Raw genomic sequence first — 72,089 nt, forward strand, 5'->3', positions numbered from 1 at the left:
TTGCTCGTGTTGAATTCCAGTAGCCATTTCTCTGACCATCTCTGCAACCTGTTCTGGTCCTCTTGGAGGATCCTGCAATCCTCATCTGTCACAACTCTTCTCATCAACTTTGCGTCATCCGCAAACATCGACATGTAGGACTCTACGCCTGTAAACATGTCGTTAACATATACAAGAAATAGAATTGGTCCCACCACCGATCCTTGTGGTACTCCACTTGTTACTGTTCACTAGTCCGACTTCTCGCCCCTTACCGTAACTCTTTGGCTCCTTCCTGTTAGGTAGTTCCTTATCCATGCTAGGACCTTTCCCCCCACCCCCGCCTGCCTCTCGAGCTTGAACAGCAATCTCATGTGCGGTACTGTATCAAAAGCTTTTTGGCAGTCCAGAAATATGCAGTCTGCCCAACCATCTCTGTACTGTCTGATCCTCGTTATTTTATCATAGAATTCCAGAAGATTTGTTAGGCACGATTTCCCTGTCCAGAACCCATGTTGATGTTTGTTCACAAACCTAATGTTCTCCAGGTGTGCAACCAGTCGTAGCCTAATTATTCTTTCCAGTATTTTACAGGGGATACTTGTCAGTGATACAGGTTTATAGTTAAGTGCCTCCTCCCTATCACCTTTCTTGAAGATCGGCACGACATTTGCCTTCTTCCAGCAACTGGGCAATTCTCCCGACATAAGTGACTCATTAAAGATCATTGCCAGAGGCACGCTGAGGGCCTGCGCTGCTTGTTTTAGTATCCACGGTGATACTTTGTCTGGTCTAACTGCTTTAGTAGCATCTAGAGTTGTCAACTGTTTCATTACCTCCTCTGCTGTAACCTCCATATCTGATAGTCTGTCTTCTAGGGCAACCCCTTCCAACAATGGGAGCTGCTCAGGCTCGGTAGTAAACACTCCATGGAAACTGGCATTCAGTGCCTCGCAGATTTCCTTGTCACTTTCAGTATATGCCCCCTCTGTCTTTCTTAGTCTTGTCACTTGGTCGTTCACCGACATTTTTCTTCTTATATGACTGTATAGTAACTTAGGTTGTTTTTTCGCTTTGATTGCAATATCGTTCTCATAGTCCCTTTCCGATGTTCGTCTTATGTTAATGTAATCGTTCTTAGCTCTGTTGCATCTGATCCTGTTGTCCTCTTTCCTTTGTCTTCTGTACTTCCTCCACTCCCGCCTGCTGGCCATTTTTGCTTCCTGACACTGTCTATTAAACCATGGGTTATTATATTCCTTCTTATTTTTTCCCTTTACTGTTGGTATAAATCTCTCTTCGGCCTCCTGGCATTTCTGTATGACTAGGTCCATCATATCTTGCACTGTTTTTCCTCTAATTTCTTCATCCCACTGCACTTCTCCCAGATAGTCCCTTATCCTCTTATAGTCCCCTTTCCTGTAGTCAACTCTCCTATCCCAGATCCTTTGTCCCATGGTCATAAGTTTGAATTCCATCATGTAGTCAAAGACTAGGACACAATGGTCACTGGCCCCCAAGAGGTATTTCATGCTCTAAATTATCGATATCTTCTACGTTCTGGGTGAAAATCAGGTCTAATAGGCTCGGTGCATCTCCTCCTCTTTCCCTTGTGTCTTCCTTCACATGTTGTGTTAGGAAATTCCTGTTTATAACATCTACTAATTTTGCTCCCCACATTTCGTCCCCTCCATGGGGATTCCTTGATTCCCAATTTATCTCTCCATGATTTAGGTCCCCCATGATCAGCAGCTTCGCTCTCATTCTGTGGGCTAGTGTTGCTGCCTTCTGCAGTTCATCTATACATGCTTTGTTGTTGTCATCATACTCCTGCCTGGGTCTTCTACTGTTTTGGTGGGGGATTGTAGATTACCAAGATCACAATCTTCCTCCCATCTTCTGTCAGAGTTCCATGTATGAAGCTTGTGCACTCATTGGTAACCCGATTTCCCAGGTCTTCAAACTTCCATTTCCGCTTTATTAGGAGTGCCACTCCCCCTCCCTATCTCTGTGTCCTCTCTTTTCGTATCACCTGGTACCCTTCAGGAAAGATTGCATCTGAAATCATGTCATTAATTTTAGTTTCCACAATTGCAACTATGTCAGGATCTGTTTCACTCACTCTTTCTTTTATCTCGTCTGCTTTATTAGATACCCCATCAGCATTGGTGTACCAAACCTTGAGATTCTTCATGGAAACTCTTGTACCAGAGTTCTCGCTTTCTCTGGGGGTCTGGGGGGATCTGGGGGGTGTCTGGGGGGTGACTGGGGGCAGGGGGGGATCTGGGGGGTGTCTTTGGGGATGACTGGGGGCGGGGAGGATCAGGGGGATGTCCGGGGGGATCCGGGGGGTGTCTGGGGGGGTCCTGGGGGTGAAAGAGGTCAGGAGGGGTGCTTGAGGGGCTAATGGGGGCTAGGCTTCTAGGAAGGTAGGTATGAGGGTCTGGGGTAGGGCCTGGGTAGGTAGGTCTGGAGTACGAAGGGCATACTGGGTCTGAAGATTAGGGAGGGTCTGATAGGCATAGAGGGGGTTGGGAGATAGCGTAAGGTTGAGAGTCAGATAGAGGTTGAGAGGTTGGGAGGGGGAAGGATAGAGGGGGTGAGGGGAACCTCCCACCCCCCTCGCAAGGGTGGGGGGTCACATGGAAGGAGAGAGGATGAGGAGGGGTGAGGGCTGGGTAGATTTTGGGGGTTGAGGGGATGAGGGCTGGGTGGGTTTTGGGGGTTGAGGGGATGAGGGCTGGACGGGTTTTGGGGGTTGAGGTGATGAGGGGGTCCCTGGAATGTGGGATGAATTTGACTGCAGTGGGGCCAGAGGGGTCAAGGGAGGTGTTGGGGAGATAAGCAGGGGCGGCTGATTTGGGGAGGGAGTGACCTGAGAAGGTGTGAGCTGGTTAGCATGGGGTGGATTAGCATTGGGGTGTGTAGCTACACTCAAATGGGAAGAGTTGTATTGTTGTTTGCTTGCTCTGTGGGCTATCTGCTCCTCCTTCGTCATGAATTTGTCAATATATACGTTGTAGTAATTTTCGCTACCTCTGAGTAAGTGTTTGTGATGCAGTATGTAATCCACTGCCTCTTCGTTAGTGAACTGTACCAGGACAGGTCGTTTCCTGTTACAGTTGTATGGCCCAATGCGGCGGTGGACTTGCACCTCATTCCCTGCCATCTGGGCTCTCATGTCTCTCAAGGTCCCCTGTAGTTCCAAATCCTCAATCTCCATCCTTTCCTGCCTCGATGGTGCCCTGGCTTCAAGCAATCCATGGATTATGATTGTCCTCTTTCTCAGTTCAGGGTTCATGCTGGTGGCCCCCTCCCTGGCTGACCCCCACCCCTCCCACTTCCGCTACTCCACCTACTACTACTACTTCCCCTTTCCCCGCCAAGCTTCCCTTATTCCTGCCAAATTCATTAGTAAGCCTAGATATTTCTCCTTGCCATTCTACCCTGCTCTTCCTAATTTCCTCTTGAATATAATCCATAAACTCTTGTTTGAGTCTTTGAACCTCGTCCTGTATCTTATTAAAGACTTCACTTTTAATCCCCTGGATTAGATCATCTATCCAAACATCCCTCTTCTCTACAAATTTCCCAATCATCATCTCCACAAACCTATCTTCTTCTTCAATCATAATACTGCTGGACCTAGACGCCCTTCCTGACTTAGTCATTGCTATAATGCAACCTTACCCACAGGGGTTCCAAGTATCTTTCCGTCCTGCTAACACAATAGGTGAGTGAATCTCCAAGCATCTTCCCATGTGGTTTTGGGAAGGTTGCTGCCGGGGGTGAGGTCACGGTCAGAGGTCGGTGAGGTCTGCTCCACACTGCACACTGCCACAGTACTTCATCAACTATTTTCAATTACGCTACTTAAACTGTTTTTCTTCACTACCTAATGGCTTTGGTCAAAACCCAAGGTTTTTTCATTCACTTGTACACACTTTTTCACTTCGAAGTTGCCTAATTACCCCTCCCACTCCACTAGGGAGCCAGGAGCCCCCAACCCACGTCCACCCATCACGATGGTCACAACACAAGTGTTGTGTTGTGTGTGTTAGTGTATCTGTGTTGTATATGTTGGTGTGTCTGTGGTGTGTGTGTGTTGGTGTGTCTGTGTTGTGTGTGTTGGTGTGTCTGTGTTGTGTGTCTGTGTTGGTGTGTCTGTGTTGTGTGTGTTGGTGTGTCTGTCATGTGTGTGTTGGTGTGTGTGTTGGGGCGTCTGTATTGTGTGTGTTGGTGTGTCTGTGTTGTGTGTGTTGGTGTGTCTGTGTTTTGTGTGTTGGTGTGTCTGTGTTGTGTGTGTTGGTGTGTGTGTTGGGGCGTCTGTATTGTGTGTGTTGGTGTGTCTATGTTGTGTGTGTTGGTGTCTGTATTGCGTGTGTTGGGTGTGTTTGTGTTGTGTGTGTTGGTGTGTCTGTGTTGTGTGTGTTGGTGTGTCTGTGTTGTGTGTTGGTGTGTCTGTGTTGTGTGTGTTGGTGTGTCTGTGTTGTATGTGTGTTGTGTGTGTTTGTGTTGTGTGTGTTGGTGTGTCTATGTTGTGGTTGTTGGTGTGTCTGTGTTGTGTGTGTTGGTGCGTCTGTGTTGGTGTGTCTGTGTTGTGTGTGTTAGGTGTGTTTGTGTTGTATGTGTTGGTGCGTCTGTGTTGTGTGTGTTGGTGCGTCTGTGTTTGTGCGTCTGTGTTGTGTGTTGGTGTGTCTGTGTTGTGTGTGTTGGTGTGTTGGTGCGTCTGTGTTGTGTGTGTTGGTGCGTCTGTGTTTGTGCGTCTGTGTTGTGTGTTGGTGTGTCTGTGTTGTGTGTGTTGGTGTGTTGGTGCGTCTGTGTTGTGTGTGTTGTGTGTGTTGGTGTGTTTGTGTTGTGTGTGTTGGTGCGACTGTGTTGTGTGTGTTGTGTGTGTTGGTGTGTTTGTGTTGTGTGTGTTGGTGTGTCTGTGTTGTGTGTGTTGGTGCGTCTGTGTTGTGTGTGTTGGTGTGTGTTGGTGTGTCTGTGTTGTGTGTGTTGTGTGTGTTGGTGTGTTTGTGTTGTGTGTGTTGGTGCGTCTGTGTTGTGTGTGTTGGTGCGTCTGTGTTGTGTGTTGGTGTGTCTGTGTTGTGTGTGTTGTGTGTGTTGGTGTGTTTGTGTTGTGTGTGTTGGTGTGTTTGTGTTGTGTGTGTTGGTGCGTCTGTGTTGTGTGTTGGTGTGTCAGTGTTGTGTGTGTTGGTGTGTCTGTGTTGTGTGTGTTGGTGTGTCTGTGTTGTGTGTGTTGGTGTGTCTGTGTTGTGTGTTGGTGTGTCTGTGTTGTGTGTGTTGCTGCGTCTGTGTTGTGTGTGTTGGTGCGTCTGTGTTGTGTGTGTTGTGTGTGTTTGTGTGTTTGTGTTGTGTGTGTTGGTGCGTCTGTGTTGTGTGTTGGTGTGTCAGTGTTGTGTGTGTTGGTGTGTCTGTGTTGTGTGTGTTGGTGTGTCTGTGTTGTGTGTGTTGGTGTGTCTGCGTTGTGTGTGTTGGTGTGTGTGTTGTGTGTGTTGGTGTGTCTGTGTTGTGTGTTGGTGTGTCTGTGTTGTGTATTGGTGTGTCTGTGTTGTGTGTGTTGGTATGTCTGTTTTGTATGTTGGTGTGTCTGTGTTGTGTGTGTTGGTGTGTGTGTGTTGTGTGTGTTGGTGTGTCTGTGTTGTGCGAGTTGGTGCGTCTGTGTTGTGTGTTGGTGTGTCTGTGTTGTGTGTGTGTTGTGTGTGTTGGTGTGTCTGTGTTGTGTGTTGGTGTGTCTGTGTTGTGTGTGTTGGTGTGTGTGTGTTGGTGTGTCTGTGTTGTGTGTGTTGGTCTGTCTGTGTTGTGCGTGTTGGTGCGTCTGTGTTGTGTGTTGGTGTGTCTGTGTTGTGTGTGTTGGTGTGTCTGTGTTGTGTGTGTTGGTGTGTGTGTGTTGTGTGTGTTGGTGTGTGTGTGTGTTGTGTGTGTTGGTGTGTGTGTTTTGTGTTGGTGTGTCTGTGTTGTGTGTTGGTGTGTCTGTGTTGTGTGTGTTGGTGTGTCTGTGTTGTGTGTTGGTGTGTGTGTGTTGTGTGTGTTGGTGTGTCGGTGTTGTGTGTGTTGGTGTGTCTGTGTTGTGTGTGTTGGTGTGTGTGTTGTGTGTGTTGGTGTGTCTGTGTTGTGTGTTGGTGTGTGTGTTGTGTGTGTTGGTGTGTCTGTGTTGTGGGTGTTGGTGTGTCTGTGTTGTGTGTGTTGGTGCGTCTGTGTTGTGTGTTGGTGTGTCTGTGTTGTGTGTGTTGGTGTGTCTGTGTTGTGTGTGTTGGTGTGTGTGTGTATTGCGTGTGTTGGTGTGTGTGTGTTGTGTGTGTTGGTGTGTCTGTGTTGTGTGTTGGTGTGTCTGTGTTGTGTGTTGGTGTGTCTGTGTTGTGTGTTGGTGTGTCTGTGTTGTGTGTGTTGGTGTGTGTGTTGTGTGTGTTGGTGTGTCTGTGTTGTGTGTTGGTGTGTCAGTGTTCTGTGTGTTGGTGTGTCTGTGTTGTGTGTGTTGGTGTGTGTGTGTTGTGTGTGTTGGTGTGTGTGTTGTGTGTTGGTGTGTCTGTGTTGTGCGTTGGTGTGTCTGTGTTGTGTGTGTTGGTGTGTCTGTGTTGTGTGTTGGTGTGTGTGTGTTGTGTGTGTTGTGTGTGTTGGTGTGTCTGTGTTGTGTGTGTTGGTGTGTCTGTGTTGTGTGTGTTGGTGTGTGTGTTGTGTGTGTTGGTGTGTCTGTGTTGTGTGTTGGTGTGTGTGTGTTGTGTGTGTTGGTGTGTCTGCGTTGTGTGTGTTGGGGCGTCTGTGTTGTGTGTTGGTGTGTCTGTGTTGTGTGTGTTGGTGTGCCTGTGTTGTGTGTGTTGGTGTGTCTGTGTTGTGTGTGTTGGTGTGTCTGTGTTGTGTGTGTTGGTGTGTGTGTTGGTGTGTCTGTGTTGTGTGTGTTGGTGTGTGTGTTGGTGTGTCTGTGTAGTGTATGTTGGTGTGTGTCTGTGTTGTGTGTGTTGGTGTGTGTGTTGGTGTGTCTGTGTTGTGTGTGTTGGTGTGTTTGTGTTGTGTGTGTTGGTGTGTCTGTGTTGTGTGTGTTGGTGTGTGTGTTGGTGTGTCTGTGTTGTGTGTGTTGGTGTGTGTTGGCGTGTCTGTGTTGTGTGTGTTGGTGTGTCTGTGTTGTGTGTGTTGGTGTGTGTGTTGGCGTGTCTGTGTTGTGTGTGTTGGTGTGTCTGTGTTGTGTGTGTTGGTGTGTGTGTTGGTGTGTCTGTGTTGTGTGTGTTGGTGTGTGTGTGTGTTGTGCGTGTTGGTGTGTGTGTGTTGTGCGTGTTGGCGTGTGTGTGTTGTGTGTTGGTGTGTCTGTGTTGTGCGTGTTGGTGTGTCTGTGTTGTGCGTGTTGGTGTGTCTGTGTTGTGTGTTGGTGTGTCTTTGTTGTGCGTGTTGGTGTGTGTGTGTGTTGTGCGTGTTGGTGTGTGTGTGTTGTGCGTGTTGGCGTGTGTGTGTTGTGTGTTGGTGTGTCTGTGTTGTGCGTGTTGGTGTGTCTGTGTTGTGCGTGTTGGTGTGTCTGTGTTGTGTGTTGGTGTGTCTGTGTTGTGTGTTGGTGTGTGTGTGTGTTGTGTTTACAATGAAATTGAGTTGATAAAAGTAGAACATATTCAAGACTCGTAGGAGATAGGCTTCCTGACGTGTGGGGGATACGATTCTGAGTCGCATGAGACACGTGTCCATTTGTGATGGTTTACGATCCTCAGATTCGTAAGGGATAAGCTTCAATGTGTGTTGGGTTACGATCCTCAGTTTTAAAGGAGATAGGCTTCAATGTAAGACGGTTTACGATCATCAGGATTCGTAAGAAATAAGCTTCAATGTGTGTGAGTTTACGAACTGAGAATTCATAAGAGATAGGCCTCAATGTGTGTTACTTTACTTACCTCAGATTCGTAATAGATTAGCTCCAATGTGTGTTGGTTTACGATCCTCAGATTAATCGGAGATAGGCTTCAATGTGTGATGGTTTACGATCCTCAGATTTGTAATAAATTAGCTTCGATGTGTGTTGGTTTACGATCTAAGGATTCATAGGAGATAAGCTTGAATGTGTTTTGCTTTACGATCCTCAGATTCGTAAGAGATAGGCTTCAATATGTGTTAGTTTACGATTCTCTGAGTCATAGAAGATAGGCTTTAATGTTTGTTGGTTTACTATGTGAGGATTCGTGAGAGATAAGCTTCAATGGGTGTTAGTTTACGATCCTCAGATTCAAAGGAGATAGGCTTCAATATATGTTAGTTTACGATCTGAGGATTCATTGAAGATAGGCTTCAATGTGTGTTCAAACGTTTCATCAAACGTCTAAATTTACAAAATACGTCAATATGCAGGCTAGTATATGTATGAACGAAAAAAACGCATTTAGATAAGACATTTCTTGCAAACATTTTTTTTGGCTTTGTGAAATATATAAGAAGTGAGATATAGAGAGAAAGAGTGAAATATGGCACAACGACATTGTTATATTATTCACAACATATTTAATTTTGCTCCAGATCATGTATATATAAAATTTGTCTCTGAACGCTTCTGCGATCTGCGACTTTTGGCGCCATTAATGACTGGGCGCAGTGGTGCAACGTCTTAAATATTCAAATTATGTGAATTTCATGTGTATGTTCATCCTATATGAAACCCTATACTGTATTTCATATAGGATGTTTAGTTTGGTTTTGAGCTTGCATGTATGTTGTAGCGTGTGTCTACATGCTCCTGTATGACTTAGTCGAGTAATAAACCATCTTGTGCAATTTGAATGTCGCGAGGACAGGAGTGTGGCAGCGTGGCGTCGAGGCGTCAGTTACTGCTCAGCCTCGGCGTCGAGGCGTCAGTTGCTGCTCAGCCTCGACGGGAGACGGACGCGTCGAGTCTCTCTCTGGCCTCTCTGCCTTATCCTCCACTAACTTCAATCATGGAAGAGGTAAGAGGATATTCCCTTTCCGTTTCTATAAGAGATGCATTTACTTTTGTTTTCAGCAGAGACCCCATGATTGTGAGGCGTTACCGCCTGCTGGCGCACATAGTAACATTTACCAGCCGAAAAGTAATCATTTATCCTCCTGAAATTATTACAGATAAAGCAAATTGTCTATATATTAACTTCGTGTAAATATTAACTGAATGTTTATCATCGAAAAAAACACATATAGTCTGCTTGGTTAACATTTCAAATATTTGGTATAATTTTTTTGAATATGTAGATTCCTAATTGATTACATTATCATTAATACATAATGTTTACAAGGTAAGCATTACATTGTAATTATGACTGTGAAATCCCCTTTTTTATGATCTAATACCACCATAAACTGTTTATGTCTCGGATATGTTTTCTTTGTCATTTTATGTAAATAATTATAATTGTATAACGTTTTGGTCTTCGGCTCAAGTTGTGAGGTACCAATACCCCAGCAGGTCCTGTATAGTGGTACTGGGGACCCCCTGTGGTTGTGGGGTACCCCAGCAGGTCCTGTATAGTGGTACTGGGGACCCCCTGTGGTTGTGGGGTACCCCAGCAGGTCCTGTATAGTGGTACTGGGGACCCCTGTGGTTGTGGGGTTCCCCAGCAGGTCCTGTATAGTGGTACTGGGGACCCCTGTGGTTGTGGGGTACTCCAGCAGGTCCTGTAAAGTGGTACTGGGGACCCCTGTGGTTGTGGGGTTCCCCAGCAGGTCCTGTATAGTGGTACTGGGGACCCCTGTGGTTGTGGGGTACTCCAGCAGGTCCTGTATAGTGGTACTGGGGACCCCTGTGGTTGTGGGGTTCCCCAGCAGGTCCTGTATAGTGGTACTGGGGACCCCTGTGGTTGTGGGGTACTCCAGCAGGTCCTGTATAGTGGTACTGGGGACCCCTGTGGTTGTGGGGTTCCCCAGCAGGTCCTGTATAGTGGTACTGGGGACCCCTGTGGTTGTGGGGTACTTCAGCAGGTCCTGTATAGTGGTACAGGGGACCCCCTGTGGTTGTGGGGTACTCCAGCAGGTCCTGTATAGTGGTACAGGGGACCCCTGTGGTTGTGGGGTACTCCAGCAGGTCCTGTATAGTGGTTGTGGGGTACCCCAGCAGGTCCGGTATAGTGGTACAGGGGACCCCTGTGGTTGTGGGGTACCAGTTCCCTAGCAGGTCCTGTATAGTGGCACGGGATCCTTGTGGTTGTGGGGTACCACAGTACCCCAGCAGGTCCTATATAGTGGTACAGGGGTCCCCAGTGGTTGTGGTGTACCCCAGCAGGTCCTGTATAGTGGTATAGGGGACCCCAGTGGTTGTGGTGTACCCCAGCAGGTCCTGTATAGTGGTACAGGGGACCCCAGTGGTTGTGGTGTACCACAGTACCCTAGCAGGTCCTGTATAGTGGTACAGGGAACCCCTGTGGTTGTGGGGTACTCCAGCAGGTCCTGTATAGTGGTAAAGGGGGACCCCAGCATGTCCTGTATAGTGGTACAGGGGACCCCAGTGGTTGTGGGGTACCAGGGGACCCCAGCAGGTCCTGTATAGTGGTACAGGGGACCCCAGTGGTTGTGGGGTACCAGGGGACCCCAGCAGGTCCTGTATAGTGGTACAGGGGACCCCAGTGGTTGTGGGGTACCAGGGGACCCCAGCAGGTCTTGTTCAGTGGTACAGGGGCCCCCTGTGGTTGAGGTGTACCACAGTACCCCAGCAGGTTCTGTATAGAGGTACAGGGGGACCCCCTGTTGTTGTGTTGTACCACAGTACCCCAGCAGGTCCTGTGTATAGTGGTACAGGGGACCCCAGTGGTTGTGGTGTACCCCAGCAGGTCCTGTATAGTGGTACAGGATACCCCTGAGGTGATGTTGGGATGGTGGGGGGGGTACCAGAGTACCGCAGCAGGACCAGTATAGAGGTACTGGACCAACCCCCCCCCCCCATGATAAAGGGATGGCAGTGATACCATACTACCAAAGGTCCAGTATATCATTACAGCTAATTACGTTGAGTGGACACGGATCGAATTTGCATACGCAAGTTTAATCCCAATTGTAGGAACGTCATGTGTGCGAATCGACCTTCAGCCCTTCACCCCTATGTTACTCCATATTGTGATGTGTGTTCCTTGACAGATCCCCACCGTGCGGCCCTTGAGCAACTTTAGCCATGTTGTGATGTGTCTTCCTTGACAGATCACTGTGTGGCCCTCGACCAACTTTACTCATGTTGTGATGTGTCTTTCTTGGCAGGAGATCCCCACCGTGCGGCCCACACCCGACTTCAACCCCAACGGCTGATGCTGAAACAATAAGGAAAGCCGTGAAGGGAATAGGCACAGATGAGGCTGCCATAATCAGTGTTCTTGCAAACCGGACTTCAGATGAGCGCCAGATTATTATAACCAAGTACCAAGAGATGTATAGTAGGGTGAGTCTTGCCTCCACTGTACCAAGGTACACTTTACTGTATTTAGGCACTCGAATAACTAAGCACCAAGAGATGTATAGCAGGGTGCTACCACTCTACCAAGCTGGACTTTATTTAGGTACTCAAAATAACCAAATTATCAGTTTGATGGCTAGGCAACTCTTAGACCAAACTACACACACACACACACACATGCACCTTACGGACACTGGAAGACAGAAGAGTAAGGGGGAGACATGATCACAACCTACAAAATCCCCAGGGAATCGACCGGGTAAACAAGGATAAACTATTCAACACTGGTGGGACGCGAACAAGGGGACACAGGTGGAAACTGAGTAACCCACATGAGCCTGTGTGTACCTGTCAATAAAGGTGTCACAGAGACGTTAGAAGGAACTTCTTCAGTGTCAGAGTAGTTAACGGATGGAATGCATTAGGCAGTGATGTGGTGGAGGCTGACTCCTTACACAGTTTCAAATGTAGATATGATAGAACCCAGTAGGCTCAGGAATCTGTACACCAGTTGATTGACAGTTGAGAGGCGGGACCAAAGAGCCAAAGCTCAACCCCTGCAAGCACAAATAGGTGAGTATACACACACACACACATTATGAACATAAAGTCAATGTGTCGGGGTTATGACCACTTTGTCGGGGTTATGACCACTGTGTCGGGGTTATGATCACTGTGTCGGGGTTATGACCACTGTGTCGGGATTATGACCACTGTGTCGGGGTTATGATCACTTTGTCGGGGTTATGACCACTGTGTCGGGGTTATGATCACTGTGTCGGGATTATGACCACTGTGGGATAATTACCTGGGATAGATAATATGAGAACTAAAATATATGAATTCAAAATTAAGAGCATGCACTACTGAGAAAAAATATAGCCTTATAGAATATAGATACAAAGATCCTCTTGTCCTGTCTGTACATGTTCCTACAGCTCACTATTATAGTTACTTAATGACACCAGGATATTGATGGCTCAAACACAATGTTGCTGTTGGTATTTAGACACATTAGCATTGTATTCTATTCACTGGATTAAATCTTAAAAAACACATTACAATGACTAAATACTTGTTCTGTTCTAGCATTTCAAAGATCTGAAAACTAGAGGCTCTAGCCTAGCTCTTAAAACAGTTATGGCAATTAACTGAGATTTTACTTAGTAATTATAAAATTAACTAGTTATATTATTCCAACGAGATTTTAATTGATTTATAGATTCTATGCAGGCAAATGTTATTAATTGATGTTAACTATGATGATTGATAAGTTATGCTGATTAGATTATTAATATTAGTTAATAATTTAGCTTATCTAAATAAGAATTATTATAGGTGCAGTACAAGATCACAGTACTGCACATGAACACAAGATCACAGTACGTACTGCACATGAAGACACGCTCACAGTACTGCTCATGAACACAAGATCACAATACCGTACTTGAACACACGCTCACAGTACTGCATATGAACACAATCTCAACACTGCACATGAACACAAGCTCATAAGTACATACCCAACCATATTTGTGTACTGTACATGTATATGTAAGCCAGTTCAGACACAAGTGCATATACGCACATTGTGGGGATTTAATTGTGGGAGCAATTTTAAGTTTATTTGATCAGTTATGAAATTTAAGATAAATATTGATTTAAGTAAAAAAATTTGTTTTAACTTAATTTGAAGCAGTGGACTGTATTTTACAGCGCACAACTAATCCCTCACAAACTTTGGGGGTTTAAATTTAGAAATTAACTAGATTAGAGTAAATTACTTCATTAAGCAAATTAATTAAATCTTACTATTTTATTCTATTAAATTAATTGGTTTTAGCACAAGCAATCTGCCTATCCAATGATTCTGGGAGAGGAACCAACAATATTTTACTTTGCTTCAACATCTGCATGCTGTAATCTTCCCCCCCAACGCAGAACGTTGTGATTGTCTGGGTCAGTCCAAAGACCCAAGTCATTAATGGTTTTTGGTGGGAGGTTTTCATAGTCCTCACCATAGGTTTGCACTTAGGTGTGTTTAATCCGGTACTTAAGAGCACCCGGAAACTTGTGTTTGATACCTAATCTTCGTAGCAAATCAAACTCCGTTTGGGTGACTCTGGTAGTATATTTAGTGTAGAGTACCAAGTACAGTCAGTGAAGTCAAGTGTGTTCTGTATTTTCAATGGGAGCAGTGACAATGGTCACTATGACTTTGTGACTTTTGTTGAGGCCACTGGTCACTGACTAGCCACCGTGGCCTGTGGAACCATATCTCGGCTTTAGTTAATTGCTTCAATGTCAATTCTCAGATAGATAATCAGCTAGGTTCTCCTTAGACAACATATAAGCATTTATATCCAGCTGGTAATTCTCTTAATTTCTTTAACGCAGTTACTGACATAAGGCGTTTTTGCTGTTATTGTTGTGTACCTATTGAAGTACTGCTCCATAATCTGACCACACCACAGTCTGTTGGGTGTGGATGTTTGTTAATGTTTTGATCAGATAACGAGCCAGCCTCACCCCTAGTAGTAAGGCTGTTAGTTCTAGTTGTGGCAAGGACCGCTTCTCTATCGGTACAACTTTTGCTCTGGAAGTAAGCAAATTTGCTTGCTCGGTGGTGACCAAATTGGCTGCAGTGCCATATGCTCGTCCGGAAGTGTCGCAAAACACATGGAGACTAACTTGTTGGTCTTCATTAGTGTTTGATCAAGGGAACTTAACAGCCTCTAGGGTATTCAAATCCTTTAATAACCTCAGCCATTTTTCCTAGAGTTTAGGAGTCAGAGGATCATCCCAGCCTATTTTCTCCAGTCAGCATTCTTGCATCAACAATTTTTCCTTAATTGTTAGTGGGCCTAATAGTCCTAAGGGGTCGAAGGGTTTGCTAACTTGGGAGACCAGTTTCCTCATAGTTAAGTTGGAAGTTAAAGTTTTTCCCTGATTTAATAGGAAGTTGATTAGTTTGTGTTTCCCATCCAATGTCAAGCATCTTTATTTGTTGTTTTGAAGGTGCTTGATAATCAGGAAATTCTGATTCTATTAAGTTATTCGAGTGATCATTATTTGAAGCCCACGATTAGAGAGGCATATTGGCTCCCAGTAACTCTCGATTAACTTCATGGTTATCTTGAGGTTATCTTGAGTTGATTTCAGGGCTTTTTTAGTATCCCCGCGGCCCGGTCCTTGACCAGGCCTCCACCCCCAGGAAGCAGCCCGTGACAGCTGACTAACACCCAGGTACCTATTTTTACTACTAGGTAACAGGGACATAGGGTGAAAGAAACTCTGGCCACTGTTTCTCGCCGGCGCCTGGGATCGAACCCAGGACCACAGGATCACAAGTCCAGCGTGCTGTCCGCTCGGCCGATCGGCTCCCTCGATATGGTAGATATTAAGCAGTTCTTGTTCACTCCTAGTTGTCCCTTGGAAATTTTTGACATAAAGATTGGCGCTAATGTTGTTTTTATAAGGGCTAAGGAACCTTTAAGTGCATGTCTAAAGTAGCCTGAAGCAGAAACTGTGAAGAAGTAGCCCCAAATAATACCGAAGCAAATCTGTATGTTATCAACTCACTGTTGGGATCATTAGGATCCTTTATCCTAAGAAATTTAGTATAGTTTCTGTACTTCTCTTGGAGGCCTTGCTAATGTTGGTCATATATGCAGAAACGCCTATGCAAAACTTCAATAGCCTTTGGGTTGGTCTAGGGCCAGTGTGCAGGCAGTCATTCAACGAGACACTATATGGTTTTCCATTCGCACTGCAGTTAAAGACTATCACTGGAGTAATAGCTGAGGCTTTCAATACTGCGTAGTGGAGGGTAGATAATGTTCCTTCTTAGGGTCGTTGTTTTTCACGACTTTATGAATTTATTACTTAGTTGTTGCTGCATGATTTCATGGTAAAGTTGGAGTTGCTCAGGTTATCTTTGCAAGCATAACACCTGAGACCTCAACTGGTTTTGGGCCATGAAATAATTAGTAGGTAGCTGTGGATGGTTAATGCACCATGGTAATTGGACCCAGTATTGATTGTCTGTATAAAGTACTGACTCTAGTTAGTCTAGGTATCATCAGGAGTCTGTTGTTCAGGAACAATTCTTAAGGTGGCTAGACCCCATAATTTGTGTACTAGGGATCAAGCTCATCCTCAGTCATGTCTGAAAGTTAATGGTGACTGCTCTTGGCCTAGTTATGCAACCATCACTGTATTTATTTTGCTCTTGGCCTAGTTATGCAACCATCACTGTATTTATTTTGCTCTTGGCCTAGTTATGCAACCATCACTGTATTTATTTTGCTCTTGGCCTAGTTATGCAACCATCACTGTATTTATTTTGCTCTTGGCCTAGTTATGCAACCATCACTGTATTTATTTTGCTCTTGGCCTAGTTATGCAACCATCACTGTATTTATTTGCTCTTGGCCTAGTTATGCAACCATCACTGTATTTATTTTGCTCTTGGCCTAGTTATGCAACCATCACTGTATTTATTTTGCTCTTGGCCTAGTTATGCAACCATCACTGTATTTATTTTGCTCTTGGCCTAGTTATGCAACCATCACTGTATTTATTTTGCTCTTGGCCTAGTTATGCAACCATCACTGTATTTATTTGCTCTTGGCCTAGTTATGCAACCATCACTGTATTTATTTTGCTCTTGGCCTAGTTATGCAACCATCACTGTATTTATTTTGCTCTTGGCCTAGTTATGCAACCATCACTGTATTTATTTTGCTCTTGGCCTAGTTATGCAACCATCATTGTATTTATTTGTTGTCTACAGGTATTCACCTAGTTGTGCTTGCGGGGGTTGAGCTCTGATCTTTTGGCCCGCCTCTCATCTGTCAATCAATCAACTGTTACTAACTACTAACTTTTTTACACACACACACACACACACACACACACACACACACACACACACACACACACACACACACACACACACACACACACACACACACACACACACACACACACACACACACACACACACACACACACACACACACACCACGTCTGTGTGTGTGTGACAGACGTGACGTAGCAGACGTGTGGAAACAGGCTAACATAGTTCCAATCTACAAAAGTGGCAGCAGGGAAGACCCCCTCAATTATAGACCTGTATCATTGACAAGTGCAATAGTGAAAGTATTGGAAAAGCTAATCAAAACTAAATGGGTAGAACACCTGGAGAGAAATGATATAATATCAGACAGACAGTATGGTTTTCGATCAGGAAGATCCTGTGTATCGAATTTACTCAGTTTCTATGATCGGGCCACAGAGATATTACAGGAAAGAGATGGCTGGGTTGACTGCATCTATCTGGACCTAAAAAAGGCTTTTGACAGAGTTCCACATAAGAGGTTGTTCTGGAAACTGGAAAATATTGGAGGGGTGACAGGTAAGCTTCTATCATGGATGAAAATTTTTCTGACTGATAGAAAAATGAGAGCAGTAATCAGAGGCAATGTATCGGAATGGAGAAATGTCACAAGTGGAGTACCACAGGGTTCAGTTCTTGCACCAGTGATGTTTATTGTGTACATAAATGATCTACCAGTTGGTATACAGAATTATATGAACATGTTTGCTGATGATGCTAAGATAATAGGAAGGATAAGAAATTTAGATGATTGTCATGCCCTTCAAGAAGACCTGGACAAAATAAGTATATGGAGCACCACTTGGCAAATGGAATTTAATGTTAATAAATGTCATGTTATGGAATGTGGAATAGGAGAACATAGACCCCACACAACCTATATATTATGTGAGAAATCTTTAAAGAATTCTGATAAAGAAAGAGATCTAGGAGTGGTTCTAGATAGAAAACTATCACCTGAGGACCACATAAAGAATATTGTGCAAGGAGCCTATGCAATGCTTTCTAACTTCAGAATTGCATTTAAATACATGGATGGCGATATACTAAAGAAATTGTTCATGACTTTTGTTAGGCCAAAGCTAGAATATGCAGCTGTTGTGTGGTGCCCATATCTTAAGAAGCACATCAACAAACTGGAAAAGGTGCAAAGACATGCTACTAAGTTGCTCCCAGAACTGAAGGGCAAGAGCTACGAGGAGAGGTTAGAAGCATTAAATATGCCAAAACTAGAAGACAGAAGAAAAAGAGGTGATATGATCACTACGTACAAAATAGTAACAGGAATTGATAAAATCGACAGGGAAGACTTCCTGAGACCTGGAACTTTAAGAACAAGAGGTCATAGATTTAAACTAGCTAAACACAGATGCCGAAGAAATATAAGAAAATTCACCTTCGCAAATAGAGTGGTAGACGGTTGGAACAAGTTAAGTGAGAAGGTGGTGGAGGCCAAGACCGTCAGTAGTTTCAAAGCGTTATATGACAAAGAGTGCTGGGAAGACGGGACACCACGAGCGTAGCTCTCATCCTGTAACTACACTTAGGTAATTACACTTAGGTAATTACACACACACACGCACGCACGCACGCACACACACACACACGCACGCACGCACGCACACACACACACACACACACACACGCACGCACGCACACACACACACACGCACACGCACGCACGCACACACACGCACACACACGCACACACGCGCACACACGCACACACGCACACACACACGCGCACACACACGCGCACACACACGCGCACACACACGCACACACACAAACTAGGAATCAAAAGGCTGGCATACCGAAAGGGGAATTATGAACAGATGAGAAGTTTCCTAAGTGAAATACCTTGGGACACAGACCTCAGAGACAAGTCTGTACAGGGTATGATGGACTATGTTACCCAAAAGTGTCAGGAGGCAGTAAACAGGTTCATCCCGGCCCAAAGGGAAAAATCCGAGAAGCAACAGAAGAATCCATGGTATAATAGGGCATGTATGGAAGCGAAGAAACTGAACAAAAATGCGTGGAGGAACTTCCGGAATAACAGAACACCAGAAAGCAGAGAGAGATACCAGAGAACCAGGAATGAGTACGTCAGGGTGAGAAGAGAAGCAGAGAAAAATTTTGAAAATGATATAGCAAACAAAGCCAAGACCGAACCAAAGCTACTCCACAGTCACATCAGAAGGAAAACAACAGTGAAAGAACAGGTATTGAAACTTAGAACAGGCGAGGACAGGTATACAGAGAATGACAGAGAGGTGTGTGAGGAACTCAACAAGAGGTTCCAGGAGGTCTTCACAATAGAACAGGGTGAGGTCACTGTGTTAGGAGAAAGGGAGGTAAACCAGGCGGCCTTGGAGGAGTTCGAAATTACGAGAGAGGAGGTCAAGAGACACCTGCTGGATCTGGATGTTAGAAAGGCTGTTGGTCCAGATGGGATCTCACCATGGGTACTGAAAGAGTGTGCAGAGGCACTTTGCCTGCCACTCTCCATAGTGTATAGTAAGTCACTAGAGACGGGAGACCTACCAGAAATATGGAAGACGGCGAATGTGGTCCCAATATACAAAAAGGGCGACAGACAAGAGGCACTGAACTACAGGCCAGTGTCCTTGACTTGTATACCATGCAAGGTGATGGAGAAGATCGTGAGAAAAAACCTGGTAACACATCTGGAGAGAAGGGACTTCGTGACAAATCGCCAACATGGATTCAGGGAGGGTAAATCTTGCCTTACAGGCTTGATAGAATTCTACGATCAGGTGACACAGATTAAGCAAGAAAGAGAGGGCTGGGCGGACTGCATTTTCTTGGATTGTCGGAAAGCCTTTGACACAGTACCGCATAAGAGGCTGGTACATAAGCTGGAGAGACAGGCAGGTGTAGCTGGTAAGGTGCTCCAGTGGATAAGGGAGTATCTAAGCAATAGGAAGCAGAGAGTTACGGTGAGGGGTGAGACCTCCGATTGGCGTGAAGTCACCAGTGGAGTCCCACAGGGCTCTGTACTCGGTCCTATCTTGTTTCTGATATATGTAAATGATCTCCCGGAGGGTATCGATTCATTTCTCTCAATGTTTGCGGACGATGCTAAAATTATGAGAAGGATTAAAACAGAAGAGGACTGTTTGAGGCTTCAAGAAGACCTAGACAAGCTGAAGGAATGGTCGAACAAATGGTTGTTAGAGTTTAACCCAACCAAATGTAATGTAATGAAGATAGGTGTAGGGAGCAGGAGGCCAGATACAAGGTATCATCTGGGAGAGGAAATTCTTCAGGAGTCAGAGAAGGAAAAAGACTTGGGGGTTGATATCACGCCAGACCTGTCTCCTGCAGCACATATCAAGCGGATAACATCAGCGGCATATGCCAGGCTGGCCAACATACGAACGGCATTCAGAAACTTGTGTAAAGAATCATTCAGAACTTTGTATACCACATATGTCAGGCCAATCCTGGAGTATGCAGCCCCAGCATGGAGTCCATATCTAGTCAAGGATAAGACTAAACTGGAAAAGGTTCAAAGGTTTGCCACCAGACTAGTACCCGAGCTGAGAGGTATGAGCTACGAGGAGAGACTACGGGAATTAAACCTCACTTCGCTGGAAGACAGAAGAGTTAGGGGGGACATGATCACCACATTCAAGATTCTGAAGGGGATTGATAGGGTAGATAAAGACAGTCTATTTAACACAAGGGGCACACGTACTAGGGGACACAGGTGGAAACTGAGTGCCCAAATGAGCCACAGAGATATTAGAAAGAACTTTTTTAGTGTCAGAGTGATTGACAAATGGAATGCATTAGGAAGTGATGTGGTGGAGGCTGACTCCATACACAGTTTCAAGTGTAGATATGACAGAGCCCGATAGGCTCAGGAATCTGTACACCTGTTGATTGACGGTTGAGAGGCGGGACCAAAGAGCCAGAGCTCAACCCCCGCAAACACAACTAGGTGAGTACAACTAGGTGAGTACACACACACACACACACACACACACACACACACACACACACACACACACACACACACACACACACACACACACACACACACACACACACACACACACACACACACACACACACACACACACACACACACACACACACACACACACACACACGTGTGTGTGTTTGTATCAGTTAGTGTCAGTAAGGTGTGGGCATCTTAAGACTCATTACTGGACCTGTAAGAAATTTGCCGCCTGCAAACTCTAGCAGGTTCATTCCCTGCAATTTAATTCAGTTAGTGATGTATTTATGGTATAGTACCAATGTTAGTGAGGTAATCGGATGTAATTTGTGAGCCTGCCAATTTAATTCCCTTTTCTTTGAGGAATGAGGCAGTACCTCCAAGACTATTTGCATACAAGTCTTACGGAATTTTGTCTACAACAATTAATAATTACTGCCAGCATTACCCTGCTCATTACAAGGTAACAATGGCTAATACTGAACGGATATAACCGCCCAAATGTACAAGTGGTTGTACCTCATGGTAGGTTTGAGGTCCTGTATTAGTGAGGAACCCCATAAAGTTCAATTGAACCTGGGTCACAGGTTTAAGATGACGATCTTCTGGGACCCCTGATCGAACAACCCTCTGGTGTAAATCTTGGTACTTTGTTAAATTTAGCTGTGCAGTGGGTAAAGTCGCAATTGTACTGGACTGAGTTGATAGACACTAATCTCCTGACATACCTTACAGGTACGTCAGGACTGTACAGTGGTGGAAGCTTTATCTTCCTCCAACTTAGGGTTTGTAAACTTTATTTTGGAGTCTTTGCACTGTACTGTGTGATGTTGACCCTTGTTGCAAATGCATAATGGGGTCTCACATAAGGTGGTGTTATGTGCCTTCAGGTACGTCGTGCATATCTGCAACTCCTTTAGCCGCTTGACACGAGTGGTACGGTCAGGGTATGTTGTGCAGTGGTAGATGGAATGTCCCTCTTGGCAGAATAAACATGTCTGCCAGTCTGCAGCCCCTTTAGTGTTCACCGCCTTGGGTGACACGGTGGTAACTGTAGACTTCGAGGGTGACTACATAAGTGCCCACACTGGTAAATTTCCTCTTAGGAGGAGGTGATGGTTTTTTAGTTTTCACCGATTTCTCGAGAGAAATCTTTCCTGTGGTAGATTATATTTTATTGTGGGCTTTCAACCTATTAACCGTCATTCATAATTCCTCAAACATTTCTTCGAGAAAGAGAAAATCTGTTTTATAATGTGAACAGATGTTAGCCAGAACATCTTTAGGGAGTTTCCTTTGGATGTCTAGTTTGAGAGACCACCTTGATACTGAGTGTTTTCACTAGTGACTCCACTTCTAGTCTAAAGATTTGAAGGAAGTCTGGTCTGTTAGTAGGTGGAGCTAAATCCACTAACTGATAATAGAGACTTGCTATGCTTATATCTTTATTTGAATAGTTGTCATGTAACAACTTAATTGCTATATCGAGGGACACGGGGTAACCTTCTTGGTCTCCCCTTTGAGTAGGCATTGAAGGTAGATAAATTTGGTTATTTTAGAAATGGAAGTCTTGAGGTTAATCCGAGTCTCAAATTATATGCAAAAAGCATCCCAACTTTCTTCATCCAGTCCAGCAAAAGTTAGTAAGTCACTTGCTGGTAATCGAGCTTCTGACCGAGCTGGATGGGATGGGGATACTGTGACTGTTGGTGCTGTTTTGTGTTGAACAAGCATCAGTAGGAATAGGTCTAACTTGCCTTCTGTATTATCTTCATACAGAGCCAGGTCAGACATAATTTGCTCCAAGTCATCAACATCAGTGTCGCTGGCTAGGAGCTCAGTTTGGTAGAATTCGATCATTCATTTTATCTGATTGAACTTACTGTCAGCCATCCTAAGTGATATCTCCAGCTGCTGATAATCTCCCGGTCTGCAGCCCCTTTTGTGTTCACCGCCTTTGTTGATTTGCCTGGTTAGATGACCCTTAAGTGCTACTAGATCACGTTTTGATTTCTCTGGGTCAACCATGGTGACTGATTGGCTGTATGGGTTGGCTCATAATATATGAGTTCAAAAAACTAGGGGTGTTTGCTCATAAGTGATAAGCAGACAATGCAAGGATACTGTGGTTATAATCAGGCACTAGTCCTACTTCCTTTCTGAGATTGACAAATTAATAAGTAATTTAATATATTTACACACAAGTTGAGAAAAGTGATAATTAGTGTCACTGGTGTAGAGCACGTCAGGTTAGCTCGTTATAATCACCATCAGTAGGGACAGTGGCACCTCGTACCACTCAAACGTGCAAATGAGTAAGTTAATAATATTGTATGATGAAACATTATTTTATTTTAAGTTTAATTTGAAGCAGTGGACTGGGTTTTTTTTTTTGCAGCTCTACACAACTAATCCCTCACAAACTTGGGGGTGGGGTTATATTCAGAAATTAACTAGATTAGAAGTAATTACTTCATTAAGTAAATTAATTAAATATACTAATTAAATTAATTAGTTCTATTCTCAATAAAAATATGAAACAGCTTAGTTCTTCAAGGAGGATGATGTTCATGATGACAGGGACTGGACGTGTCTAAGTTCTGGCATCTCTCGTGTGGACGAACCCTACACTTCTGCTTCAGTGTCATTGATAAATTACTTGTCAACAAATTACATTGTAAAATTGTACAAATACCGTTGGGTTTAATTATTTGTGAATCAAACTGAAATTAATAATTAATTAATATGATAGGAATTTACGCTCACCAGTTAGCTGGTGTTTGCCTGCGCCATAACCAATGATATTATGTTAGATCGCACTCGTTTAGAACCAAATATACATCACCAGAAGAACATTTATTCCAGGAGTCGACGTGGGTGAATATGACTGGATAGCACTTGAAGAACAATATGAATATTAAAACTTTCGAGTTAACAGCCAACACATCTGCTCTATCTCCCGGTCAAAAATGGATTCTTCGCCATCCTCCGTAACTTGTTTTCTTTACATGCTAAAATTTATACATTTAGAGAAAGAGTGGATATTGATTTGCATTCTTTGCCGTATGATTAAATGAAATTCATATAAATAATATACGCATAAATCAGTCTTCAGACTGTAAGCTTTAATGTTTATGTGTAGAATTTAATTTGCTGTTACTTAATGTTTTGGTGACATGAGTGACATTTTCTTTCATAATGAGAGGAGGAATTAATTACAATTCTTCCTATTTAAGAAAAATTTAACTTTAATGTCGTTTTGATGAATTTACCCAGCAACAGAAATATCTTTTCCTGGTGCATGTTAAGTTGAATAGAAATTAAACAAATTTAGATAAACTAGGGGAAATTTCCCACACACATAGTCTATGTATACATATCTAAGTACACACATAAAAACTAGTACTCCTTACATTCATCTTGTTTTGAACAGTATATAGTGTAATAGGTTTTAGAGCAAATAATAATGTTGTAATGAATGTTCAGGATTTGTTGAGTGATTTGAAGAGTGAATTAAGCGGACACTTTAAGACAGTGATTGTGGCTCTGTTGACACCGCTACCACTGTTTTTGGCCAAGGAGCTCCACTACGCCATGACTGGCGCCGACACCAAGGAGAAGACCATTGTTGAGATCCTCTGTACCCGGGATAATGCTTCTATCAAGTGAGTATTATGTTATGGGTTGTCTGGTGTGGGTAGCAAGGAGAAGACCATTGTTGAGATCCTCTGTACCCGGGATAATGCGTCTATCAAGTATTATGTTATGGGTTGTCTTGTGTAGGCACCAAGGAGATGACCATTGTTGAGGTACCTGGGAGAATGCTTCTATCATGTGAGTATTATGTTATGGGTTGTCTGGAGTGGGCACCAAGGAGATGACCATTGTTGAGGTACCTGGGAGAATGCTTCTATCATGTGAGTATTATGTTATGGGTTGTCTGGTATGGGCACCAAGGACAAGATCATTGTCGAGGTACCCGGGATAATGCTTCTATCATGTGAGTATTATGTTATGGATTGTCTGGCGTGTCCTTTTAATATACTGGATTTTCCATTGAATATTCCTCCAAATATTTCTGTGATTATTGTGCTGGGTATATTTTGTGGGATTTATTTTCCTTAACATATCCTTTTTTCAAATCTCTATGTCTTTGTGTTGGGCATATTTTCTGGGATAAATTTCCCTTTTTCGTAACTTTTTTTATCTTTATGGATAATTTCTGTGATATGTTTTCCTTTTCGTAACCATCTTTTTCTGTGTATCTGAACCAGTGTCACTTTTTCTGTGTATCTGAACTAGTGTTACTTTTTCTGTGTTTCTGAACCAGTGTTACTTTTTCTGTGTATCTGAACCAGTGTCACTTTTTCTGTGTATCTGAACTAGTGTTACTTTTTCTGTGTTTCTGAACCAGTGTCACTTTTTCTCTGTTTCTGAACTAGTGTCACTTTTTCTGTGTATCTGAACTAGTGTTACTTTTTCTGTTTCTGAACCAGTGTTACTTTTTCTCTGTTTCTGAACCAGTGTTACTTTTTCTCTGTTTCTGAACTAGTGTCACTTTTTCTCTGTTTCTGAACTAGTGTCACTTTTTCTGTGTATCTGAACCAGTGTCACTTTTTCTGTGTCTCTCAGTTTATATATTTTCTTTGATTATATGTTTTCCCTCTATCTGATTCAGTCTTAGTGTCTCTGTCGCTTTAATTAAATACAAATTAAACCTACTTTCTTAAATAATAAAGTGAGGATTCAAATGTACAATATTACAATTGTTATCAGAAATTTTACTTAGTATATTGAGAGTAAAGAGGATAAAAAGAGGGAGGAAAGTGGTGCAGAGAAGCCTTGGTAATCACTAATTATAGAAAGGGTATGTTGCGGAAATGGGAATGTTTGTACTATTTATATTAGATATAAAAATGGAAGGAGGAGTGAGTAGCGGGGGTTGGGTGGAGGGAGGAGTTGGTTGGTGGGGGGAGGAGTTTTGTTTGGAGGGACGGAGGGATGAGTTGGTTGAAGGGAGTAGGGTTCGTAGGAGAGGGGGGGTTAGGAGGGAGAGAGCAATTGGTTGTAGAGAGGGAAGGTGGAGTTGGTTGGAGGGAGGGAGGGAAAGTGGAATTGGTTGAAGGAAAGGGTAAGGAACAGTTGATTAGAGGGAGGGGGGGAGGAGATGGTTGGGGGGGGGAGAAGTTGGAGGGAGGGGGAGGAGTATGTTGGAAGGAAAGGGGTAGGAGAGGGATGGAGGGGGAAGAGGAGATGGTTGGACGGAAAAAGGATTGAGTTGGTTGGAGGGAGGGGGGAGGAGTTGGGGGAAGGGGGCAGGAGTTGGTTGTAGGGAAGGGGAAGAAAAAGTTGATTGGAGGGAGGGGGAGAGAAGTTGGGGCAAGGGGGCGGGAGTTGGTTAGGGGGGAGAGGGAGGGAGGGACGAGGAAGGAGTTTGTTTGAGGAAGGGAGGAGTTGGTTGGGTGGAAGGGGAGGCTTTGGTTAGAGGGAGGGAGGGAAGGGGAGGCTTAGGTTAGAGGGAGGGGGAGGCTTTGTTAGAGGGAGGGACGGAGGGGGAGGCTTAGGTTAGAGGGAGGGAGGGGGAGGCTTTGGTTAGAGGGAGGGGGAGGCATAGGTTAGAGGGAGGGGGAGGCTTTGGTTAGAGGGAGGGGAAGGCTTTGGTTAGAGGGAGGAGGAGGATTTGGTTAGAGGGAGGGAGGGAGGGGGAGGCTTTGGTTAGAGGGAGGGAGGGAGGGGGAGGCTTTGGTTAGAGGGAGGGAGGGAGGGGGAGGCTTTGGTTAGAGGGAGGGAGGGAGGGGGAGGCTTTGGTTAGAGGGGGGGAGGGGGAGGCTTTGGTTAGAGGGAGGGAGGAGTTTTGCCTAGAGGAAAGGAGGGATGAGTTGGATGGAAGGAGGATTTGGTTGGAGGGAGGGTAAGATGGGTTGGGTTGGAGGGAGGGAGGAGCTGGTTGGAGGGGGGGTTACAAAGGGAAGGTTGATGGGAGCAACCTGTAATTGGCTAATATTGCAATTATCCTGAAAAATGTGAATGAAACGAAAAGGCAGAAGTACATATTCAGGTATTGTTGAGGTTGATCCCGTACATAGAAAAGGGGCAGAGGTGCTTGAGCACCATCTGATATGCCTCACCAAAACCACCCACTTTCTCTCTTAGAAGACTTTCTCTTAGACTCTCTCATTAAATAGGTTAGCTAGGATGGTATGAATATTATGGAATATGGTAGGAGCTGGGGCGGGGTGCGTTTTGACAGGTGAAGAATGCAACCCGTTCTCGCACTTGCTTATAGTCAATATTGGCTAATTTAATAAGTGCATATGTGACATACTAAGTGATTGTAAATATTTTAGTTTACCTTGAAAAGCTTCATAGAAAACACCGACCTACCTAACCTTCTTAGTATCTTAAGATAAGCATCTTATTGGTTCTTAATTACAATTATTGCTTAACCTATACCGTTGATAGGTTAAGTAATAATTGTAAATAAGAAGCAATAAGATGCTTATCTTAACATACTAAGAAGGTTAGGTGAGGTCGGTGTTTTCTATGAAGCTTTTCAAGGTAAACTAAAATATTTACAATCAATTAGTATGTCACATATGCACTTATTAAATAAGCCAATATTGACTATAAGCAAGTGCGAGAACGGGTTGCAACATGAAGGGATTGACAGTGACGAATGCAGGTGACCATGGGTAATGAGTATACTTGTATGTTTCTCTGTGGAAAGTATAACTGATGTATGTAAAGTGCCAGAACGGAAATGTATTTCACCCCCTAAACGTTCGATCATGCTTGCAAATGACCTTGCAGTAACCTTGCAATGCATATCTATGTGCTGTAAAACCACATTTGCTTCACTGAATGATGTGAAACCATCCAAATCAATTGTAAACTTTTCCCCTAAACGTTCTCAATTAGTGTTCCTACCTAAACGTATAGCTAATGCCACATTGCAATAAAAATGTGTCGTTACAAAGCCATAATTACTGTGTAGTATTATAGACTGTGGGTTGGTTGGTGTTGTCGTCGTTGATCCTTCTCTATGGACAACCCAACCCACAACTCGGCAGAGTGCTTATACTAGGAGATCACCCTTGGCGCTTCTGGCTCTTGGAGAGGGGCTCAACGTCACACGTTTAGGGGATGCGGCTCCAACACTTAGCCTCGTTGTCACGTGCACACACCCACTCGAGCCGCTGTGACTCCCCACTCTCTCCTTATGAGATATGATCTCCTCAATCCCCTATGACTTACTAGTATTACCTCCTACCCTGTCCACGGCAGTGGTTCTTGGTTCTTTCTCTCTCTCTCTCCTTCTTTACTACCTCCTGGGAAGCCTCACTAGGACAAGGGCAAACACCAGCAAATTGTGACACATTTACTGGACAAAGCACATACACGATACATACACACATATAATAATAATGAATCCTATAATCTATAATATCACAATCAGGTTGCACTCCAACACCATCAGAACTCTATTATCAGCTTATCAAGTGGTATCCTATCTCCTGGTTCACCACCTGATACTATCAACCTCCTCAAGTTGATCAAGCCTACATACACTGTTGCACCATCAGCAAGATAACATATATATATAGAAAATCAGCATTTGAATGCAATAACATATACCAGTATAAATGTTCATTGATACTTCAGTATAAAAAACTCCTTGACATAAGAATGCCAACAGTCACTCACCTCTCACTGCGTCTTGCACGCTAATGACAACCAAACACTATCAACTCCCTATAAGTAATCCACCAGAACTTCCCCTTCCACCTCTGGAAGTTCACTACCCTATTATCCTTAGGTTCTTCCGGGCTTCACTACCAGGATCCTCTGCAGCTCCTCCAGGCTGCTATCATGAAGTTTCCTTGAGCAACTACGGTGCTTCACCCTTCTGCTAGGGTCCTCCACAGCTCTCTTGGCTGCTACACCATGAAGTTTCCCCGAGCAACTATGGTGCTTCTCCACCTCTACAGAAGCACGTGACACTCCTCTTCACTGCTGCTTCTCCTCACAGCTCGAGGTCCTCTGCTCCACTGCCTTGGAGTCTCATCAGCTACTTCATCTGCTGGCTTCGGAGTTCTCAGCAACTTCTTCCCCAAAAGACAAACCTGCAACCCATCGACACTCCAATAAAATGTTCCCCTTTAACACATAAACAAAAATAACCACACAATATGCTTGCCTCAAACCTCTATCTGTTCTCTACATACAGTGAGAGTGGACTCCCCCGTTTTGGGCGGGTCCATACTCCACCTCGCCTGGCGGCGGTCCTCACTCGCTGGGAGGGTCTTCCTCCGTCAAGAGCCAGGCTCCCTCAGTCGTCCGCCAGCGCTCAGAGGGGGCGGACGTCGCTCCGTGCTCCTCCCTCTTCACTCTCCTATTTCAGGCTTTCTGCCTTATTAAAACATGTCTAACTTATAAATAAACATTGCTACCGTCGCTGGGCACACGACCAACTACAAGTGATCACTATGAACTGGCGTATATCGTGCTTACCACAGATTAACTGATCGAGGGCGCTTTTCCTCTGACGGCGTCTGGTCAGGGCGCTCCACACAGCCCACGAAAATGCCTCTGAGTAGCTTATTAAACTCTGCTCGTCGACCAGGACTTGATACTACAACGTTCCCAGCTCGGTTCCACAGCTGGCACGTCTACACACTTCTCTTCTCTTCGAGATATATCACTAGGGGTTCCCTTCTGGCGGGAGCTCAAATGGAGCGCGGCTTCCCCCTGCGATGTCTGGCACTCAAGTGAGGTCAAGGTCCTCCGGAAGCGAGCCTCACGCCTCCAGCAAAATGTCCACATCTCCTCGCCAGTCATTTATCTGTTTTCTTCTTCATTGCCCATGATCTCAAACTGTTATACATATCCAAGCAACTATTTTACATATGCGTTATCACCTCAATATTCGCTAGACCTTCTAATCAGGTCAGGCTTGAGGAATAACTCTCAAGGAGGGAGACTCGTTTGTCCTGTAGGCTGAGATCATAACACTCCCCTCCCCTTATTTTTGAGAGTTATTCTAGTGGCTAGGCTCGAGATAACGCATCAGCCACTACATTGTCTCGCCCTCTTATGTGCGTTATCACCAGGTCATACTCTTGGAGCGATAAAAACCGTCTGGTTAATCTCTGGTTTGCATGCTTCATTTTCTTCAGGAAAACTAGGGGATTATGGTCTGTATACACCGTCACTGGGTGTCCCCCCCCCACTCACATACACTTCAAAATGTTTCAATGCCATCACCAGGGCCAAAGTCTCTTTCTCAACTGTACTGTACGACCTCTGGTGCTTAACGAACTTCTTCGAGAAGAAGGACACGGGGCGGTAAATTCCATCATTCTGCTGCGTCAGTACAGCTCCGGCCCCTATATCACTGGCATCTACAAATAACGTAAACGGCGCTTCAAAATCTGGCGACACTAGTACAGGTGCCTCAGTCAACAGTCTTTTGGTCTTCTCAAACGCTTCTTGTGCTGTTCCATTCCACTCCCACTTCTTGCTCTTTGATAGCAAACTCGTCATAGGAGCGGCTACGGTGGAGAAATTTTCACAGAACTTCCGGTAATACCCAATCATACCGAGGTATCTCAACAATTCTTTCTTACTCCTGGGCACCGGGAAGTTGTCAATGGCCTCCACCTTTGTTCTTACCGGAGCAACCTCGCCTTGCCCTACTATATATCCAAGGTACTCCAGGCGGGCTCTCCCGAACTTGCTTTTTGCCAAGTTGATCGTCATGTTGGCCTTCTCCAACCGATCGAACAAATCTAAAAGTCGATCCACGTGATCCTTCCAGGAATCAGCGAACACCACAATATCATCGATGTACACTGCACATCCAGTCGCGCCTTGTAATACCTGATTCATTACTCGTTGAAAACAACTACCACTATTCTTCATTCCGAACGGCACCACTTTATATTGGTACAAGCCGTCGGGTGTCACGAACGCTGAGATCCTCTTGGCCTCCTCAGACAGGGGAATCTGGTAGTATCCCTTCAACAGGTCTATCTTCGAGACATACCGTGCACTCCCAATCCGATCTATGCAATCGTCAATGCGCGGTATCGGAAACGAGTCAGCGACCGTGAGTGCATTCACTTTCCTATAATCGGTACAGAACCGGTACGTGCCGTCACTCTTCTTCACGAGGAGGCACGGCGAACTCCAGTCACTGTCGCTAACCTCTGCCAAGTCGTTATCTAGCAGATACTTCACTTCTGCTCTCATTGCCGCTGCTTTCTCCGGGTTAACTCTGTAAGGGTGCTGCTTGATGGGCTCAGCACTCCCTACATTCACTTCGTGCACCGTTCCGCGGTGTCTTCTAGGCACGTCCGTGAATAACGACTTATTCCTCCGTAGGATCTCCACTAGCTCCTGTCGTTGGTCATCCTCCAAATGACCCAGACGCTCACCTATCTTGGCCAGGCTTTCTGTATTTGATATCTTCGCGCCATCGGCCTTCTCTAACTTACAGTTCTCCTCTTCTATCCCTTTTCCGTCTCCTCCACACAGCACCGTCGCCTGCAATGGGGTTTCCATCGGTTCTTCATCGCCTAGAGGCTTATCTCTGTCATAGTACCTCTTTATCATGTTCACGTGGCAAACCTGTGACTTCCTCGGACGATCTGGCATGTGGATTACATAATTCACATCCCCTAATGCCTTCTGGATGGTATATGGTCCACAAAATCTCGACTCGTATATACTTCCTTTTACCGGTAGCAGGACTAACACCTGATCTCCTTCTTGAAATTTCCTGCCCTTCGCCTTCCTGTCGTGGTACCTTACCATCTCTGCCTGGGATGTCCTCAAATTTTCCTTGGCCAAATCTCTGGCCCTAGAGAGTCGCTCTCTAAAAGTCTTCACATATTTTCCCACGTCCACCTTAGGCCTATCCACGGTGAGCTGCTCCTTCAGCGCGCCCACTGGGCTCCTCACGGAGTGTCCGTACACCAGTTGAAATGGGGTGAATCCGAGTGATTCTACTACCGCATCCCTGATGGCGAACAACACGGATGGTAATGCCTCGTCCCAACTACTCCCTTCCTCAGCGCAGTATATCCTCAACAAGCTCTTTAGCGTTCCATGGAAACGCTCCAATGCTCCCTGCGACTGAGGGTGATACGGTGACGAGCGCACTTGCTCTACTCTCCATCCTTTCACAGTTTCCCTAAACAACTTCGACTGGAAGACACTCCCCTGGTCCGTCTGGATAACCTTGGGCATTCCTACCCACGCAATGTAGTTCTGTAGTCTATCCAGAACGGCTCTCGACGTCACTCTTCTCAAGGGGATTGCTTCAGGGAAACGGGTGGCCGTGCACATTATGGTCAGTAAGTACTCGTGGCCTTTTCTGGTCCTCGGCAACGGACCTACACAGTCTATCAAGACTCTCTCAAAAGGCTCGCCAAATGCCGGTATGGGCTTTAAGGGTGCCTTTGGTATAGCCGGAGCCGGCTTACCTGCACGTTGGCACGCCAAACATGTCCTACAATATTTCTTTACCTCCTTCCACACGTTCGGCCAGTAGAAGTGCTCCTGCACCTTATTTAAGGTCTTCTTCACCCCCAAGTGCCCTGCCATATCTACGGAGTGGGCTAGTTCTAACACAGCCGCCCTAAACTCCTTCGGCACTAACACTTGGTGCTTCTCCAACCATACCTTATCTGCGCCGGCTTTGTCCGGTCGCCATTTCCTCATTAGTACATCATCGTCCAAGTAGTAATACACGGGGGACTCCGGACATGAATTTCCCCCTTTTGCCTCCCTGATTACATCTATAAACTCCTCTTTCTGAGCCCTAATCAGGTCCGCTCGGTTCACGCTGAACTTTTCAGGTAGGGTCATTTTCACTTCCTGTCTCCTCGAATCCTCATTCTTCTGAGCTCGATCTTCGTCGAACAGCCCAGACATGCCCATGTTGACCTCCTCCCTTGGTGGAGTCGACACTGCCATATCATCTCCAATGTCTTCCTCGGCGGCTACGTCCGACTCTGTCACTACACAAGCCGGGTATACGATGACTTGACTGTCCTCTGCCTCATCTTCAAGGATGCTGGCTAGATCTATCTTGTCCGGCGTTCCACTCGTACCGCGGTCCTTCTGGTTCACCTCCGGCACAGCTTTTACTATCAGCTCTGGCAGCACCTTGGACCCACACAAGTCGTTCCCCAGGATCACTTGGACTCCTGGAACAGGTATGTTGGGGCACACTCCCAACATCACCTCCGCCGACAAATAATCTGACTTCAACTGGACAGCACACACGGGCATGTCACTCTTAGACAACAACCCATGAACCTTTACCCTCCTACTGCCAGCTAACAGTCGATCATTTCTTATTAGGCCTCTCAGAATCAAGCTCTGATTGGCTCCAGTATCCCTGAGGATACTAACCTCCACCTCGGGTTGACCTTCTATGCCGACCCAACCTTTACTAATGAACGGCCTATACCGCTCGTTCATCAAATCTACCTTCTGTGGTTTGTCTTGTTGTACATCAACGTACTTCTTCCGGGGATCACATGTCGTCAGGGCCACGACTCTCTTGCCCTGCCGACAATCTCGCATCATGTGACCTGATCTGTTGCACTTGTAGCATCTCATTTGGGAGAAATCTCTCCTATACGCCCCCGAGTGGCTCTGACTCTGCCCACTCGTATTGGAGTTCCTCGGGCCAGATGTACTACTCATACTCGGTGGAGCTTCATTGGACTCTTGTCTCCTCTGCACATTTTTATTTTCCTGCTTACCTCCAGCAGGCGGACTCGGCAACTTTCCTTCCTGGGGCTTAAAACTAGCTGGTCTGCTTGTCTGCCCCCCAAAACTTCTTCCTCCCCAGACTCCACTGGGTCTGCTCTTGCTGCGTCTCGCCTTGCTTCTTACTCTGTTCTCTCTTAAGCTCTTGTATGCTTCAGTAATCATATACGCCCTATCTGCGGCATCTTTCACCTCCTTTATCCTTGCTTCTTGGATCTTGAACTTTGTTTCGGGATGCATCATCTCCAAGAACTTCTCCATGACCATCAGTTGCTTCAGGTCAGCGTAAGATCCAACTCCAGCAGCCTCAATCCACTTCTGGAATCGTCTTTCCAGATCCCTTGCTGTCTCAGCAAACGTACATGCTCCAACTTTCACCATCTCTCTGAAACGCTTTCTATAAGCTTCTGGGGTTAACTGAAACGAGCGCAATATGCTGCTCTTTACCGTGGCATAATCCTGGCACTCTTCCAGTGACAATTGGGTGTATGCCTCCCTGGCTGCACCGGTCAATCTTAACTGGACCAGCTGGGCCCATTCCTCCTGTGGCCACTCCTTGATACTGGCTACTTTTTCAAAGTGCTCGAAAAAGCTCTCTGCCTCTTCGGGAACAAACAAGGGAATGTCCTTCTCCCTAACCCTAACATCTGGTGGGTGTGATACCTGGGTGGTGCTCTCTGGCAACCCATGTTCAATCCTTTGCTCAGCCAAGGTTCTATTCGCTTCTATCTGCATTTGTTTTGTTCTCTCTTTTTCTTTTTCGACTTGGGCTTTTTCTTTCTCCTGTTCCAACTCCAGTTCTCTTACTCTGGTTTTCTCTTTTTCTTTCTCCACCTCTAGTCTTGCTTTCTCTTTTTCTATTTCCAGTCTGGTTTTTTCTTTTTCCTTCTCGGCTTCATTTTTCATCTGGAGTTCTAATTTCATCTTTTCCAGCTGGAACTGTCTCTCCTTGTCCTCTCGTTGTTGCTGCATCTGGAGCTCTAACTGGAATCTCTCCAAGCTCCTATTTCGGCTACTCCTGCTACTGTGGCTACTCTTGCTGCTCCTACTCGATCCCTGGGATCTCACTTCATCCTGCCCATCATCCTCCTTTCCACTTTCAGCTCCTTTTTGGGCTCCTTGCTCTGCCGCTTCATTTTTGGCTCTTAACTGCCTCAGGATCTCATCCTTCATCCCAGCTACTTTAGATGCTTTCAAACTAAGGCCACATTTTTCTGTTATTTGTTTCAATTGATCCCTCGTGCAACCTTCCAAGTCCTCAGGCTTGCCTGACTCCACAAACGCTTGCACCTTATCCATCTTTGTCCTGTGAGTCTTCCCAAGAGAGAGAGTATACACCTGCGGTCACACAGTTTATTTCAGCAGGGGTGTACAAATCCACTCTTGGACAGGGTGTGGGTGTGTCAGTTCACTCTCCCGGACACAGGCCCCCAATTTATTATAGACTGTGGGTTGGTTGGTGTTGTCGTCGTTGATCCTTCTCTATGGACAACCCAACCCACAACTCGGCAGAGTGCTTATACTAGGAGATCACCCTTGGCGCTTCTGGCTCTTGGAGAGGGGCTCAACGTCACACGTTTAGGGGATGCGGCTCCAACACTTAGCCTCGTTGTCACGTGCACACACCCACTCGAGCCGCTGTGACTCCCCACTCTCTCCTTATGAGATATGATCTCCTCAATCCCCTATGACTTAGTAGTATTACCTCCTACCCTGTCCACGGCAGTGGTTCTTGGTTCTTTCTCTCTCTCTCTCCTTCTTTACTACCTCCTGGGAAGCCTCACTAGGACAAGGGCAAACACCAGCAAATTGTGACACATTTACTGGACAAAGCACATACACGATACATACACACATATAATAATAATGAATCCTATACTCTATAATATCACAATCAGGTTGCACTCCAACACCATCAGAACTCTATTATCAGCTTATCAAGTGGTATCCTATCTCCTGGTTCACCACCTGATACTATCAACCTCCTCAAGTTGATCAAGCCTACATACACTGTTGCACCATCAGCAAGATAACATATATATATAGAAAATCAGCATTTGAATGCAATAACATATACCAGTATAAATGTTCATTGATACTTCAGTATAAAAAACTCCTTGACATAAGAATGCCAACAGTCACTCACCTCTCACTGCGTCTTGCACGCTAATGACAACCAAACACTATCAACTCCCTATAAGTAATCCACCAGAACTTCCCCTTCCACCTCTGGAAGTTCACTACCCTATTATCCTTAGGTTCTTCCGGGCTTCACTACCAGGATCCTCTGCAGCTCCTCCAGGCTGCTATCATGAAGTTTCCTTGAGCAACTACGGTGCTTCACCCTTCTGCTAGGGTCCTCCACAGCTCTCTTGGCTGCTACACCATGAAGTTTCCCCGAGCAACTATGGTGCTTCTCCACCTCTACAGAAGCACGTGACACTCCTCTTCACTGCTGCTTCTCCTCACAGCTCGAGGTCCTCTGCTCCACTGCCTTGGAGTCTCATCAGCTACTTCATCTGCTGGCTTCGGAGTTCTCAGCAACTTCTTCCCCAAAAGACAAACCTGCAACCCATCGACACTCCAATAAAATGTTCCCCTTTAACACATAAACAAAAATAACCACACAATATGCTTGCCTCAAACCTCTATCTGTTCTCTACATACAGTGAGAGTGGACTCCCCCGTTTTGGGCAGGTCCATACTCCACCTCGCCTGGCGGCGGTCCTCACTCGCTGGGAGGGTCTTCCTCCGTCAAGAGCCAGGCTCCCTCAGTCGTCCGCCAGCGCTCAGAGGGGGCGGACGTCGCTCCGTGCTCCTCCCTCTTCACTCTCCTATTTCAGGCTTTCTGCCTTATTAAAACATGTCTAACTTATAAATAAACATTGCTACCGTCGCTGGGCACACGACCAACTACAAGTGATCACTATGAACTGGCGTATATCGTGCTTACCACAGATTAACTGATCGAGGGCGCTTTTCCTCTGACGGCGTCTGGTCAGGGCGCTCCACACAGCCCACGAAAATGCCTCTGAGTAGCTTATTAAACTCTGCTCGTCGACCAGGACTTGATACTACAACGTTCCCAGCTCGGTTCCACAGCTGGCACGTCTACACACTTCTCTTCTCTTCGAGATATATCACTAGGGGTTCCCTTCTGGCGGGAGCTCAAATGGAGCGCGGCTTCCCCCTGCGATGTCTGGCACTCAAGTGAGGTCAAGGTCCTCCGGAAGCGAGCCTCACGCCTCCAGCAAAATGTCCACATCTCCTCGCCAGTCATTTATCTGTTTTCTTCTTCATTGCCCATGATCTCAAACTGTTATACATATCCAAGCAACTATTTTACATATGCGTTATCACCTCAATATTCGCTAGACCTTCTAATCAGGTCAGGCTTGACGAATAACTCTCAAGGAGGGAGACTCGTTTCTCCTGTAGGCTGAGATCATAACAGTAGCTAATGTTCTGCTGTATGAATGTGTATGAAACTGCACAACATTTTAGAACCCGCCCTTGGAATTCTCATTTTAACTTTGTTCACCACATACGCCCTTCTTACCGTATTATTTTATGTTGCAGCATGTGACAGGCTTGGAACATTGTAATTTCCAGTTTTATATGTTAGCCATGTTGCACCCAACATTCTTACACCATGCTCAACATTGCCAGCCAGGATGACGAGGTACCTCGTAGTCCTCATTCACACTTTACCAATTTTTACACTAATATGTCAAATATAAACTACTGTAGTATGAGCGGGGTAGGTATAATGAGGTGTGAGTGTAGAAGGTATAATGAGGGATGAGTAGAAGGTATAATGAAGTGTGAGTATAGAAGGTATAATGAGGTGTGAGTGTAGAAGGTATAATGAGGTATGAGTGTAGAAGGTATAATGAGGTATGAGTGTAGAAGGTATAATGAGGTATGAGTGTAGAAGGTATAATGAGGTATGAGTGTAGAAGGTATAATGAGGTAAGTGTAGAAGGTATAATGAGGTATGTGTAGAAGGTATAATGTGGTATAAGTGTAGAAGTTATAATGAGGTATGAGTGTAGAAGGTATAATGAGGTATGAGTTTAGAAGGTATAATGGGGGATGAGTAGAAGGTATAATGAAGTATGAGTAGAGGGTATAATGAGGTATGGGTGTAGAAGGCATAATGAGGGATGAGTTTAGCAGGTATAATGAGGGGTAGAAGGTATAATGATATAATGAGATATGAGTAGAAAGTATATTGAGGTATGAGTGTCGAAGTTTAATGAGGTATTAGTGTAGAAGGTATAATTAGGTATGAGTATAAGGTATGATGGCATAATGTGGTATGAGTGTAGAAGGTATAATGAAGTATGAGTGTAGAAGGTATAATGGAATAATGAGGTATGAGTGTAGAAGGTATAATTATGTATGAGTAGAAGGTATAATTATGAGTAGAAGGTATAATGACATAATGAAGTATGAGTGTAGAAGGTATAATAGTAAAATAAGGTTTAAGTAGATTTGGTGCAATAAAGTATGAGTGGTGAGGGTATAAGATGGTATGAATGAAGTTGGTATAACAAAGTATGACTCGAGTGTGTATTATAGTATAGGAGTTGATGTAAAGCTTTATGAATGGATTAAATATATTGAGGTGTGATTCCAATATGGTAGGTATAATGAGGTATGAGTGAAACAGATTTAAATGTTAAAAGAACTCATCGTCAAAAAATGACTGGTAGTGACTATTGACGGAACGTAAAAAATGAGCTGCTGTTCTCGGAAAAAGTTCACGTTCAGTTCTAATGGAATACTACAATGGGCATGCCAAAAACTGGAACAGTGCTTTGCAACAAAACAACATCTTTCCCAGGCCTAATATGCAACATCATTGGCAAAGTTTGATAGCCATATGTGCTATATTAGGCTTAAGAAAGTTAAAGTTTGGTTGTTGCATTCTTTCTCGTGCCCCCTACGAGATTACTAGTTCAAAACGCGTTCGTTTTTTAGTGAAACAGTACTTTTGTACATTCTACTGATTGTTGTTATCAGTGCTAATATTTGTTATTGATAAGATGGAGGTAAACAGCTATAATGATGGAAGTTTGTTAGATGAATGTTGCTTCTATTCTAAGATCCAAAAAGTTCACGTTACTGGTAATGTATTACTTTAATTATAATATAATAAATATTTTGCACATACAGTATCTCTGTATGTATAAAAGAGTATGGCTGTTTGTTTGTCCAAGGTTAGAAGGCAAATGCTTTGGGGTTAACCGCACTAAACTTTGTATAATGACCTGTCGGAGTCATGGGACAGTCATAGGTGGTTGGAGGAGGGGAAATAATTGAAGTTCTGTCATTCATTATATTTCCATAATGTGATATTTTCATGCAGAATGTTCTAATGACAGATTTGCCTTCTGGAGGCTCCCAGCACTTGGCACAACCTTTCGGTGTCGAGCCGACCATCACACGTTACTCCTTCTAAAATAGTAAAATCTAGTTGTATCCATTTTACCCAATTTGAGACTTGAAAATCCCAAGGGTCAGCAACTTTCTTCTCTTTCGCTCCAGGACTATCAAAGAAGCCTATCACGAATACTATGATAAGACCTTGGAGGAGAGCATCGAGGGAAACACCTCTGGACATTTCCGTCATTTCCTGCTTAATATATGCGATTGTAACAGAAAGGAGACGCCTTGTGACTCTGAAACGGCAAAGAAAATAGCCAAGCAAATAGCAGAAGCACTTTATGAAGCAGGTTAGTCCATCTCTGTACCTTCATCCACCACTCTCTAACCCCACTCCCCCCACCTCCCCTCTCATACCACCTTTCACACCAGGAACACGATTCATCAAGTATTTACGAAACGTGTACATCTTTCCTTAATTATTAGCGGCTTTGTTTACATTTTTTAGCAGTTTACAACATATAAAAGTTAACAAACCAAAGTTATTGCTATAAAAACCTCGTAGTGGTACGGAGGTCATAAACTGTTCATTACATGTACACAAATACGTTATGATAAAGGAAACGTGTACAGGTTTGGTAAGTGGCTGCATAAATGCCTGATCAATCCTAGGCGTGGTCTTTCATCCCGCCGACCACTTTCCCTCCTGACTCGCCCTGTCAACTTGGCTTGCACACACACACACACACACACACACTCTCCTCATTAGTCAAACCCACATCCCAGGTAGGTTTACTGATTATCGGTTCCAGCGCTTCTTTCCTCATAGTTTCCTTCACTCACCATCACTATAACTATTATTTAATTCACTCTCACTCCTACCAGTCTCCTCTAACACATCAATCATCCTCTCAGGAGATATTCATAAATATCTTACCCATTCTGTAGCCGACGCTAATCTTCCTCCCGAGATACAGAAATATTTTACTCATTCTGTAGCCGACGCTAATCTTCCTCTTGAGAGAGTATAGCCTGGTTCTGCCTTCTGATCTGCTGCCTCATGAGTCAGCTACCCGTGTTGGCTGACTAAGTCAGCTACCCGCACTGGGTGACTGTTTCATGAGTCACGCTGGCTGAGTGACTCATGAATCAGCTACCCACGTTGGTTGACTGACTCATGAGTCAGCTACCCACGCTGGTTGACTGACTCATGAGTCAGCAACCCACGCTGACTGACTCATGAGTCAGCTACCCACGCTGGGTGACTGACTCATGTGTCAGCTACCCACGCTGGTTGACTGACTCATGAGTCATCTACCCACGCTGGCTTAGTGACTCATGAGCCAGCTACCCACGCTGGCTGACTAACTCATGAGTCAGCTACCCACGATGACTGACTTGACTCATGAGTCAGCTACCCACACTGGCTGACTGACTCATGAGTCAGCTACACACGCTGGTTGACTGACTCATGAGTCAGCTACCCACACTGGCTAACTGACTCATCATGAGTCAGCTACACACGCTGCTTGACTGACTCATGAGTCAGCTACCCACACTGACTGACTCATGAATCAGCTACCCACGCTGGCTGACTGACGCATGAGTCAGCTACCCACGCTGGTTGACTGACTCATGAGTCATCTACCCACGCTGGCTGAGTAACTCATGAGTCTGCTACCCATGCTGGCTGACTGACTAATGAGTCAGCTACCTACGCTGGCTGACTGACTCTTGAGTCAGCTACCCATGCTGGCTGACTTGACTCGTCAGTCAGCTACCCACGCTGGCTGACTGACTCATGAGTCAGCTACCTACACTGGCTGACTGACTCATGAGTCAGCTGCTACACTGGCTGACTGACTCATGAGTCAGCTGCCACACTGGCCGCCTGAATCATGAGACAGCTACCCACACTGGCTGACTGACTCATGAGTCAGAGGCCACACTGGCCGCCTGAATCATGAGACAGCTACCCACACTGGCTAACTAACTCATAAGTCAGCTACCCAAGCTGGCTGATTGACTCATGAGTCAACTACCCATGCTGGCTGACTGACTTATGAGTCAACTACCCACGCTGGCTGACCCATGAGTCAGTTACCCACGCTGGCTGACTGACTCATGAGTCAGCTACACACGCTGGTTGACTGACTCATGAGTCAGCTACCCACACTGGCTGACTGACTCATGGGTCAACTACCCATGCTGGCTGACTGACTTATGAGTCAACTACCCACGCTGGCTGACTGACTCATGAGTCAGCTACCCACGCTGGCTGACTGACTCATGAGTCAGCTACCCACGCTGGCTGACTGACTCATGAGTCAGCTACCCATGCTGGCTGAGTGACTTATGAGTCAGCTACACACGCTGGTTGACTGACTCATGAGTCAGCTACCCACACTGGCTGACTGACTCATGGGTCAACTACCCATGCTGGCTGACTGACTTATGAGTCAACTACCCACGCTGGCTGACTGACTCATGAGTCAGCTACCCACGCTGGCTGACTGACTCATGAGTCAGCTACCCACGCTGGCTGACTGACTCATGAGTCAGCTACCCATGCTGGCTGAGTGACTTATGAGTCAGCTACACACGCTGGTTGACTGACTCATGAGTCAGCTACCCACACTGGCTGACTGACTCATGGGTCAACTACCCATGCTGGCTGACTGACTTATGAGTCAACTACCCACGCTGGCTGACTGACTCATGAGTCAGCTACCCACGCTGGCTGACTGACTCATGAGTCAGCTACCCACGCTGGCTGAGTAATTCATAAGTCAGCTACCCATGCTGGCTGAGTGACTTATGAGTCAGCTACTCACGCTAGTTGACTGACTCATGAGTCAGCTACCCATGCTGGTTGAGTGACTTATGAGTCAACTACCCACCTTGGCTAACTGACTCATGGGTCAGCTACCCACGCTGGCTGACTGACTCATGAGTCAGCTACCCACACTGGCTGACTGACTCATGAGGCAGCTACCCACACTGGCTGACTGACTCATGAGTCAGCTACCCACACTGGCCGACTGACTCATGAGACAGCTACCCACACTGGCTGACTGACTCATTAGTAGCTACCCAAGCTGGCTGATTGACTTATGATTCAGCTACCCATGCTGGCTGACTGACTTATGAGTCAACTACCCACGCTGGCTAACTGACTGACTCATGGGTCAGCTACCCACGCTGGCTGACTGACTCATGAGTCAGCTACCCTACGCTGCCTGACATATTTACTGGTAACCTGTCACGGTCCCTATGTTTACTGGTAACAACCTATCACGGTCCCTATGTTTACTGGTAACCTGTCACGGTCCCTATGTTTACTGGTAACAACCTGTCACGGTCCCTATGTTTACTGGTAACCTGTCACGGTCCCTATGTTTACTGGTAACAACCTATCACGGTCCCTATGTTTACTGGTAACAACCTGTCACGGTCCCTATGTTTACTGGTAACCTGTCACGGTCCCTATGTTTACTGGTAACAACCTGTCACGGTCCCTATGTTTACTGGTAACAACCTGTCACGGTCCCTATGTTTACTGGTAACAACCTGTCACGGTCCCTATGTTTACTGGTAACCTGTCACGGTCCCTATGTTTACTGGTAACAACCTGTCACGGTCCCTATGTTTACTGGTAACAACCTGTCACGGTCCCTATGTTTACTGGTAAAAACCTGTCACGGTCCCTATGTTTACTCGTAACAACCTGTCACGGTCCGTATGTTTACATATAACAAGTCAGCATCAACTGTGGGATAATGTATAATGTTTACAATTCCAGGTGAAGACAAGCCGTTAACTGATGAGAAATTCATCTATATTATGACACGCTGCTCCTTCTATCTCCTGCGCTTTGGCTTTGAAGAATACAATGATACTAAGGACAGGAATTTTGGTGACTTTATAGAGGCCGAGTGCTCCGAAGGCATAAAATATAGCTTGATGACGCTCTGTAAGTACTCATTCTTTCCATTTATATCTACTGCAGCCTCTTGTCCAGTCATTATTTTTTTCTATTATAAATCCATTCTTATATCAAATTATTACTACTCATTCCCTCTACTGTTTATTATTTTCCTGTTGCTTGATGACGGTTATAATCATTATTAAATTTGTTTTCTACGCTCAAGCTATACAATACAGATTAAGTAATCTTGTGCAACAGACCTCATCATCATGAACCGAGCTGAGTTCTTCGCTAAGGAGCTGCACGAAGCGATGAGGGAAATGGGCACCAAGGACAAGGCGATCATTCATTCGCCTGGTGGTGTCCCGCTCCGAGATAGACCTGGGCAATATCAAGCTCGAGTACCAGAAACTCTACGACAGGACTCTCGTTTCAGAACTTGTGGTTAGTGTGCAGTGTGCAGTTTGGGGATATTTTATGGTATTAGAGGGGTTAATGGGATTGGTAGGAATGTATTATAATAATGGGAATACAGGGATAGCTGCTAAATATTCGTACGTTCGAGTAATGACAGCTACCTACCACTGGTATTATGGTACAAGGACACCTAGTTGCTGCATTGATGTACAATTGCAGCTAGTTGCTGCATCGATGTACAATTGAAGCTAGTTTCTGCGTGGATGTACAATGGCAGCTCTTTTTTTTTTTTTTTTTTTTTTTTTTTTTTTTTTTTTTTTTTTTTTTTTTTTTTTTTTTTTTTTTTTTTTTTTTTTTTTAGTAGATATATACAAGAGTTGTTACATTCTTGTACAGCCACTAGTACGCGTAGCGTTTCGGGCAGATCCTTGGAATACGATCCCCGCCGCGAAGAATCGTTGTTACAACCAAGTACACATTTTACTGTTGGGTTAAACAGAGGCTACAGTTAAGGATTTGCGCCCAGTAAATCCTCCCCGGCCAGGATACGTGCTGCATGGATGTACAATGACAGCTGGTTGCTGCATGGATGTACAATGGCAGCTAGTTGCTGCATGGATGTACAATGGCAGCTGGTTGCTGCATGGATGTACAATGGCAGCTGGTTGCTGCATGGATGTACAGTGGCAGCTAGTTGCTGCATGGATGTACAGTGGCAGCAAGTTGCTGCATGGATGTACAATTGCAGCAAGTTGCTGCATGAATGTACAATGGCAACTGGTTGCTGCATGGATGTACAATGGCAGCTGGTTGCTGCATGGATGTACAATTGCAGCTGGTTGCTGCATGGATGTACAATGGCAGCTGGTTGCTGCATGGATGTACAGTGGCAGCTAGTTGCTGCATGGATGTACAATTGCAGCAAGTTGCTGCATGGATGTACAATGACAGCTGGTTGCTGCATGGATGTACAATGGCAGCTGGTTGCTGCATGGATGTACAATGGCAGCTGGTTGCTGCATGGATGTTCAATGGCAGCTGGTTGCTGCATGGATGTACAATGGCAGCTGGTTGCTGCATGGATGTACAATGACAGCTAGCTACTAGTGTTGTGAAACAATGACAGCTACCTACTCGTGTTGTGAAACAGTGACAGCTAATTACCAAAATAGTGGTACAATGACAGCTAGTTACTAGAATAGTGCTACAATGACAGCTAGTTTCTATATGGGTGTGCAATAACAGCAAAATTCTATATGGTTGTACAATGCCAATTAGTATCTGAGACGTTGTACAATGACAGATAGTTATTGTATGGTTGCACAATGGCAGCTATTAATTGTATGATTGTTTTTTGGCTGGACCGGTGGTACAGTGGCTCTTAGTGAGTGGTCTGGTGGTACAGTGGCTGCTAGTGAGTGGTCTGGTGGTACAGTGGCTGCTAGTGATGGTCTGGTGGTACAGTGGCTGCTAGTGATGGTCTGGTGGTACAGTGGCTGCTAGTGATGGTCTGGTGGTACAGTGGCTGCTAGTGATGGTCTGGTGGTACAGTGGCTGCTAGTGACTGGTCTGGTGGTACAGTGGCTGCTAGTGATGGTCTGGTGGTACAGTGGCTGCTAGTGATGGTCTGGTGGTACAGTGGCTGCTAGTGATGGTCTGGTGGTACAGTGACTGCTAGTGATGGTCTGGTGGTACAGTGACTGCTAGTGATGGTCTGGTGGTACAGTGGCTGCTAGTGATGGTCTGGTGGTACAGTGGCTGCTAGTGATGGTCTGGTGGTACAGTGACTGCTAGTGATGGTCTGGTGGTACAGTGGCTGCTAGTGATGGTCTGGTGGTACAGTGACTGCTAGTGATGGTCTGGTGGTACAGTGACTGCTAGTGATGGTCTGGTGGTACAGTGGCTGCTAGTGATGGTCTGGTGGTACAGTGGCTGCTAGTGATGGTCTGGTGGTACAGTGGCTGCTAGTGATGGTCTGGTGGTACAGTGGCTGCTAGTGATGGTCTGGTGGTACAGTGGCTGCTAGTGACTGGTCTGGTGGTACAAGGGCTGTTAGTGACTGGTCTGGTGGTACAGTGGCTGCTAGTGACTGGTCTGGTAGTTTCTGAACACCACCTAAGTAATATCCCATGTCGGGGACATGTGCGAAGTGCCCAGTAGTTACTAACTCACCACTTGGAGTGACCCCACCTGTGACTGTTAGAACTTGGCCTTGTTCCGGGATAGGACGGCGGTGCTGGTGACTCACATCAATCCGCGCCACCAACTCCTTCACTAAGGCCCACCTACATGGGCAAAAATACTTTGTTGACATAACTGACACCAATACAACCACTGATGCGTAAGCATCTTGTTGTCTGTAGATTCATATTTGACGTTACTCGCACCTTGATTCGCGCACGCGTTGAGGTCGCTTTTAGAGATGCAACTGCTGTCAGGTATTGATGAGATCCTAGTTGAGGTCTCCCAAAATTCCAGTTTAAATGCCTGCATCGGCACTGCTATGCTTCTGTCCCATGTTGCAATAGGGAAAGGGATCTTAAAGAATGCCACGAAGATATTAAATACATCCTCGAAACCCTTGCTTGCGCGCTCTCACGATGTCATCCCCAACCATCTCCCTTTCTTCACTACCGCATGTTTCCAAGGTTTAAATTCTGACACCACCAGTTGAATTGCTCTCGCTTCTCTGTGGTGTGAGGCTAGGGATATTTTCTGGGAACACCATCCCATGTTCCCACACTTTTATTCACATTCTTCTCTTGTTTGCCATATTTGCATCCCCATCTTCCTCGTCAACCTTCTTGCTCTTCTGTATCTGTTGTGAGTCAGTCTGACTCCCTCGTCAAACCCCCATCTCTTGACCTTCGCGGACAAATATAATTCAGCCCGGTATCCTTCATTTCTTTACCGCCATCGTTCTCATTCCCTGCCTGAGACAATGGAGTGCCTAGTCCCTCACTCTCTTTTTTTGAGCAAGAAGAGGGTAAGGAAACAGGTAGTACAACTGTGTTTTTGACACTTTACTAGTGCCTGTAGTTACTACATTAGTGCCTGAAGTTATTACACGAGTGTGTAGTTACTACGTTAGTGCCTGTAGTTATTACATTAGTGCCTGTAGTTATTACATTAGTGCGTGTAGTTATTACACGAGTGTGTAGTTACTACATTAGTGCCTGTAGGTAATACACGAGTGTGTAGTTACTACATTAGTGCCTGTGGTTACTACACGAGGGTGTAGTTACTACATTAGTGCCTGTAGTTACTACACGAGTGCCTGTAATTACCACATTAGTGCCTGTAGTTATTACACGAGTGTGTAGTTACTACATTAGGGCCTGTTGTTACTATGCGAGTGCCTGTAGTTACTACACGAGTGTCTGTAGTTACAGCACGAGTGCTTGTAGTTACTACACGAGTGCCTGTAGTTACTACACGAGTGCCTGTAGTTACTACCCGAGTGCCTGTAGTTACTACACGAGTGCCTGTAGTTACTACACGAGTGTCTGTAGTTACTACTCGAGTGACTGTAGTTACTGCACGAGTGCCTGTAGTTACTACACGAGTGCCTGTAGTTATTACACGAGTGTGTAGTTACTACATGAGTGCCTGTAGTTACTACATTAGTGCCTGTAGTTACTATGCAAGTGCCTGTAGTTACTACATGAGTGCCTGTAGTTACTACACGAGTGTCTGTCGTTACTACTCGAGTGACTGTAGTTACTGCACGAGTGCCTGTAGTTACTACACGAGTGCCTGTAGTTATCACACGAGTGTGTAGTTACTACATGAGTGCCTGTAGTTACTACATTAGTGCCTGTAGTTACTATGCAAGTGCCTGTAGTTACTACATGAGTGCCTGTAGTTACTACACGAGTGTCTGTAGTTACTACACGAGTGTCTGTAGTTACTACTCGAGTGTCTGTAGTTACTGCACGAGTGCCTGTAGTTACTGCACGAGTGCCTGCAGTTATTACACGAGTGTGTAGTTACTACATGAGTGCCTGTAGTTACTACATGAGTGCCTGTAGTTACTACATTAGTGCCTGTAGTTACTATGCAAGTGCCTGTAGTTACTACATGAGTGCCTGTAGTTACTACACGAGTGCCTGTAGTTACTACACGAGTGCCTGTAGTTACTACACGAGTGCCTGTAGTTACTACACGAGTGCCTGTAGTTACTGCACGAGTGCCTGTAGTTACTGCACGAGTGCCTGTAGTTACTGCAAGAGTGTCTAGTTACTACACGAGTGTCTGTAGTACTGCACGAGTGCCTGTAGTTACTGCACGAGTGCCTGTAGTTACTGCACGAGTGCCTGTAGTTACTGCACGAATGCCTGTAGTTACTGCACGAGTGCCTGTAGTTACTACTCGAGTGCCTGTAGTTACTGCACGAGTGTCTGTAGTTACTGCACGAGTGCCTGTAGTTACTGCACGAGTGCCTGTAGTTACTACTCAAGTGCCTTGTAGTTACTGCACGAGTGCCTGTAGTTACTGCACGAGTGTCTGTAGTTACTGCACGAGTGCCTGTAGTTACTGCACGAGTGTCTGTAGTTACTGCACGAGTGCCTGTAGTTACTGCACGAGTGCCTGTAGTTACTACTCAAGTGCTTGTAGTTACTGCACGAGTGCCTGTAGTTACTGCACGAGTGCCTGTAGTTACTACTCAAGTGCCTGTAGTTACTTCCCGAGTGTCTGTAATTACTACACGGGTGCCTGTAGTTACTACACGAGTGCCTGTAGTTACTACACGAGTGCCTGTAATTACTGCACGAGTGCCTGTAGTTACTACACGTGTGTGTGTAGTTACTACTCGAGTGCCTGTAGTTACTACTCGAGTGCCTGTAGTTACTGCACGAGTGTCTGTAGTTAATACACGGGTGCCTGTAGTTACTGCACGAGTGTCTGTAATTACTACACGAGTGCCTGTAGTTACTACACGAGTGCCTGTAGTTACTACTCGACTGCCTGTAGTTACTACACGAGTGTCTGTAGTTACTACTCGAGTGTCTGTAGTTACTACACGAGTGCCTGTAGTTGCTGCACGAGTGCCTGTAGTTAATACACGTGTGCCTGTAGTTACTTCCCGAGTGTCTGTAGTTACTACACGAGTGCCTGTAGTTACTACACGAGTGCCTGTAGTTACTACACGAGTACCTGTAGTTACTACACGAGTATCTGTAGTTACTGCACGAGTGCCTGTAGTTACTACTCGACTGCCTTTAGTTACTACACGAGTGTCTGTAGTTACTACTCGAGTGTCTGTAGTTACTACACGAGTGCCTGTAGTTACTACACGAGTGCCTGTAGTTACTACACGAGTACCTGTAGTTACTGCACGAGTGCCTGTAGTTACTGCACGAGTGCCTGTAGTTAATACACGTGTGCCTGTAGTTACTTCCCGAGTGCCTGTAGTTACTACACGAGTGTCTGTAGTTACTACTCGAGTGTCTGTAGTTACTGCACGAGTGCCTGTAGTTACTGCACGAGTGCCTGTAGTTAATACACGTGTGCCTGTAGTTACTTCCCGAGTGCCTGTAGTTACTACACGAGTGTCTGTAATTACTACACGAGTGTCTGTAGTTACTGCACGAGTGCCTGTAGTTACTACACGAGTGCCAGTAGATACTACACGAGTGCCTGTAGTTACTACACAAGTGCCAGTAATTACTACACGAGTGCCTGTAGTTACTGCACGAGTGCCTGTAGTTACTACACGAGTGCCTGTAGTTACTACTCGACTGCCTGTAGTTACTACACGAGTGTCTGTAGTTACTACTCGAGTGTCTGTAGTTACTGCACGAGTGCCTGTAGTTACTACACGAGTGCCAGTAGTTACTACACGAGTACCTGTAGTTACTACACGAGTGTCTGTAGTTACTGCACGAGTGCCTGTAGTTACTACACGAGTGCCTGTAGTTACTACACGAGTACCTGTAGTTACTACTCGAGTATCTGTAGTTACTACACGAGTGCCAGTAGTTACTACACGAGTGCCTGTAATTACTACACGAGTGCCTGTAATTACTGCACGAGTGCCTGTAGTTACTACACGTGTGTGTGTAGTTACTACTCGAGTGCCTGTAGTTACTACTCGAGTGCCTGTAGTTACTACTCGAGTGCCTGTAGTTACTGCACGAGTGCCTGTAGTTACTACTCGAGTGCCTGTAGTTACTGCACGAGTGCCTGTAGTTACTGCACGAGTGCCTGTAGTTATTACACGAGTGTGTAGTTACTACATGGGTGCCTGTAGTTACTACATTAGTGCCTGTAGTTACTATGCGAGTGCCTGTAGTTACTACATGAGTGCCTGTAGTTACTACACGAGTGCTTGTAGTTACTACACGAGTGCCTGTAGTTACTACACGAGTGCCTGTAGTTACTACACGAGTGCCTGTAGTTACTGCACGAGTGCCTGTAGTTACTACTCGAGTGCCTGTAGTTACTGCACGAGTGCCTGTAGTTATTACACGAGTGTTTAGTTACTACATGAGTGCCTGTAGTTACTACATTAGTGCCTGTAGTTACTATGCGAGTGCCTGTAGTTACTACATGAGTGCCTGTAGTTACTACACGAGTGTGTAGTTACTGCACGAGTGCCTGTAGTTACTGCACGAGTGCCTGTAGTTACTGCACGAGTGTCTGTAGTTACTACACGAGTGTCTGTAGTTACTGCACGAGTGCCTGTAGTTACTACACGAGTGCCTGTAGTTACTAGACGAGTGCCTGTGGTTACTACACGAGTGCCTGTAGTTACTACACGAGTGCCTGTAATTACTGCACGAGTGCCTGTAGTTACTACACGTGTGTGTGTAGTTACTACTCGAGTGCCTGTAGTTACTACTCGAGTGCCTGTAGTTACTGCACGAGTGCCTGTAGTTACTACTCGAGTGCCTGTAGTTACTACACGAGTGACTGTAGTTACTACTCGAGTGACTGTAGTTACTGCACGAGTGCCTGTAGTTACTACTCGAGTGCCTGTAGCTACTGCACGAGTGTCTGTAGTTACTACTCGAGTGCCTGTAGTTACTGCACGAGTGTCTGTAGTTACTGCACGAGTGTCTGTAGGTACTGCACGAGTGTCTGTAGTTACTGCATGAGTGCCTGTAGTTACTGCACGAGTGCCTGTAGTTACTCGAGTGCCTGTAATTACTACTCGAGTGCCTGTAGTTACGGGTTAATGAACGTACAAAAGTTTCTTTGACTATCACTAAAAACAACAATTGTTGTTTGTAGATGGTCGGCCACCACCAAACCTAACATTTCCTAGGCCTAGCATCGTACACATATGTAATAAATGTGGCCTAGGAGAGGGTAAGTTAGGTTTATAGTTGCTCTCACGTTATGTTATGCCTATGGCTCTCCAATGTTATAAATCGTGAACCTTTTTATGGGTATAATTGTCTGTATTTTGTACATTCCATCGAAGGTAACTTTAGGAATATATTTGATAGAAGATGTATTGCAAAATTTACAGTGGGTTCGTAAGTGTGGTTAATCGTACTGGTATTCCCTTCACCCTCCTCTAACCTGTCCTCCTAATAAAACGTCGCATTTTTACATATACTTTACCTAAGCTCAAAAATCGTCGTACTAGAAAATGGTAGCGGCTAGCGAAATTGACATACTGTCCCGTTTTCTGTTTTGGGTCCTCTAGTAGGTTAGGATAAGGGTACTGTAGGCATATAATGGGTTCAGGGACCCATCCTATGGACGGTGGTGGAAGGAGGAGTTAGTGACGCAATTTGTGCCTCACTAACTCCTGAATCTCTAGTGTGTGACAATTTTACGACTGTCTAGTTCCTGAATCTCTAGTGTGCGACAATTTTACGACTGTCTGGTTCCTGAATCTCTAGTGTGCGATAATTTTACGACTGTCTGGTTCCTGAATCTCTAGTGTGCGATAATTTTACAACTGTCTGATTCCTGAATCTCTAGTGTGCGACAATTTTACGACTGTCTTGTTCCTGAATCTAGTGTACGACAATTTCTTGACGTTGGGGAACCTTAGGAGGACCGGCTGATATGAGCACAAATTAGATGTTAACCGCCTGCGATCCGTTTCTTTTCTACAGGGTGAAATTTCTGGCGACTACAAGACGGTTATGGTGGCCATCATTAGGGAGTAGAAGTGGCGGAGGCACACCTCCAGACATTCCCCGAGACTTGGAGTAGTACCATGGAGGTGAATAATGACTCGTAGTGATCTAATCTGACGCCTGCAAATATCCGGAGACGTCAAGAAGGAACATATTTATTTATTTTAGATCAGCTGTATTATCAGTTCAAATTATTAGGTCACGATAAAGTGTTTTGATGCAAATCTTATTTGGTATTGTATAAGCATTAATTTGTCGCTGTGTGGTTATTGATACCACCTGGTGAGAAGCTACGGATTAACAAGTTCCCGATTTAATTTCGACTATTTATGATCGAGCTGTAATATATTGTCTGGTCACAAGGGTTGTGTTCCTAAGGACCGTTAATCAAGGATGGAGGCGTCCCATATTTAGAGGCAGTGTGGTAATCTTTTGTTCTTGTGGAGGTGGAATGTATGTATGTAAAGTATGCTTCAAAGTCATACATTACTTCGCCTCACATTCTAATGAATTTGATATCTTTACTTTAAGTGTTTTGTCATAACATCACACAAGAGTTTTAGTTAAAATTATTTAAGGAGCAGCTAGAAATGCTGAATTTTTATGTCCTCTGTTATAAATTTCTAAGTTTTCAGGTTGTAGTGAATTTAGATTTATGTAGAATTAAAACTTTTTGATGATTACCAAGCATTTTTTTGTTCCATTAATCTATGTGCTTCCATCAGTCGCTTTATGTAAGCTGCCCAAATGTAGTGATTTATAAACCATTGTCATATGAAACATATCAATAAATTTATATAAAGCACTGAAAATTTTATTAATTCAGTTGTGTTAAGTTAAAGGTAACCAAGTTTAGAACAGGACATTTTGGAATTGTCCATTAACAGTGCAGAGTGATTCCACCCTTTCTATAATTAATTACTATTTCTCTTGATTCACTCCTTATTGTTTTACCTTACACCGCATCATATGCTATCAGTAGATGATTTTAAAATTATATCTAATATACTTCTTTCCATAATTTGGCTACTGACATTCGTCACATATGCTATTTACTACACAAGCATTAAATAATTATTAACAAAATCTGATCAAAATGTATATATAACAAGAGATAGTTATTGATATTTCCTCCCTTAATGAACTAGGCACCATCCAGCACTATACCTGACACACACAACATCAGTATGTGGAGAGTATGTCACACTAACACGGCTCACACACCACATAGTCGGTCATGTACAACATCAGTATGTGGAGAGTATGTCACACTAACACGGCTCACACACCACATAGCCGGTCATGTACAACATCAGTATGTGGAGAGTATGTCACACTAACACGGCTCACACACCACATAGCCGGTCATGTACAACATCAGTATGTCACACTAACACGGCTCACAGACCACATTGTTGGTCATGTACAACATCAGTATGTGGAGAGTATGTCACACTAACGCGGCTCACACACCACAGTCGGTCATGTACAACATCAGTATGTGGAGAGTATGTCACACTAACACGGCTCACACACCACATAGCCGGTCATGTACAACATCAGTATGTCACACTAACACGGCTCACAGACCACATTGTTGGTCATGTACAACATCAGTATGTGGAGAGTATGTCACACTAACGCGGCTCACACACCACATAGCCGGTCATGTACAACATCAGTATGTGGAGAGTATGTCACACTAACACGGCTCACACACCACATAGCCGGTCATGTACAACATCAGTATGTGGAGAGTATGTCACACTAACACGGCTCACACACCACATAGCCGGTCATGTACAACATCAGTATGTCACACTAACACGGCTCACAGACCACATTGTTGGTCATGTACAACATCAGTATGTGGAGAGTATGTCACACTAACGCGGCTCACACACCACATAGCCGGTCATGTACAACATCAGTATGTCACACTAACACGGCTCACACACCACAGTCGGTCATGTACAACATCAGTATGTGGAGAGTATGTCACACTAACACGGCTCACACACCACAGTCGGTCATGTACAACATCAGTATGTGGAGAGTATGTCACACTAACACGGCTCACACACCACAGTCGGTCATGTACAACATCAGTATGTGGAGAGTATGTCACACTAACACGGCTCAACACTACACACTACCCACAAGTATAACAAAGGCAGTGACGACGCCTCGGTCCTTCATGGACCATTATCCTGTGAAACCTCGTCATATCTGTGGTTGTCTGCAACATCAGCAAGTGTTGGGTGCAATAATATCAATCCTGGACTCATAACTGAGTTGTCTACAACATCAGCAGGTGCTGGGTACACTAATATCACTTGCACTCGTATCTGTTGATCGTCATCAACATTAGCAGGTGTTGGGGGCAATGATATCACTCTTGGACGCGTATCTGCTGGTTGTCTACAACATGAGCAGGTGTTAGGTGCAGTAATATCACTCTGGGACTCATTTGTGGGTTGTCTACAACATAAGCAGGTGTTGGGTGCAATAATATCACTCTGGGACTCATTTGTGGGTTGTCTACAACATAAGCAGGTGTTGGGTGCAATAATATCACTCTGGGACTCATTTGTGGGTTGTCTACAACATCGACAGGTGTTTGGTGCAGTAATATCACTCTTGGACTCATCTGTGGTTGTCTACAACATCGACAGGTGTTTGGTGCAATAATATCACTCTTGGACTCATCTGTGGTTGTCTACAACATCGACAGGTGTTTGGTGTAATAATATCACTCCGGGACTCATCTGTGGGTGGTTGTCTACAACATTGACAGGTGTTGGGTGAAATAATATCGTTCTTGTACTCATATCTGGTTGTTTACAACATCAGCAGGTGTTGGGTATACTAATATCACTCTTGGACTCATATCTGTGGTTGTCTACAACATCAGCAGGTGTTTGATACACTAATATCACTCTTGGACTCATCTGTGGGTTGTCTACAACATTAGCAGGTGTTGGGTGCAATAATATCACTCTTGGAATCATATCTGTGGGTTGTTATAACATCAGAAGGTGTTGGGTATACTAATATGACTTGGACTTATGATGGAAAGGAAACCTTCCCCTTAATGTCCGAACTATTGGTTGTGTCCAAAGACAAACCTCTCCTCGTACTCAATATACACCATCTCACACGCTCACAATACTCGTCCAAATAAGGATGGTTTGCAGATATAGTAGCCAATCCTCCTGTTTTGATAGTACTTATAGTAACAATGAGGCCAATAGTACATACACTGAAGTACAACCAAACTAGAAAGAAATTGATACTATTAAATTTAGACAAACCGGAATACGATTTTTACTTATGTTGTAATGACAAACTATTAACCTAACCTAACCTTCCTAGGCCTAATACACGCTACCTGAGGCCTAATATAGTACATATGCAGGCGATGAGTCACAATAACGTGGCTGAAGTATGTTGACCAGACCACACACTAGAAGTTGAAGGGACGACTTCTTTGGTTATCCTTTGCATTTCATCAACTGTGCCTACTCTCAAGCTAAACGAAATTTCTTTCATCCTAAACCTGCTTCCAACACTAGTAGCACTGTACTATGCCTTCCCTTCATATCTGAACTCAAAACTTTTACCAATACCTTTCGTCCTCTTGACATTAAACTCGCCTTTCGACAAACTAACACACTTCGTAGCAATCTAGTTCACACTGCTCTTCCTGCTTCTAATGCTGCTGGTGTCTACTCTATTTCCTGTTCATCTTGTCCTCTCCAATACTTTGGCGAAACTGGCCGTACACTGAATGACAGACTTAAAGAACACAAGAGAAGTGTTAAGTCTGCAGACACTAACAATGCTCTCTTCTGCCATGTGAGGGATTCTAATCATCCCATTGATTGGTCTTCCTCCAAAATAATCTTTCCTGCCTCTACTCTACACAGACGCCGTCTTGTAGAATCGGCTCTTATACACAATGTACCCAACATGAACTTTAGTCCTGGCTTTGTTGCTGTGGACTCTTCCCTTTCACAGTATATACTCAAATGCTCTAATCTTTCTAACAAACGTGACTTAACATAAGCTTACCCCTTCCATTTATCTTTCTTTCTCTTTCCTTTTCTTTCTCTCTTCTCCCTTTTTCTGTTCATTGTCTTCTCCTACGCTCCCTTGCTATCCTTTTCTTTTTCCTATTACTATCTCCTTCGGTGGTTATAATGGGAGCTGCCTCGATTGGGCCAATAGGCCTTCAGCAGTTCTCATTATTACTACATATGTGTGCTATACATTATTAGTACATATGTGTGCTATACAATCTTGAGGTTATCTTGAGATGATTTCGGGGCTTTAGTGTCCCCGCGGCCCGGTCCTCGACCAGGCCTCCACCCCCAGGAAGCAGCCCGTGACAGCTGACTAACTCCCAGGTACCTATTTACTGCTAGGTAACAGGGGCATTTAGGGTGAAAGAAACTTTGCCCATTTGTTTCTGCCTCGTGCGGGAATCGAACCCGCGCCACAGAATTACGAGTCCTGCGCGCTATGCACCAGGCTACGAGGCCCCTCGGCCTAGAATTTTTTTTTTTAGTTTTATTTTTGAACTTCATTATTTTCGGACTTTATAAATGTTAATAGTACAAAATTCTACAATCTAATTGCTTAGTACATCAATATTTGTACTATGGTGTAAAAAGTACTATCTAAACAGGAGGATCCCCTTCACTGTCAAGCCAGTTGATGCCAAGATTCTCTTTCGGTTCGTATTACCAATGTTTTTCCTAGTATTCTTCTGTCCTTGTCCCCGTGGAGGGTCCCTCTTCCCTAATTTTGTACTTCCCTGACCTGCATCACTAAAGCTTTTACCTCCTACAGTTCTGAAATGCCTTTTCCTTGAGCACTTTTCTTCACACTCCCACTCTGTTTCCGTCTTCACCGATGGGTCTATGTCTGCTGACGGTGTGGGCTACTCTGTTGTTTTCCTGACCACACTTATATGTGTCGCTTTCCTCCAGAGGCTAGCGTCTTCACAGCAGAACTTTATGCTATTCTCTATGCTCTTCGTCTCCTGCTTTCTCGTTGTCAATCCTCCTTTGTGGTGGTAGTTAACTCTCGAAGTGCCATCATGACTTTGGGGTCCTTTAATCCGATCCACCCGGTGGTCATCGAGATTTAACATTGGCTGTTTCTTATCTCCAGTAAATTTAAGTCGGTAGAGTTTTGCTGGGTTCCCAGCCATGTTGGTGTCTCTTTAAATGAGCGTGCGGATACTGCCGCTAAGGAAGCTATCCATACTTTTCCCATCTCCCGTTAAGGTATTCCTTATTCCGACTTTTACCCAGTTATTCATTCCTCCATCTTTGCCCGTTGGCAGGGTTGTTGGTCTTCTGTTACTGGTAACAAACTGCGTACTCTTAAGGGTAGTGTGTCCCTGTGGCCTTCCTCCTACCACCATAACCGGCGGTGGGAAACAGCTCTGGCAAGGTTGCATATTGGCCATACTCGCTTAACTCATGGTCACTTAATAGAGCGCCGCCCTGCTCCGTATTGTCCAAATTGCATTGTCCCTCTTACAGTCGTGCATATCCTTGTTGAATGTCCTGACTTCCAGAACGAGCGTGTGTCTTGCTTTCCGACCGTTCCTCGCTGTCACTTGTCCCTCGATTGAATTCTTGGTGAATCGGATACTGTTGATATCGTTCGCCTTATGTGTTTCTGTTCTCGTATTGCCATCCTTGGTGATATTTAGCGCCCTCTGATTATGCCGTACATTTGATGGTGGTACATAGCCTTCCCGGTTTGGTGCCTTCTTTTGATAATTACTTACTGAACAGGAAGATGGGTTGATCACACTGATGCTGAGTTTGTTGTAAGTTGTAAGGTAATGCTAGAGTTTGTTGTAAGCTGATACTAGAATTTGTTGTGAGCTGATACAAGAGTTTGTTCTAAACTGATAATAAAATTTGTTGTGAGCTGATGCTGGAGTTTGTTGAGAGCTGATACTAGAGTCTGTTGTAAGCTGATGCAAGCTGATACTAGAGTTTGTTATTAGCTGATACAAGAGCCAGGTGTAAGCTGTTACTAGAGTTTGTTGTAGGCTGATACTAGAGTTTGTTATTAGCTGATACAAGAGTTTGTTCTAAACTGATAATAAAATTTGTTGTGAGCTGATGCTGGAGTTTGTTATAAGCCGATGCAAGAGTTTGTTGTAAGCTGACACTAGAGTTTGTTGTAAGATGATACTGGAGTTTGTTGTAAGCTTATACTAAAGTTTGCTGTAAGCTGATAATAGAGCTTCTTGTAAGCTGATAATACAGTTTGTTTTGAGCTGATACTGGAGTTTGTTGTAAGCTTCTGCAAGAGTTAGCTGTAAGCTGATACTAGAGTGTTGAGCTGATGCTGGAATTTGCTTTAAGCTGATACTAGAGTTTGTTGTAAGCTGATACTGGAGTTTGTTGTAAGCTGATACTGGAGTTTGTTGTAAGCTGATACTAGAGTTTGTTGTGAGCTGATACTAGAGTTTGTTGTAAGCAGATACTGGAGTTTGTTGTAAGCTGATACTGGAGTTTGTTGTAAGCTGATACTAGAGTTTGTTGTAAGCTGATACTGGAGTTTGTTGTAAGCTGATACTAGAGTTTGTTGTAAGCTGATACTAGAGTTTGTTGTGAGCTGATACTAGAGTTTGTTGTAAGCTGATACTAGAGCTTGTTGTAAGCTGATACTAGAGTTTGTTGTAAGCTGATACTAGAGTTTGTTGTAAGCTGATACTAGAGCTTGTTGTAAGCTGATACTAGAGTTTGTTGTAAGCTGATACTAGAGCTTGTTGTAAGCTGATACTAGAGTTTGTTGTAAGCTGATACTAGAGTTTGTTGTAAGCTGATACTAGAGCTTGTTGTAAGCTGATACTAGAGTTTGTTGTAAGCTGATACTGGAGTTTGTTGTGATTAAATGCCGGTTACGGATATCGAGAAAGGCTCGTTGACTTCATGCTTCATAAGGAAGATGAATGCAACGTGTCATTTACTGAGTTTGAGTTACTCTCGGCCCTAAACAAAGGTAAAGTTATATCCCCCGGTGAGGATGGGATCACTTATGTCATACTGCGTTTGCTTCCTCTAGTACCAGAAAATCCCCTTCTTGAGCTGTATAATATGAGCTATATTACTAGGGAACTTCCTATCTCTTGGACCAACAGTATAATCAATCAAATTCTCAAGCCCAATCAAGAGAATGCCTCCCGCTCAATTTTACTTACTAGCTGCACTTGCAAAACATTCGACAGAATGGTCCTAAACCGTCTCTTCCATTGAAAAAAAAACAATGCTATCCCCCATATATATGGCTTCATGCATGGAAGGAGTGTGCTGTATACTTTAAATCTGGCATCATTATTCACAATTTCTTCTATATGTGATAAGGGGTAGTCATCCAGCCCCATTAATCGGTTTATTGTTTGTGAATAATTTTCAACTATTCTTTTCTTGTGATTTTCTCCTCTAGTTACTAATACCTGTGCTCACCATGGAGAATTACTGTACCTAATTATCTCTTCACGCAGCATCCGTGCTATCTCAGATTCAATAAACATCTTGTCAGCCTCAGAATGCCGTCTGGATTTTACAGCAATCGGCTTGCAGTATGGTGTTAAATTACTGAAGAGCGATGGAGCAGGTACTTTGACGGCAGGTAATCCACCTATTCTAAGGTGAGCGTTTTTCTCCTCCAAAAGTCATTTCGAGCACGGAATGATTTCGCAAAAATTTATGGCCCAAAATCACATCGACACAGAAATCGGGTAACACTTTGATATTCACATCATGGTAAGTTTCTCCTTGCAGTTCTAAAGTCTACAGAACACTGACGAGTAACCCGCTCTGCTCGACAATATTCTTATGAATAAAGTTATCAGTGCACTGACTGGAATCCCATTGACTTTAGAGCTAAGAACTGATTTACCGAGGCATGAGGGTGAAGTCCCAGCTAAAGTAGCAAACATAGAATCTGAATGTTGGGTGTTTGAAGCACCGTTACACTGTTTCAAAGATCGATAGACCTTAGCATAATGACCCTTTTTCTTGCAATTCATACACAGAGCCTCCCTAGCTGGACATCGACTGCGAGGATGCCGAATGTAACCACAAAAGAAGCACTTGAAAACACTAGTTGTAGCTGCGGAAAATGTTTCAACTTATTCTTCTACAATTCCTTGTCCTCTTGAGTCCTCCAGGTCTAATGAGTGTGTCACGGCAGCGTTTGTAGCTCCTGGCTGAACATAAGAGGCAGAAAGTTTCTGTGCCGTTTCTCGAACTTAAGCCTGGTAAGCCTAAGGCTGACTGTAAGTCTAAAATTTTATTTTCAAGTAAGCGCTGCCTTATTGTGGCAGAACCTAGCCCATTAATGAAAGCATCTCTCACACAGTTATCACAAGCTTCTGCTGCAGTCACGGCTTTGAACTCACAATCTTTAGCTAATAATTTCAATGCCCGACGAAACTGGTCAATCGACTCACCGGATTGTTGGCGTCGATTTGCAAGCACATACCTTGCGAATACTTCATTCTTGGACTTTACAAATAGTTCCGTTAGGGATTTCTCAGCCGCATCATACGTAGTGCAGTCAGCCATGTTGTCGAACACACGTGGAGCAACGTAGTTTATCAGGAGATAAAGCTTGTCAACGGTGAGAGTTGTTTGTTGTACTGTTAAAGAGAAGTTTTTAAATGTTTTGAGTCAGTGACGCCATTCTTGAGCGGCGTTGGTGGAGTTTGGGTCAGTAGCAAACCGCTCAGACCATAGGAACCGCTCCATGTTCACTCCCTGAATTATTTGATCAATAAATTGAGGTAAACAAGTACATTGTCAGACTTGTGGCTTTATTGATCAAATAATATCAGTACAATTACATTCTTGCAAAGCCACTAACACGCATAGCGTTTCGGGCAGGTCCTTAATCTAACATATCAGGTAAGATGAAAAGGTACATTGTAGCAAGGTTTTATATCACCAAACAACTACATTATAAATTGACACGAGGTCATTGCACTGGTAAGGATATATGTCTTAAGTACTAATATTGGAGAAGTGGGTACTACAAGATACAGTGGGAGTTTGAAGCACAAGGTAGGATGAAATTAGGTACTTCAAGGTTTTACTTATGCATAGGGCATGAAAGTCTCAAAAACGGTTGGTATACTCTCTAAAATCAGATATTATGTTCCAAACTCTGCTCTCCTCTCATTATACTATGCGCTAATCTATCCATATCTTACATATGGTATCTGTGCATGGGGTTCAACCACTGCAAGCTCATCATCATCCAACAAAAACCTTCTATTAGAACAATAGCAAACGAAAACACTCAGCCCCCTATTTAAATTCCTAAACATGCTAAACATAAACTCACTCCACACATTCTCTTGTGCTATTTACATTTATAAAACCTTGTTCTGAAACTTTTCCTGGACAGATGTAATAGAACCCATAATCACCACATCTGAAATAAATATATCTTTGATATCCCCAAGAGTCAAACTTAATCTGTGTAAACACTGCAAATAAAGGGACCTAGTCTATGGAACTCACTCCCTGACGAATTTAAAAACTGTCCAACTTTTGCCTTATTCAAAAATAAACCCAAAAAATTACCTAATATCATCTTCATAGTGTCCTACCTACTGCTTTAAACGTGCAGTGTATCAAGTGTTACCCAATCCCCAATATATGTACCTAAGCAATACTTTATAATTGTAATCATTGCCATTTCTTATATCATGGTTGTTATATTGAATGCATATTTTACTGCATTATACCTTGAAATAATCCTCAAGTTTTGCTACAATGTACCTGTTGATAACCCTCAAGTTTTATTTTAATGTACCTTCTAATATTTGTCAAATTTTGTCAAATATATATATGCGAACAAGCCTGAATGGTCCCCAGGCATATATGCAACTGAAAACTCACACCCCAGAAATGACTCGAACCCATACTGCCAGGACCACTCTGTAACTGGTGTACAGGCCCCCTTAACCATTCGACCATCACGACCGGACAAAAGATGATGGTAGCCGAGGCTAATTCCTCATCATCCATCAAGGTCTCCTCTAAATACTTTTTATTTTCTTCTCCGAGGCTATGGGTCCCCACATTGGCACCAGAGGTGGTACCCTCACAAACTTTTATATATATATATATATATATTGTGACGATAATCTCCTTCAAGAGATTGAGCCTGCTCTTCCCTCCTAAGTTCGTCGCTATACATCCCTATACAACTAATATGGAAGAAATATCCAACAAATACAACACTTCCATTCAATACCCATTGTTTCGTGTTCTGTCTTGTGTTGATGAAATTAATACCCTATTAATACCACCTCACCCCATCCACCTCACTCAAATGTACATATAAACAAATCGGAGATGTGTAAGTTCTATTCAGTTGTGTATGTGTAAACTAGTCTTTGAAAATGTAATAAGTTTTACAAAACGCGCTCAAGTGTCGCGTCAGACTAGAAATTAAAATGAATTTTGGAGAATTGATTTTTGAATTACCACCAACAGTGAAAAGAAATGTACGAAAGATCGAGAAAATTCGTGTTAGGATTATTAATCTTACTTTTTCGGTCATATTTAATAATATATGTCTACAGGAAAGACTGCTACCAAAATATACTAATATATATATATATATATATATATATATATATATATATATATATATATATATATATATATATATATATGCGAACAAGCCTGAATGGTCCCCAGGACAATATGCAACTGAAAACTCACACCCCAGAAGTGACTCGAACCCATACTCCCAGGAGACACGCAACTGGTATGTACAAGACGCCTTAATCCACTTGACCATCACGACCGGACAATAATGAGGTGATAGCCGAGGCTATTTGAACCACCCCACCGCCGGCACTCGGATAGTAATCTTGGGCATAGCATTTTACCAAATCACCTCATTCTTTGGGGCACACGTGAGGAACACAAATGCGAACAAGCCTGAATGGTCCCCAGGACAATATGCAACTGAAAACTCACACCCCAGAAGTGACTCGAACCCTTCACCTCATTATTCATATGCTATCACCTCATTATTGTCCGGTCGTGATGGTCAAGTGGATTAAGGCGTCTTGTACATACCAGTTGCGTGTCTCCTGGGAGTATGGGTTCGAGTCACTTCTGGGGTGTGAGTTTTCAGTTGCATATTGTCCTGGGGACCATTCAGGCTTGTTCGCATTTGTGTTCCTCACGTGTGCCCCAAAGAATGAGGTGATTTGGTAAAATGCTATGCCCAAGATTACTATCCGAGTGCCGGCGGTGGGGTGGTTCAAATAGCCTCGGCTATCACCTCATTATTGTCCGGTCGTGATGGTCAAGTGGATTAAGGCGTCTTGTACATACCAGTTGCGTGTCTCCAGGGAGTATGGGTTCGAGTCACTTCTGGGGTGTGAGTTTTCAGTTATATATATATATATATATATATATATATATATATATATATATATATATATATATATATATATATATATATATATATATATATTATGCATTTGATGGTTACAAGATATACATGGGTTGATACAAAAATAATAATGCAAAAAGGTGCTTAAAGGTTATGGATCTCTTGAAAAACACAACAATGGGAAACATTGATGAATGTCACAGACGGGTTCGATCATTGTTGCAAGTCAAACACTTCTTCGAATTCCTCTGAAGTTGGACTAGTGCCCAAGACGCAACAGGCATTTCCCCTCTGAATCGCAACACTGAGGCGCTGGAACAAGAAACTTTTTGCTCTCTGGTCTTTTGTAGCGCTGATCAATTTGTCCCCCAATTCTTTCAGGAACTTCAATGCACATTTTCCCCAGGAACCGAGGGTCTCCGAGCCGATCGGAACAAAGCTGTAGCAGTGTGCTAGACCTCTGCATTTAATAATTTTCTGCGATTCCCTGAAAGAAGCAGCACCACCGCTTTCACGTGTGCTGTAGTGGAGGTAGGTACTGGCCAGTGTGGCAGCGCACGTGTAGTCCCATACCACTTGCTTACCATCCTTCCAAGGTAGCAAGGTGACCCCATCAGGGCGCTTCTGAGGGTCGTTAGGTCTGGATAAGTGTGGTTCTCTTTGTGCCGGGCAGCGGGCCGTGGCGAGGCTCCTCTTGATGATGTCGTTGACTTCTTCATGTCTTGCAATTTTACCCTGTGATTTACGACATATATATATATATATATATATATATATATATATATATATATATATATATATATATATATATGCGAACAAGCCTGAATGGTCCCCAGGACAATATGCAACTGAAAACTCACACCCCAGAAGTGACTCGAACCCATACTCCCAGAAGCAACGCAACTGGTATGTACAAGACGCCTTAATCCACTTGACCATCACGACCGGACAAAATGAGGTGATAGCCGAGGCTATTTGAACCACCCCACCGCCGGCACTCGGATAGTAATCTTGGGCATAGCATTTTACCAAATCACCTCATTCTTTGGGGCACACGTGAGGAACACAAATGCGAACGAGCCTGAATGGTCCCCAGGACAATATGCAACTGAAAACTCACACCCCAGGAGTGACTCGAACCCATACTCCCAGAAGCAACGCAACTGGTATGTACAAGACGCCTTAATCCACTTGACCATCACGACCGGAAAAAATGAGGTGATAGCCGAGGCTATTTGAACCACCCCACCGCCGGCACTCGGATAGTAATCTTGGGCATAGCATTTTACCAAATCACCTCATTCTTTGGGGCACACGTGAGGAACACAAATGCGAACAAGCCTGAATGGTCCCCAGGACAATATGCAACTGAAAACTCACACCCCAGAAGTGACTCGAACCCATACTCCCAGAAGCAACGCAACTGGTATGTACAAGACGCCTTAATCCACTTGACCATCACGACCGGACAAAATGAGGTGATAGCCGAGGCTATTTGAACCACCCCACCGCCGGCACTCGGATAGTAATCTTGGGCATAGCATTTTACCAAATCACCTCATTCTTTGGGGCACACGTGAGGAACACAAATGCGAACAAGCCTGAATGGTCCCCAGGACAATATGCAACTGAAAACTCACACCCCAGAAGTGACTCGAACCCATACTCCCAGACGCAACGCAACTGGTATGTACAAGACGCCTTAATCCACTTGACCGAGGTGATAGCCTCGGCTATCACCTCATTTTGTCCGGTCGTGATGGTCAAGTGGATTAAGGCGTCTTGTACATACCAGTTGCGTGTCTCCTGGGAGTATGGGTTCGAGTCACTTCTGGGGTGTGAGTTTTCAGTTGCATATTGTCCTGGGGACCATTCAGGCTTGTTCGCATTTGTGTTCCTCACGTGTGCCCCAAAGAATGAGGTGATTTGTTAAAATGCTATGCCCAAGATTACTATCCGAGTGCCGGCGGTGGGGTGGTTCAAATAGCCTCGGCTATCACCTCATTTTGTCCGGTCGTGATGGTCAAGTGGATTAAGGCGTCTTGTACATACCAGTTGCATTGCTTCTGGGAGTATGGGTTCGAGTCACTTCTGGGGTGTGAGTTTTCAGTTATATATATATATATATATATATATATATATATATATATATATATATATATATATATATATATATATATATATGTATATATATATATATATGTATATATATATATATATACATATATATATATATATATATATATATATATATATATATATATATATATATATATATATATATATATATATATATATATATATGCGAACAAGCCTGAATGGTCCCCAGGACTATATGCGACTGAAAACTCACACCCCAGAAGTGACTCGAACCCATACTCCCAGGAGCAACGCAACTGGTAACTACAGGGCGCCTTAATCCGCTTGACCATCACGGCCGGACAAAAGGAAGTGATAGCCGAAGCTATTTGAACCACTTCCCTGCCGGCAACTCGGATGGTAATCTTGGGCATAGCATTTCACCAAATCACCTCATTCTTTGGGGCACACGTGAGGAACACAAATGCGAACAAGCCTGAATGGTCCCCAGGACTATATGCGACTGAAAACTCACACCCCAGAAGTGACTCGAACCTATACTCCCAGGAGCAACGCAACTGGTAACTACAGGGCGCCTTAATCCGCTTGACCATCACGGCCGGACAAAAGGAAGTGATAGCCGAAGCTATTTGAACCACTTCCCCGCCGGCAACTCGGATGGTAATCTTGGGGATAGCATTTCACCAAATCACCTCATTCTTTGGGGCACACGTGAGGAACACAAATGCGAACAAGCCTGAATGGTCCCCAGGACTATATGCGACTGAAAACTCACACCCCAGAAATGACTCGAACCCATACTCCCAGGAGCAACGCAACTGGTAACTACAGGGCGCCTTAATCCGCTTGACCATCACGGCCGGACAAAAGGAAGTGATAGCCGAAGCTATTTGAACCACTTCCCTGCCGGCAACTCGGTTGGTAATCTTGGGCATAGCATTTCACCAAATCACCTCATTCTTTGGGGCACACGTGAGGAACACATATGCGAACAAGCCTGAATGGTCCCCAGGACTATATGCGACTGAAAACTCACACCCCAGAAGTGACTCGAACCCATACTCCCAGGAGCAACGCAACTGGTAACTACAGGGCGCCTTAATCCGCTTGACCATCCCGGCTGGACAAAAGGAAGTGATAGCCGAAGCTATTTGAACCACTTCCCCGCCGGCAACTCGGATGGTAATTTTGGGCATAGCATTTCACCAAATCACCTCATTCTTTGGGGCACACGTGAGGAACACAAATGCGAACAAGCCTGAATGGTCCCCAGGACTATATGCGACTGAAAACTCACACCCCAGAAGTGACTCGAACCCATACTCCCAGGAGCATCGCAACTGGTAACTACAGGGCGCCTTTATCCGCTTGACCATCATGGCCGGACAAAAGGAAGTGATAGCCGAAGCTATTTGAACCACTTCCCCGCCGGCAACTCGGATGGTAATCTTGGGCATAGCATTTCACCAAATCACCTCATTCTTTGGGGCACACGTGAGGAACACAAATGCGAACAAGCCTGAATGGTCCCCAGGACTATATGCGACTGAAAACTCACACCCCAGAAGTGACTCGAACCCATACTCCCAGGAGCAACGCAACTGGTAACTACAGGGCGCCTTAATCCGCTTGACCATCACGGCCGGACAAAAGGAAGTGATAGCCGAAGCTATTTGAACCACTTCCCCGCCGGCAACTCGGATGGTAATCTTGGGCATAGCATTTCACCAAATCACCTCATTCTTTGGGGCACAGGTGAGGAACACAAATGCGAACAAACCTGAATGGTCCCCTGATTAAGGGGATTAAGCGGATTAAGGCGCCCTGTAGTTTCCAGTTGCGTTGCTCCTGGGAGTATGGGTTCGAGTCATTTCTGGGGTGTGAGTTTTCAGTCGCATATAGTCCTGGGGACCATTCAGGCTTGTTCGCATTTGTGTTCCTCACGTGTGCCCCAAAGAATGTGTTGATTTGGTGAAATGTTATGCCCAAGATTACCATCTGAGTTGCCGGCGGGGAAGTGGTTCAAATAGCTTCGGCTATCACTTCCTTTTGTCCGGCCGTGATGGTCAAGCTGATTAAGGCGCCCTGTAGTTACCAGTTGCGTTGCTCCTGGGAGAATGGGTTCGAGTCACTTCTGGGGTGTGAGTTTTCAGTCGCATATAGTCCTGGGGACCATTCAGGCTTGTTCGCATTTGTGTTCCTCACGTGTGCCCCAAAGAATGTGTTGATTTGGTGAAATGTTATGCCCAAGATTACCATCCGAGTTGCCGGCGGGGAAGTGGTTCAAATAGCTTCGGCTATCACTTCCTTTTGTCCGGCCGTGATGGTCAAGCTGATTAAGCCGCCCTGTAGTTACCAGTTGCGTTGCTCCTGGGAGTATGGGTTCGAGTCACTTCTGGGGTGTGAGTTTTCAGTCGCATATAGTCCTGGGGACCATTCAGGCTTGTTCGCATTTGTGTTCCTCACGTGTGCCCCAAAGAATGAGGTGATTTGGTGAAATGCTATGCCCAAGATTACCATCCGAGTTGCCGGCTGGGAAGTGGTTCAAATAGCTTCGGCTATCACTTCCTTTTGTCCGGCCGTGATGGTCAAGCGGATTAAGGCGCCCTGTAGTTACCAGTTGCGTTGCTCCTGGGAGTATGGGTTCGAGTCACTTCTGGGGTGTGAGTTTTCAGTCATACATATATATATATATATATATATATATATATATATATATATATATATATATATATATATATATATATATATATATATATATATATACATATATATATATATATATATATATATATATATATATATATATATATATATACATATATTTATATATATATATATATATATATATATATATATATTTATATATATATATATATATATATATATATATATATATATATATATATATATATATATATATATACATATATATATATATATATATATATATATATATATATATATATATACATATATTTATATATATATATATATATATATATATATATATATATATATTTATATATATATATATATATATATATATATATATATATATATATATATATATATATTTATATATATATATATATATATATATATATATATTTATATATATATATATATATATATATATATATATATATATATATATATATATATATATATATATATATATATATATATATATATATATATATATATATATATATATTTAGGGGTACCACCACTGGTTTAATTAAAGGGACCCACATCCTCGAAGAAGAAAATAAATAGTGTTAAGAGAAGACCTTGTGGATTCTCACTGAATACTTTAATCTTTTCCTCTCCTACCACCCCTATTATTTATTTTATTTTTTTTTTTATCTGATTTTATTGCAATGCTACAGTTTACAGAAAACACACACTTATACAACAATATACCAATCAGTGTTCGAAGACCTCGTCCAGCTCCTCGGGGGTCGGGTGCGTACCCAAGATACAGCACGCATTTCCCCTCTGAACAGCGACACTGAGGCGCTGAAACATAAAACTGGCCGCTCTTGGGTCTCTAGTCTTCCCAATGAGTTCCTCGCCCAGCTCCTTCAGGAACTTAAGTGCACATTTACCCCAGGCGCCCAGAGTCTCAGAGCCTATTATCACGAACCTGTAACAACGTTCTAGGTCCCTGTACTTGTTAGTTTTCTGGGTCTCCCTGAAGGTGGCCGCCCCGCCTCCCTCAGCTGCGCTGTAAGGTAGATAGGTAGCCAATGTGGATGCACACGTGTAGTCCCACACGACCTGTTTACCTTCCCTCCACGGCTGCAGGGTGACTCCATCTGGGCGTTTTTGGCTGTTGTCAGGTCTGCACAACTGAGGTTCCCTTTGTGCTGGGCATCCAGCTGAAGCCAAACTTCTCTTGATGATGTCATTGACTGCTTCATGTCTGGCAATCTTTCCCTGTGTCTTACGACAGATGAGATCATGGCTGCCGTATTGGTCTGCCCGTGCATGGCCGCAAATACACCGATGCTCGGTGGAGATAGGGGCGGCAAGGCGCAGAGCAACACCTATACTTAGGGTCCGATGGTCCAGGCGGGTGCCCAAGGCGGAATTAGGGACTGCCAACAGGAAGTCCCCGGCATGGGGCGCTTGCACAGCTAGAAGACGCGCTTTGTCCTTCCTGGAAGCTGCCTCCAGCAATGATGTGGCGATGTTCTCCACTATGGGGCTATCCCATTTGGACTGTTTGCAGTCATTTGGAAAAGTCGGTCGAGGATGAGAGTTGACGAGAGTGTCCCACTGACCGGCTCCTTCCGCGAATTTGGGATCATGAATCCCAATGAAGTCTCTTAGGTGTTCCGGTAGTATTTCCTTAATGCTGGCAATGCTAACTGTGTCGCCTTGCGAATACCTATTCCCCCGAGTCTAACTGGAAGCGTTGCTTGGTCCCATTGGTCATCTTGCAGGGAGAGGTTTAACACTTTCACGGTTATTGACCTTAGGAGTGTGTCATATTCTGTTAATTTTGGGCTGTCGAAGGAGGGAGCACACCTTAGGAAATAGGTCAGTCTGGGCAAAGCCAGGCACCTTGTGAGAAGGTACAAAGCATCGTGGGCGTCCAAAGCTCCTATTCTTCCCTCCATCCTCCTCAGGTCGTTCAGCTTTTCTTCGAGGACTACCTCAATGGTGCTCGAGATCAGAGGTGCCCCTAGCAGCACACTGTCGGTGGGAGCGATCACTTGGGCTCCTGGCAATATTGTTCGCACTGCATCTATGGTTGGTTGGCTAGATGAGATGATTTCAAACTTTAATGGGTTTAGGGTGAGTCCTAACTCCTCTCCCTTAGATTTCACCAGCTGTAGATCTTCGAGCAGGGACTCCTGTGTCCCTGCCAGGGTGCCATCGTCCAGGAACCAGATGTTGAGTTCGCTGGTCAACCTGCTTGTGACCTCTTTAACAGCCATGCAAAAAAGAAAAGGGGCAAGTGGGTCTCCCTGCTGGACACCTTCTGCAGAAACAACTTCATGTTCCCCAAACAGCAGCGTCGATTCCCTACTGTACCCTGCTGAGACGAAGGGGAGTAGAGAAGGAAAGCTTGTTCGAACTGCTTCCAGTACCACATCCCTTTTTACCTGGTTGAAAGCATTTTTAAAGTCTAATTTAATTAATGCCTTATTTTCTGGGAGGTGCTTGATATAGGCTCGTGCTGCATGAGCTGCTGCTTCACAGCCATGGGGGACACCAAAACCTAGTTGATGGGGTCGAAGCATCGTCGCAGCGTCTATGCTAATTTTTCTGACAGCTGCCCTAGCATCAAGGCGCCGAAGTGTGTTACCCACGGCAATGGGTCTGACTCCACCATCTTTCTTCTTGAGGGCACAAAGGGATGCTCCAAAGAAAAATGGTTTAATTGTATCTGGGATCAACCCAGAGAGGCAGTCGTTGACAAACTTCGTGACCTCTGACAATAGTGTCTCGGCAACTTCTCCGAGAACTGGGTTTAACATCTCCTTGAGGTGCTGAGGTCTTACTCCAGTGTATCCCCCTGCCGAGCCTGGCGGAAATGACATGATGGCTTTGTATACCTCTGACGCTTGGAGGAATAGAGGTCCCATGTCTGGGACATTTGTGTCCTGAGCAGTGGGTTCCCATGGTACTCTAGGAGGGTGCTTCTCTCTCAGCAAGTTGGCGGTAGCGGTATTTCTAGGGGCGATTGTGTCTTCGCTGGTAAGTAACCTAATTGCCCCTACTGTATTGCCCTCTTAAATTTTTTTGGTCACTTGTGTTCCTAGTTTAAAATTGTCATTGGAACTCTTGGGTCTGCCACGACGGTTTTTGCGTTGAGGAGGGATGGGGATCAAGTTGTCAGCTCTGGGGAAATTATTTATTGCCCAAGTGACTGATGAGGCTAGCGACTTGCCTCCTCTTGCAGGTACGCCTAAGCAAATATTGCCAAACACGAGCAAATTATGCCATGCTTTGATGGTGGCTGCAGCATTAAGATTTTCAGACCGATCATTTACTTTCCTTAAAAGGTCTGTATATTTCCCTGCTGCAAATAGGCGCGCTGCTTTAGGAATGTGGGGAAGAGTTCTGGTGGTGGATGCTTTGATGGCCCCCAGGAGGTCATCTGATGACATGAAGTTTGCTGGGATGTGTGGGGGTGCCGGGGGGACCTGTGGGCCTTCTCTCTCTACAGGTTCCGTCCATGAACCCTCACAGCCGTTGTGTTGACGTAGGGTTCCATCGTTTCTAAGGCTGTGTGATTCGTCACACACCCGGCACGTTCCTCTGAGTCTGGGTCCTCTGGTTGCACGTCTGGGTGCACTGTTCCCAGGACCCTGTTCTTGGCTGAGGGGTTCCTGGTTAGTTGGTGGAGTCCCCTCCATCCCCCAGGCGGCCGGCGTGGGAGGGATGACAGGGATGGTGGCGGCAGGGGTGGACACGGGTGGTGGCAGGAGGGGTGGCTAGCTGTCCCTCACCACTCCTATGAGTACTTGTGTCTCCCTCCCTTTTGGGAGGAACCTGAATGCCTGCTGTGACCTGTGCCATATCTGGGTGCATGGAGGGTAGCACATCCCTGCCACAAGAACTGTGTGGGCGGTGAATAGGTGGGTGGGAGACACCCAGGGGCAGGGTGGGCTGGGTGGTGGGATGGCAGGAGGTACTGCGGTGCGGTCAGGCCGGCGGGCGGGGAGGAGGTGGGGGTTGACCGGGCCTCGCTCAGCTTGAGGGGGGGTCTGGGTGACACTTAAACACTGGTATAATTTTCTTGTATATCACTGCACAATGGTGAATGAATCATACACTTGAAATCCGACACACTGTGAGCTCTATTAGCTCTGACCATGATTGCTGATTTTTATTTTCATTTTTCTTTCCCAAACGTATTTCTATAAACACTGGGTGGCACATGGGTGACCCCCCCTTGCCCGACCGAACAACAACACCCCCTCCTCCCCCACACCTTAGCCTGGGAGGCCTAGAGGGCGCCAGCGTGGCCCTCACTGCCGTTGTATTCCATACACTGCACACCCACCTGTTTTCATCCGTTTTTGTTGAGATGGTCCACTCTAGGCACTTGCCGCCACTCCTGCACCTTCCCAGGACATTCACACAGCACTCTGTGAAGGCTAGGCACGGTGACGTCAGGATGTCCCTACGTAATGGCTCAGTAAACAACAGAGCCTCCTCCACACGTCCTCCCTCCCCGGTAGCCCGTATATATATTCCGTATATATTCCCCGGTAGCCCGTATATATAGTCCCCAAGTGCGCATATATATATATTGGTGTATACTGGCAGCAGGTTTTCTTTCAAACATGTTTCATTGAATATGACCGCATATTCTGTATTTATTATTTTCTGGTTTAGGGCTTCTATCCCTCTAACTATTTTCTTAGCATCAGGGCTTAATTGAAATAGGAGTTCTCCAAAACTCATTTTCGTACTTTTAAGGTGAAGAAAAGAAGTGATTTACTATAGAGTGTATTACACTTATTTGTATAATTTGCACGACGTTTCGAACCTCCATGGTTCATTCTCAAGTGAACAGATCTTACAATACTAGTTGATTTTATACCCGCATTAGGTCAGGTGATAATACAATGAAGGTGAAAACATGGGGGGATTCATAAGGGATAAACATAGGGGCTGCAGAAGGCTTATTGGCCCATACG

General features: G+C 44.6%; 2 protein-coding genes across 2 annotated transcripts; both read left to right on the forward strand.

The window, feature by feature from the left end:
• The first annotated feature begins 8,738 nt into the window (after positions 1-8,738).
• LOC123767229 (annexin B9) lies at positions 8,739-51,680 on the forward strand. The gene is made up of 7 exons (XM_069304721.1): positions 8,739-8,894; positions 11,167-11,344; positions 23,737-23,915; positions 38,587-38,774; positions 42,227-42,397; positions 42,611-42,796; positions 50,845-51,680. The coding sequence occupies exons 2-7, from the start codon at positions 11,333-11,335 to the stop codon at positions 50,847-50,849; spliced, it is 741 nt and encodes a 246-aa protein (XP_069160822.1). The 5' UTR covers positions 8,739-8,894; positions 11,167-11,332; the 3' UTR covers positions 50,850-51,680.
• Positions 44,095-50,793, forward strand: LOC138352279 (uncharacterized). The gene is made up of 4 exons (XM_069304654.1): positions 44,095-44,110; positions 45,983-46,088; positions 48,353-48,537; positions 50,708-50,793. The coding sequence occupies exons 1-4, from the start codon at positions 44,095-44,097 to the stop codon at positions 50,791-50,793; spliced, it is 393 nt and encodes a 130-aa protein (XP_069160755.1).
• Positions 51,681-72,089: the final 20,409 nt, after the last annotated feature.

The sequence above is a fragment of the Procambarus clarkii genome, chromosome 53, assembly GCF_040958095.1.
Source record: "Procambarus clarkii isolate CNS0578487 chromosome 53, FALCON_Pclarkii_2.0, whole genome shotgun sequence".
NCBI classification, from domain to species: domain Eukaryota; kingdom Metazoa; phylum Arthropoda; class Malacostraca; order Decapoda; family Cambaridae; genus Procambarus; species Procambarus clarkii.

What these genes read in the sequence shown, in the direction of transcription:
- LOC123767229 (XM_069304721.1), top strand. An exon ending in CGGGATAATGCTTCTATCAA is followed by an intron (nt 23,916 to 38,586) that starts GTGAGTATTATG and finishes CTTTCGCTCCAG; the next exon opens with GACTATCAAAGAAGCCTATC. An exon ending in AGAAGCACTTTATGAAGCAG is followed by an intron (nt 38,775 to 42,226) that starts GTTAGTCCATCT and finishes TTACAATTCCAG; the next exon opens with GTGAAGACAAGCCGTTAACT.
- LOC138352279 (XM_069304654.1), top strand. An exon ending in TGTAGTTATTACACGAGTGT is followed by an intron (nt 46,089 to 48,352) that starts GTAGTTACTACA and finishes GAGTGTCTGTAG; the next exon opens with TTACTGCACGAGTGCCTGTA. An exon ending in TAGTTACTACACGAGTGTCT is followed by an intron (nt 48,538 to 50,707) that starts GTAGTTACTACT and finishes CTGAATCTCTAG; the next exon opens with TGTGCGACAATTTTACGACT.